Source organism: Dendrobium catenatum, unplaced genomic scaffold (assembly GCF_001605985.2).
Source record: "Dendrobium catenatum unplaced genomic scaffold, ASM160598v2 fragScaff_scaffold_716, whole genome shotgun sequence".
Lineage (NCBI taxonomy): Eukaryota > Viridiplantae > Streptophyta > Magnoliopsida > Asparagales > Orchidaceae > Dendrobium > Dendrobium catenatum.
This window is the reverse complement of record NW_021319178.1, coordinates 325,851-391,646: the sequence shown is the minus strand read 5'-3', so window position 1 is coordinate 391,646 and position 65,796 is coordinate 325,851. Positions and strand designations below refer to the sequence as shown.

At 33.9% G+C, this 65,796-nt stretch overlaps 1 protein-coding gene across 2 annotated transcripts; it reads left to right on the top strand.

The window, feature by feature from the left end:
• The first annotated feature begins 10,780 nt into the window (after positions 1–10,780).
• LOC110105869 (trihelix transcription factor GT-1) lies at positions 10,781–37,661 on the top strand. Of its 2 annotated transcripts, none has more exons than XM_028695992.1 (5): positions 10,781–11,488; positions 16,845–16,883; positions 17,472–17,603; positions 17,933–18,160; positions 36,805–37,661. In XM_028695992.1, exons 1-5 carry the CDS (start codon positions 10,942–10,944, stop codon positions 36,870–36,872), a joined length of 1,014 nt encoding a protein of 337 aa, XP_028551825.1. In that variant the 5' UTR covers positions 10,781–10,941; the 3' UTR covers positions 36,873–37,661. The 2 variants fall into 2 exon arrangements, with proteins under 2 accessions (XP_028551825.1, XP_020691197.1); XM_020835538.2 differs by having other exon boundaries at positions 10,783–11,488; positions 36,771–37,611.
• Positions 37,662–65,796: the final 28,135 nt, after the last annotated feature.

The window sequence follows — 65,796 nt, the reverse complement described above, 5'->3', positions numbered from 1 at the left end:
TCATGGCTCTTTCTGCTTTATTTTTCTGTCAGCCATGTACTGTATTTGTAGATGATTGTTTTGAGGAAAAGAAAGAAAAATATAGATGATTTGTTCCGCTGCATTTGATATTTTTAGTAGCTCTGGTCTGTTTTGTATAATATTTGGAAGATTCAGTTCAGTAAGCAAATTCCAAAGCCAGATCCTGGTTAGTTCGTTAAGCTGGTCGCGGCCCGGTGCGGGGCGGGATCCGTCTCGGGTCGGGTCGTGACATTCTCCGCCTAGTTGTGAGAGCCAAAGGAGAGACACTTAGTTAGTGCAATACTAGGAGGGTGCCTCAGAGGAGTGGACGTAGGTGAAGGTTTGACCGAACCACTATAAATCCGGTGTGATCTTTCTTTATTTTATTTCCGCATTTATTTTTCTGCACATTAATTTATTTTTGGTGATATTGGTTTGATTTTTGTTTTTGTTTTGCTTAAGAAAATTTTAAAATACCAATTCACCCCCTCCCCCCTCTTGGTTAGCCTTAGGCTAGTTCATAAGGGCTTAACATCCCTAATGAACTTTCATGGAAGAGGTTGGATCAAATCCCCCTGTGATCGATCTTCTAGTGAAGTGATTGAGACATAATAAATATTATGTATTTCTCGAATCAAGGATTTAAGATTTGATTGACATCCTCCTAGAATGTTTGACCTATCTAAGGTTGTATGTCAGAGCTCTGCTCAATGAAGTTAACCTATTTGGAAGAGGTCGGATCAAATCCTCCTATGATTGATCATCTAGTGATTGAGACACAATAAAGATTGCGTATTTATCAAATCATGGATTTAAGATTTGATTGACATCCTCCTAGGGTGTTTGACCTATTTGAGGTTATATGTCAGAGCCCTGCTCGATGATGTTAACCTATATGAAAGAGGTCGGATTAAATCCCCCTGGGATTGATCATCTAGTGATTGAGATACAATAAAGATTATGTATTTCTCAAATCATGGATAAAGAGATTATATTCATCAGTAGTTTTTATTGTCATTTTTTATCCTTTTTAAAGAACGAGACAATATTAGAACGGAGTGTATGGTGATCCAATGATCATTATAATATAGGATTTCTATGTATAGAAATTATTATTTTAGTTATGATGATTCACCCTCTACCTTATAAACTAACTCATTTTAAATCATATACTACCATATTTGGATAATAGTCCTTGAATTATGGTCTCTATTACTTATTATGAGTATTTTTTATGTATAAGATTTATTGGTCCTACCTCACTAGACAACTTTCCTTATCATTTCTCGTGAAATCTCTTATATGAGAACACCCTCATCTCCTTACCATTATCTACTAAAAAAATGTGTCTCCATTGGAAATCAATCACTCTTAACAACCTCTCGAGGCATGCTTATATTTTAATTTTCACTCCAAAAATCAAATCTTTCATCTTTGAGTCTTGAATTTTCACTTTAACTCCATTTTTTACTCTATAGGTGGGCCAGTTCTTTTTATATGTAGTAGTTAATTTTACTCCATCCAATCCTTCTACATGAGCCATTTTAATTCCTATAATTGTTTCTAGGTAAATTGATATCTCATTTATACACATTTAAGTGTACATTTTTTTTTTCTTTTAAGTACTCTTTTTACACTTTCTATAGCCTTTGATCAACAAAATTTTATTTACATATGACTTACAAGAATGTTATGATCAAATCTTCTACTAGTGTAAATATTACTTTATCTCTTATTACTTGACACATTTATGGGCACTAATTATTTAAATAAGTAGATTTAACACACTAAGATTCCATAAGGTTATTCATCTCCAATAGAATTCACTTTCATTGTACTATAGTTTAGGTTGCACCATTATTAGATAGTATGTAGGTTTTACAAACTTCTCCAATTATTAAGAAGAGTGTGAGAGAAATGTTAGGATTTTGAAATCCTAAATTAGGTGGGGTTATGACCATAAGTTTTAGCTATGTTTAATCGAATAACAAATTTTCAACTACATTAACTATTCAATATTTGATTTTAAGTTGTGATATTTCTAAACAAAGTAATAACTTCTAGATGCCTAAGGCATAAAAAAACTTATAGAGCTTTTAAGTATTAGTCGTCCATGAGTTTTTATATCATTATATGGGTTTGTATACTATACAACCTATTTTCATAGTAACAATGCAGGAGGAATAGGGTTGGTGGTTAGAAATAGTCAAGGCAACCTGATGATGGTGGTTAGATGGAGTATACATTGGGATAGTTTGGAGGTGGAATTTCTTGCATTAAAATACATTAGAAGAATTGTTGATAGATGGATGTTTGGTATGCAAGGGATCATGGTTGAGGGGGATAATGCAAGTGTTATTGTACATATGCAGAAATTGTGCAAAGAGGCTAGATGGAGAGATTAAGCTCATGAAAGTGACCAGTTCAATTGGATAAAACTGTTCAACTCGGTGGTGTTTGTGCATAAGCCGACGGAGAGTAATAAAGCAGCCCATTTTTGTGCTCAACAAGCTATTGAAAGGGGTTTTTGTGGAAATATGGGGATGATAATTCTTTGTATTTGCATTAAGAGTTTCTTAAAATTATTGAGGATGATTACTTGCTTATTGTTTCTCTTTTTTAGTGGCCATTTTTTGGCTTTTTGTTTTTGTTGATTGGGTTTGTGACCTTTGTTTTCTATTTGCAATAAAGAAATATGTTCAAGTATACTACGCAACCTTTTGTAATATGTTGACTTAAATAATCCTTATTTTAATGCAACTTGAATACTAAGCAAATGCATGAACACATCAAAGCATATTTTTTAGATGATCAAAATCATTATGTTGAATAGTGAAGCTCATAGCACTACAGGAAATCATTCATTATCGGTGGTTTGTTCTGACGGTTATCATAAGCTTTTCGGCGGTTTGGCAAAATTCCGGTGGCTTTTCGGCGGTTCAAAAACTGTCGATAAAAACCACGTAGGAAACCATTTATGGCGGTCTGTTTCCGGTGATTTTTTTCACCGACAATTTTCGGCGGTCCATATCGACAGTACTGTTCTGGCGATCATAATGTCGGTGACCGGCGGTTATTTATCGGCGGCTTACCAGCTGTTTAAAAGCCAATTTTGCCAGATTTTTTCGGAGGCCAAACTGCAAGATTATCATCGTTCTTACAACGGCGATCGTTGATAAACCGTTGGTAAATCATCGGCGATTTATTGTCAGTCAAAACTGAAGGAATTATCGGCGGTGCCACAACAAGATTGATGTGTGCAATAAAAAATCTAGCTCATAAAATAACTATTGCCAGAGAACCACCGGTAACCATCGACGAACTGCCGGTAATTATCGGCGGCTATAGTGAAATTCCAGCGGCTATGATTAACCGTCCGCTATGATCACCTTAACACCAGCGGTTTACGCCACGGTAATGCATTGGTAAGAAATAATACCGGCAGGATAACCGTCGGTTATTGGACCGCTGCTATTTTCGGCGGCGTTAAATTAAATAACCGCCAGTAAACACTGGCAGTCTACCTACTGGTTAAGCTACCGTTAATACCGGCGGTTACATAACCACCGGTCCAGACCGCCGGTAATTGATGAATTTCCTGTAGTGTAGGCCAACAAGATTGATGTGTGCAATAAAAAATCTAGCTCATAAAATAACTATTTGTAGCAAACAATGAAACATACATTTTACAAAGGAGTCAAAATAGAGAGCTGTGTAAAGATATTACAAATATATGTTAAGCATCAATGCAAACATTAAGCAATTTATTTTGATGATGGATTTATTTTTATTTATTTATTTTTAGATGAAAATACTTGAACAACTTTTTTTGGATATATGAAATGTTGATTTCAAATTTTGTGTAGTAAGTATGAAAGATGAATTTGAACAATCCAAGTAAAAGCTTCATGAAACTTTGAAAGCAATTAAAAAAAAGGTAATTTTAGATGATGGTTTTATAGATGAAGTGAAATATAAATTACAAAGTATATGAAATTTAAGTTGAAAATCTATAAAAATAAACTAAGAAAAATGTAATTTAATAAATATAATAAAATTATTCATAATAAAGATTTTAGAATATCTAAAAAAACCTTTAATTATGAAGCAAAAATCCATAAAATATCATTTGAAGCCAAAAGTATCTATTTATATCAGAATATTTAAAGGGTTTTAGAATGTAAGCATTGAAATTTGTTGTCCCAAGAAGTGTTGCTTGAAGATTGTTGGAATTAAATAAATTTAAAAAAAAAATCATGAAAAGAATTTATATCAAATTTATATTTGCCCATGATCAATACCAGAATCTTACTTATAACACTCAAAAGGATAACATAATAATTAAAGGTAGAGATAGAAAGAGAGAATTTTAGAAAGAGAAGTTCTTGGATTTCACTAGTTATTCAAAGTACATGGTTAAGTGTTCAAGACTTCATATCTCAAAATCTCTCCTAGATTGCAAGGTTAAAAACTTTGAGCTAGAGTTCTAGCCCTTTGAAAAAAGCAACAAAAAAAGCAACATAAAGTTAAGAACATACATCCAAATATGCGATGCATGTAACCAAATGTATAAAAATAGATGTAGATAATGAACATGTGGATTATTACTAGTTTAAGTCTCCAACTTGATGCATGCTTGAAGTAATTTAATGATAAGGAGGTGTTTTTAAGTTGATGGTTGAAATCATTAAATGGATGCGTATGGCATGAACAAGTAGCTTTTAAGCTTGGGTGTGCATTTCTTGCTAAGTATTGGATTGAATTGGCTTTGGTGAGTTCACTATCTGTTTGTCAAGTTCATTATGGTCTAGGAGTGTTCATTATCTTCATTCTTCTTATTCTATGCAATTACAATAATTTTAACCTTGCATGAATCAAACTTTTGACATATTTATATGTATATTTAGTTTTTTTATTTTCTTCTAACTTTAAAAAGCATCTTAACTAAGAAGAAACAACAACAAGTCATCATCCCACTAAGTGGGGTTGGCTACATGGGTCCTTTTTCTTCATTTTTTTTGTTGGTAGATATGTTTACACAACTATCAGTAGAAGATAGATTTTGCATATTAATACATATGCCTAGTAAGTTAGACCCTTATATTTAAATTTATAGTAGAATTATATTCCTCTTTTTGATGCTATCAAAAGGGGAGAAGAATTAAGTGTTGGTCATAAACCTACTGCAAGCATATATTTAGTGATAACAACTATATGCTTAAATGTTCTAATATGTATGTTAAGTATTTTAGGTGCGTTAATCTTATAAATGTGTAAGATGACTACTTGTTTGTGATTTACATTAACAACCCAAGTTCAATCAAAATTTGTGCATAAAAGAACCCAATATGGTTTATGATGGATAGCTTGGTGCTTTAGAAATAATAATTCAAGTTATATTTATTTAGGAGTGACTTAGAGGTCCATAAAAGCAACATAAATGTTTTATAAAATCAACATAAATGTTTTAGTCTTTTATTGTAAGATAATTTGAACTTATATTATCTACAATAACTTTATTTATTTATTTATTTATTTTTTTTTTTTGAATCTAAGCCATTTGACTTAATGAAGTTCATACTATAATTAGTTTGGGTTGTTCTCATCTTTATAGGAGAGTACGTAGGTTGCAAGAAACCTTTTTGATTTAAAGAAGTAGTGAGGTTTGCACATCAAACCTGAGATTAGTGAATTCTAACTTGAGACGTAGGCATGCTTGGTATTTGGGCAAAACCATGTAAAAATATATTACCTACTATTTTTTATACTTGCGACTATTTTTCTTTATTATTTACTTGTAAAATCATTAAATTGTGTGTTTGTATATCCTTTTACCAATTAACATCAAAATTATATTAATTATTTAATTTAATCAAAATTACTAAAAACCCCAATTTACCCCCTCATCTGATGCCATAGTCATCCAATAGAAAGGCACAAAAAACAAAAGCACAAAGAAAATGAGAGAGTTTTAGAGGCTCCAAGCTTCGATGTCCAAGACTCCATGTGTCAAAAATCTCTATTATACTCCCTACTTATAGTTTTCGGCAGTGTTTTTGGTGTTACAGAAAAATCTATATAAGGATAAGAAATAATATCGAAATACATGAAGCATATAATAAAAATTATAAAAGTACACGTGGATAATTAACACATGGATATTTACTAGTTGAAGTCACTAGCACGATAGTTTAATTCACTAATAGATAGAGTGCGATTATTCACTGTTGGGTCATTGACTAGCTAAGTATAGTATGAGGCAAGTAGCTTCTTAGATTCGGTGAGTTGGCCTGATTAAACTTTGGACAAAATACACTTTAACAAGTTAATTATGAGCCTGACAAGTTTATCTTGGTCCAGGCTAGTTCACTACCCTTATTCGTCTTATTCTGCCAAATTACCTTGAACAAGCCTGATGTTTTTTTTGCACTGAACTCTTGAGATTTTTTGATGTACAATTTGGATAAATGATGAATTTTTTTAATCCAATATAATTTATTTGGATAGATGAAGAATACTTAGAGTTATTGTTTGATTTCAAAAGTTTTTAGGACATATAGTGAATAACAATTAATTGGGGAGTTTTTGTTACGAGGAAAATGAAATGAATTTAAAAGAGAAAAATAATTGGATAATGAAGTGTAGTTCTAATTGGTTTTGTAGAAATGCATTTCGATTATATTTAAAATCTTTTTAATCTCCTATATATTTGTTGTGTTAAATACATTGAATGTTATTTTGACCCATTAGGTAACGTTTGATTTATTTTTGATCAATTTTATCTTTTTGTTTTGTTTTTTTTTTAGGAAAATATATTTATTTAATATATATTTTAACTATTTTGAATTTTTTTATAAATAAAGCTATTTGAAAAGGCAATTATAACCACCCGGTGTGGCCACAATTATTACAACCATCATTGCCGGAGATCACCCCTAGTAATCACTACTATTACTATCTTGACTACCACTATCAATCCCATCATATAAATAAACAAAAATATTATGAATTTAGAATACCAAATAAGTTTTATTTTATTTCTGAACATAAATAAAAATAGAAACTTTTTAAAAAATAAAAGTCAAACGGACCCTTCGAAAATCTTACTAGAAAATCTCTAGGTTCCCACACTTTTCTAAGAAATCCTGCCATTCTTTCAACATTAATGTGATCTTCATCAAAGACATCCAATTTCATGCTTTCATCATTTTCAAATGAAATATTGTTTGTAGAGTTCTTTGGTGGAATCACGCTATCAGCAATGCCTTTTCAAAATATGGTTCATGCACATCATTGAAAACAATCTGAATATTAGCCATTTTCTTCTCTATCTTTGAATATTTGATGTTGAGAGCTTTCATCATAGTTGCCTCTCCCACCTTTCACTCAATGAAATTTAATTCATTTGTCAGCATAACGAGTTTTAATCCTCCTAAATGATTATCATAGGGTTAAAAAAGATTACAATCTCTTTAGTTTATGTATGTATGTTGGATTAAGATTTTAGCTTAGTTTGGGATAGCTTTCTTATTGCTTCTCAAAGTAAATTTATAGTGCAAAAAAATTAATTTTTATACTAAAAAGCTGTTTTAAGAAGCGTTAAGAAAGCCGTCCCAAACGAAACCTTTATCTTGAAGTACGAAAATAAATTAAAATCAAATTATATACATACATACAAATTGATACTGGATTGAACAATTATATAACTGAATTTAACTTGGTTCACGATTGAATCAAATTACTTTGTGACATTTTTTTTTTTTGAGAAAACTCATAGAAGGATCTACGCATTCCAAAAAAGAAAATAGAAAGGTCCTTAGAAGATCAAAAGCTCATTAAAAATAGTATTGAAGAGAAACATATGAGCTAATGATCTAACTAAGTACATTCAAATATAGCAAACAACAACTAATAACAAAATAAAAACATCCACGAAAACCTCACAAAAACCTCACAAAAGCAAAACCACAAGGCCACAAGCCAGTCAGACTTAGATAATGGCAAGGATTACTAAAGCCATCTAAAAGGAAGGCGGGGACCATCCATAGGAAGGGAAAAATAGCAGCCCACACAGAAAAAGTCACCAGATGGACAAACATAGCCTCACAACCAAAACAAAGGCCACCAAGAAAGAACACACCACCAATGGTTATCGACAAGCCAATCCGATCAGATGGCAAGTAATCTGCCTCATCATTGCCTTGTTCATAAAACCTCCAGCACCACAATCCAATCCAACGAAAGCCAACCCAAACAATCATAAAGAAGAAAACCAAGCATAAAGAAACTGCAGCAATTACTTCTTCTACATTTGCTTCAAAAATTACAAAAGTTTTTATGAATTATGTCACTCACATTTAAACCATATAACTCATTAAAAATCATACAAAGCCTCCTCCAAACCGCCTCCAACAACCTCGCAAGTTGAGAAACCATATCCATCTAGCCAGTCTAAATGATCCACCCTATTATCAATCATATAAGAAGACAACTTTGTCTTCATATCATCTGAAGAAACAAGCTCAATAGAGACATCAGCAAATTGCATCTTCTCAATCGCCTCCAAGTTACAAGTCAAGCTCACCAAAGTAACACAATTTTCTTCACTTCCCACATGTTTATTAGAATCCATAACATCCATAGAACCAATACAAGCAATAGATTCCAGAGAATACAAAGTGCTACATCCATAGCCGCATAAAGGCACCTCCACCAGAGGGATAAACAATTAGCAATGTTAACTAAACAATTATTAGCTACCAAAACCCCCTTAGCTCCGTTAGAAGTAATCAAAGGCAGAAAATCCTCCATAGCAAGAACAAGCTCATGTATAGCATCAATAGGACCCTCAATCACCCCAATTGGAGCATAAATAAGATCATGCTCCCCATCATTATTTGAAGAAACAACAATGTCACCATTAACCATAAGGTTTGCGTCACCATTATCTTCAATAAGCCTCTTAGTAATAACAGGCGGAACATTTAAGGAAGAATGAGCATTAATATCCAAAGTATTAACCATCTCAACAACATTATCTCTTAGCTATAACATTAAGATTACCCGGATTGGCACCAGGGGCAGCAACATTACATGGGTTAAGGGAAGGAAGGGGTCGACAATAACCCTTGGCATGGCCAATACTCTTACAAGGCATATAAAAAGGGGGAAAAATAGATTGAATAAATAAAAGAATAGTATTTTAATTGTTATATAATATAAAACTATTTTATGTATTAAATATATTATTATACCCCACCGGGCTTAACTATGTTGGTGGATGAGCGTGTTTGGGAGCTCCCCTACCCATGTTTGATTCCTCTCTCAAGCGGTGCAACTTCTTAAGTAGGGAAAATAAGTGCGTGGTTTGGCACCTGTGGTGCTGGTTGGCTCTAGGCTCTCAGAGGGATTAGTTACTCCACAAAGTGCCTCTTCTATGGGGGTGACATCAGCTAAATATCACCGTTCCAAAAAAAAAAAAAAATTTCTTATGATGTTGACATGTTAGAATAAACATCCATAATACAAAGTGATAGAGTTCTTTTAAAAGAACCAAATGTTTTCTTAGTTCTCTCTCTATAATGTTTTAAACTCTTGTAAAAAAAAACTTTTTTTGGAAAAAAAAATCTGAAAAACTAAGCATACCCACACACTTATGTTGAGTGGCTAAAGCATTTAACCAATTAGGTAAACGACACATTTTTAAAAAGATGATAAATAATTATTAATTAAGTAATAAGAGCACAAATAAATTAAATTAAAAACGAGAAAAATTCAAAATGTAATTAAGTTTTCTTAGAAAACCTAAAATTAACTTACATTTTCTACAAAACGCAAAATCATTTTTAGTTTTCTGAAGAAAACCTAAAATGAAATAAGCCTATTAAAAAACCAAAAATAGAAAAAAGAAAAAAAGAAAATGTTTAAAATATTTGTGTTATTAAATATTTATGCTATATTATTTAAAGTAATTTTTATTTATTAAAATAAAATTTTATTTTCTTATTAATTCTTTATTGAAAGATATAATTTAAACTATATTTAATTTAAAAATAATGATTAAATTGAATCAAATTAATGTTTTTTTTATTGATCTTAAATTTAAATTTTCTTTTCAACTGATGTTTAATTTAATCAAATATAAACATCAATAGGAATAAGTATTTTAATTATTTTTTTTATTGTTGTTTAAATTTGATTGAATTAAATATCAATAAAAAATAAACAGTAAATTTAATTAAATTTAAATTTATTCATTATTTTAATGTTAAATATATTTTATTAAATAATTAATAAAAAATAAATGATTAATTTATATAATTATAGCATAAATATTTAAAATTAATTTTAATAACGTAATTGTTTAAAAAATGTTTTTTTTTTACATTTTTTATGTTTTGGGTTAATTTTTTAGGTTTATGTTATTTAAAATTTTCTTAAAAAAATCAAATTTATTTTAAATTTCTTAGGAAAATCTATTTTCATTTTATATTTTTTACTTCTTTTGAAATTTAATCTGAGTTAAGCTCTTATTTGTGAAACCTTTTAAGTAAAATAAGTTAAATTCTTAAATATCGAACTATCTTTGAAGTAATGACTATAATTTTAGTAACAACTTCATAATTAAACGTATTCATCCTTGAACAATTCTGAAATAAATGTTGTACTAAAAGAATTATATGATAAAATTAATTGTGAGACTTTAGGTTAGAATTGACATTATCTTGATAGTTAAAAATTTGGACTGCGAGATGTTTTAGGAGGATGGGAGAAATCTTCAGTTGCACTCCGCGCTTCACGAACACACCCGCAGACCCGCTTTCCAAATTTCCTCCTGGTACGCACGTACAAAGCCACTTCCCCAACATTTCCCACGCTAAAAAACCAAGAACAAATCAAAAGCATGGGTTTTGTTTCTCTTATGGGTTTTGCTTCTCTGAAATGTCTATACCCCTTACGCTAGAGCAGCTCCTCGCCGGCGGAGACTTTCCCTTCTCGCGGAGGAGAGAAGAAGATCAACTCGAAGAGTCGAGGAAGAGAATGGCCATGAGTGAGAGCAGCTGCGGCGACGATCAGGAAGTTAGAACCCATGGCCCTAACCCCAAGAAGCGTGCCGAGACCTGGGTCCAGGACGAAACCCTTTGCTTGATCGCCTTCCGCCGCGAGATGGATCGCCTCTTTAACACCTCCAAGTCCAACAAGCACTTATGGGAGCAGATCTCCGCGAAGATGAGGGAGAAAGGCTTCGAGCGATCCCCAACCATGTGTACTGATAAGTGGAGGAACCTGCTGAAGGAGTACAAGAAAGCGAAGCACCATTGTCGAGTGAGTGGAGGAACAGGAGGAGGTGTTGGTGGTGGGTTAGCGAAAACGGCATGTTATAAGGAGCTTGAGGAGTTGCTCAAGGAGCGGGGTCATAAGAATTTGGCATGCAAGGGTTGCGTTTCGTTAAAGAGGGTTGACTCCTTCATGCAGTTCGCGGAGAAAGGTATGCACCCTTGTCTGAAACTAATAAATTCTGGAGTTGGATGGTTTTCTTGCTGTTATTTTTTTATTTTGATTGCAGTTAGGACTCCGCAAGTACATTGTTTGTTCATTTTTGAGTAAAAGATGGCGCCGTATCTACCCTTGGTCTAGGGTTAGATGGCTGCATCATGTATCTGTTTTACAAGGGAGCACAAATTTTTTGTCAAGGGCTTTTTGATATTATGCTTAGCTGGGTGATTTCTATGGGATATTGATCAGTATGTGAATCTGTGATCTACTAGCCCCTCTGGCGGATCTATTTGAGTGGTGACTTTAAAGTTTAAAGAATGGTGGCAGTAGATGCACTACATGATGCTCATATGTGTTTTCATTTCTCAATGCCGGAAGCTGATTGAATTTGTAATATGTGTAAATCATCATCCTTTCCTTGATTTGCATATCCACATATAGCATACACTTTAAGGCGTAGAGTGTATGGCAAGGGGAGGAGAAATTATTCTGTGCGGAGTTTGGACGTAGCTCTACGTGAGGACTCCAATTAAATCTTGATACGTGGAGTGGACATGTAGATATTCAATTAGATTTCATTTTTTAGTCATGTCTTATCAGCCTGACTGACCCGACCCGACCCCCAGTTTTTTACTTTTTGGAAGAGAGGTTTAGGTTTGACGCTCCATTTTAAGAAAAAACCCGCGAAAGCTCCCAAATTCAAATATTTAGGACTTTTGATACCTGCTGAGAATGAAAAAACTACGAACATCCGTTGAAGATTGAGGAGAGCGTTAAATTATCGGCGAGATGGCATGCTCACAGGACATGAAGGCTGAATGGAAGTATGCATACGTTTAGGAATCGGAAGTTAATTTTGCTGGAGCTGTTGCAGGTTTCAACTTATCAGTAAATTTCTACTTCATCCTAAGTTATTAAAAAGGTTTTCCAAGTTTTATATTATTTTACATGGGTTGCTCTGTGCGTCCACAACAACAATAACAACAACATCAAACCTTTATCCCACTATGTGAGGTCGGCTACATGAATCCTTTTTCTCCATTGTGTGGATAGGATGTCCATTGTAAAATAAAGTCGCGTAGAAAAAGCACATCATTTCAGTGCTTTTCTTCTCATCTCTTTTTCTTTTTCTTTATTGTATATTTGGGGGCATGTTGTACAGAAGAGGCGGCTTGGTGTATATATATATATATATATATATATATATGTGGGGGGGGGGGTATGTATAGGGTGGTTTATATAGCATTGTGCATAGGAGGTTAGTGGGGAGCTTTCTATACAGATTGGGGGGTGGGAGGTCTTTATGTACAAATGGGAGGGCTGGAGGGGCAGTTATGGGGGCTTTCTGCATAGTTGGAGGGCTTTATGTACACATGTGGGTGCCGTGGAGGGCTTTCTGTACAAATGGGGGGAATTTATGGGTAGAATGTGGGCGGTCTTGTAGGGGAGAATGAGGGGTACATGTGAGAAATTCCTTTGGTGTTGGTGAGGGGATTTGGTGAGAGGATTGAGTGTGAGTTTGTATTTGGAGATTTTCAACGCCAATTTTGTCATCATTCATATTTCTGCTTTCTCCCGAGTTACAACCTGAAGGATATCAAAAATCTACACAGAAATTATACTAATGTTAGCAAATCTCAAATCTTTGGGGAATTAATTTAAATGACCTCGAGAAAAAATCTTCATACGTACCTATTTTTTTATTTAAGATAACAAATTGATGGGAGTAAAAATTTGGAAAGGGACCCAAATTTTTGCGAGCAAGCTCTAATACTAAATTGATGCAAGCTAAAATTTGGGAACGACCCCAAATTTTTGCGAGCAAGCTCTAATATCAAATTGATGCAAGCAAAAATTTGGGAAGGGCCCCAAATTTTTGCAAGCAAAAAGTCAAATTGATGCTAGCAAAAATTTGCGAAGGGCCCCAAATTTTTGCGAGCAAAATACAAAGATCTTCCTAAGATAAAGAAGATACACAAAATACCCAAAAAGAGACACTTTTTATAATATATAAAGGAGTCTTACAAACTTGGACACAAACACCTTACAAACTTGACATAACATTAAACACCTAAAATTGCATTCCATCCGTTGCTTTGAGAAGAAGGATATAGGTGGGGTGGTCTCTTGCGAATAGAAGAAATAGATTAGAAGCCGAGAAGAAATGGAGGAGAAGCTCGCAAGTTTTCCTAGATAAGTAGAGGAAGAAATAGCATAGATCACAAGATATCTACGAAACCCGTAGGCTTAGATCCAAAAATTATCACCATAAACTCTTATAAAACTGCCACAAACATCTCTATTTATAGGCACAAAAAGGGCAGCCAAACAGCCCAAATATCTCCCATTAAACCCATTAAATTCAAGTTAATAGAAGGCCAAAAGACAACAAATAGAAGGCCAAACAGCAGCAGGAAATCTGCACAGAAAACAGGGAAAAAATCCACGGAATTCCCCCCAAAAAGCCAGGGGAAATCAGCCAGCAAGGGACCCGAAAAGCCAGCACAAGAGACAAAGCAATAGGTCACGGGAAACCAGCCAGCAAGGGATCCGAAAAGCCAGCACAAGAGACAAAGAGGCAGGTCACGGGAAACCAGCCAGCAAGGGAAAACCGAGAAGGCAAAGGGAGGGGAAGAGGCACAAGTCCACTCCATAATAAACTCTTGAAATAATAACATACCTTTTTGAATTAATGAGCTAGGAAATGAATTTATTCCACTATTTATTGAGCTAAACAAGTAGAAAAGGCTCATTAATGAGCTGATTTTAGAAGCTCACCAAAATTTAAAACCAAACTTGTTTTGACCCCCCCTTGCCTACATCACAAATAAATTGTTAGCCTTCTCAAGAGAATAAAAAACTTCAGTATTGCCCCATCTAAGAAAATGTGGTATTAAATTAGGGTACTTACGGGCATTTAGTGAGAAGTGCTCTAGAATCATATCTGTATACGACCACATACAATAATATTAGCTAATGAATTATAAAATGAATTAATAATTAGAATTAGACTTAAATGATCTTAGCACTCACAAATAGGAGAGGTACAAAATCATTTATATAACTAAGTGGCTTCTTCATGGCAAACTTGGTGGCAATTTTATTATACTCATGGACCAAAAATTCCCTAATAATTCTGGCCTGATTAATAGATGAGAACTCATCTACATTACTTACTATAGACAAGAGCCTTCTTGGGGGTTTTTAGGTTATTGTTGGGAAAAAAATATATTAGAAACTACAAACATTATAAAAGACTTTAACATAGCTGCTGGATCAGTTGATTCGTTTATTTCCATCATTTCACTTTTAATATCAGTTGATAAGACTAATGTAAGTGGCTCGCTCTGCCATATGATCTCAACACTTTTGTTGGGCAAATCTGTGAGCAGAGCCACCTCATCAGATGTGAATTTCAATAAATGACCTTTGATAATGAAGCCTTGTTTAGAAATATCCTTTAATTTCAACAGCTCGTATATCAGAGGTATATTTTTCTGAAATCGTGAGAACTTCAGCAATTGATAGATGTTTAAATTCTTCATTGTGTCCTCAACATTTTTGTTAATTACTTCGACAAATGTGTCGCAAATAGTTCAAAAGGTTCAAGCATAACAATGAAATGTAATTGTACAACATAAGGACCCATCTAAAAAAATTAAAAAAAAAAATCAGTGTTTAAAAAGTAAAAGCAAAGTAATAGCAAAGCGCAGTAGAAAAAGCACAGTGAAAGTGCAACAAAACACAGTGAAAGCGCAGTAGCAAATGCGCATTGAAAGTGCCATTAAAAAATGTAATCATATATTTTAAAGGTATGCAACCTAGTTTTGAAAACTGAAGAAGTCGATATACGAGTTGAAATCATGAAGCAAAAGTACAGTGAAAGCACACTTAAAATGCAGTAAAAACGAGGCTAAAATGAACAAAAACAACTCACAAAATTTAAAACTATGCAACCTAGTTTTTAAAATTGAAGAACTCGGTATGGTATCGATTCCTGTGAACATGCAGCAAAAGCGCATCAGTAGAGTACCTGAATGAACTGCAGCTGATTCCTCTTGAGTCATTGCTGGCTGAGCTAGTGTGAGTCTCTGCATGCTGGAAAGTAATTTCTTTAGCAGCATTCATACTAACTCTAGTAAAATATTGCTTCAAATCATGTTTCCTCAGCAAAATTTGCCTACAAATTAGCTAGATAAATAAACTCTGCATTCTAAATATAAGATATAAGAAAGTTTCTGTAGCAAGCAACAAACCTCAATACCTTAAGTTGATTTACATAACACTACCAAGAAGCACTGGGCACTCAGTCTAGCTAGATTACTGATGCCATTAACAAGGCTCGCCCAAAGTAAAAAAAAAAAAAGGTTTATTTTAAACAAGAGAAAAGGGGCAATTTGGCACCTTACCCAATATAACCTTGATTACTTGGTACAAATCGAGGAACTGATGTGGAACACCATATTTGGACATTAATAAGGTCTGAAGGAGATGCTTGAATAGTAACCATTAATTGGCTGTTCAAATCTGATGAGCAGCTACACTCATTAGCTTTGATCCTTCAATGTTTGTGGCATGGATGCCATGGATGTACTTCGGCAAAGCATATAAATGTTAGGGGGCATTATTGTATCACGATGAATCAGTTAATATTCTTTAAGATGGAAAACTATGTGAAAAAGTTTAGAAGCATATTCATAGCTCATGAAGGGTATGAATATAAATAATGGTAAAGAACTTCAAAAATATGGGTGGCATTTTAGAATGTAAAGAGGGAAATGAAGTGAGTTGGTTGCATGATGCAGTGCAACGGATTGATGAGTTAGTGAAAGTACTTAATCTTATTCATTTCCAATTGCCGGTGTAGTTATGGGTTAAGTTAATCAACTGATTAATGTATTTTCAAGTACCAGAAAATCCTCATCCATGCTTGATGTGGTGGAGTTTTAGACCTAGAGGGAGAGTGTAAAATTCCTATTGGAGTTTATTCTATAGAATTTGAACATGATGTAGTTTTTGGCAGCTTAATTGTTGTTGCTATGCAACTTTTAAGCGTCAACCACAAAAAGAAATTGGTTGATTGTTTAATGCTGCTTAACTCTTGAGAAATGTATGGAATAAAGAAACTGGAAGTTTGAACATAGTCATGGGAGTTTGTTGCTTGAAACTTTTATCCATTCTTTTTCTCTACAGCATTTTTATTAATTAAAATATCCCTTCAGGAATGCCTATATTAGCGTCAATGATTTGTTCAGACTGGCATATATGTTTTTGCTGTTCTGTTTCAAACTTCATCTGTAGAACTTGTGAACTTTGTGTGTTATTAACAATTTTTTCTTGCTAATCAGGTCTTGAAGATGTCAATCTTCTGTTTGGACCCACAGAAGGTATTTTATAGTCCTTTCACAGTAAATCTTCCCTTTACCCTTTTTTTGGAGATGTTAGTTCTGGTAGCTAATTTAGATCCATATAAATTATGGTATTCCAAGATATATAAAAGTTATGCGACTTTTTGCAGGTAATACTAAATCATATTAATTATTTTATTAGTTTTTGCAATGGTATCACAATGATTTGTTTGCTTATTATTGCCACAATACTATCCACGTGACGCTGTCTATGTGTGGCTTGAAGAAATGTGATTTCTATTGAATCATAAACAATATGAGATTATGAGGTGTTAGCAACACGTAGACCTCATTTTTCTGACTTTGTTTTGTTCCAGTTGGAGCACCTTTGAGGAATCTAATTAATGTCTTATGTAATATTGAGTTCATTGGAATGCTTAATGATCTTCATCTGAAAATTTGTTGTCCTACTTATTATTACTGAGCTAAGCTCCATCTGAAAACTTTTATTGCCCTTCTTATTATTACTTATCTATCTCCATCTTAAAATTTGTATTGCTCTTTTAATATTTTGAACATGTTTTTCTGAGTTTCATTTTAGTTTGTTGACTTATATTCTTTAATCAGGTACTGGTAGGTCAGCACTCAATCAAGACAGACATTTGGATCATGAGAGAGATTCTCTTGCCATTACAGCAGCAGATGCAGTTACACCTAATGGTATTCCTCCTTGGAGTTGGAAAGATAACTCTGCAAATGGTAATGTAGTGATCTCTTCACATGCTTGAAATTTTTATTTTTCAGAAACTAGTGCTGCCAGTGTTTCTTTATGGCCTTTTCTGGCGATATGAAAATTTTACCAGTATTTAAACTTTGTGGGGATGCTTCAATGTGAAATGTTGTCATTTCCTGATTTCAGGAATTGTGCGTTAATTCTTTAACTTTCTTTGCTACAAGAATAGTATATTTTGCGTTTATATTCTTCTCCATCTTATTTTGTAGACAATATAGTAGTGTGCTACTGCACGGAAGCACTCCATACATCCTTTGGTTTGTTTGACTCGTGTATTGTTTATATGTTTATTCAGGTGAGGATAATCATTCATCCTATCTTGGAAGAGTTATTTTAGTTAAATTGGGGGAATACAGTAGAAAGATAGGCATTGATGGCACTAGTGAGTCAATAAAGGAGGCTATTAAGGCTGCTTTTGGATTGAGGACAAGGAGGGCGTTCTGGCTGGAAGATGAAGATGAGGTTGTACGTAGCCTTGACAGAGACATGCCCCTGGGTACCTATACCATTCATCTTGATGAAGGTTTGATTAAGATTCTTGTGAGCAAATAATTCTGCTATCCTTTCTGTTGGGATCTAGATTGTAGCTTTTCTTTTAGAGGCTCATCCGAGTGGCAGCTTAAGCTTGAAAGGCTTTTATTTATAGAAATCATAATAGAGTTTAAGTTTATGTAAACTTTATTTTGCTGCTATAGATTAAATTGGGCACTCCGTTCTCTTTACTGAAGGTGATGTTAAAGTGCATGAGTACATGTGGTTTCTCTTACATCAGCCTTCCTCTATTTATACCCTGCAACCCAGTCCCACTGATGATGGCCATCTAGCTACATTTTGATCTTTTAATTTCATAAGCATAATTGATTTGTTTATCATTTTCTTCACATCTCTTCATAATCTTATTCATGTTATTAGTGTTCCTTTGAGCCCTTCGGCTTCATGTTATTAGTGTTCCTTTGAGCCCTTTGGCCCTTAAAGTTCCACAAGGTTAGTATTTTTTTGTATGGAAGCCTAACAATATAAATAGCCACTGTCATTTAAAGCTCGGATTTGATGGATTATAGTTTTTTATTTTTTATTTTTTTATTTTTTTTTATGGCTTGTGAAATTTGGCCAGCCATGGGATATGTGATTCCTTCTTCATCTGATTGATTCAGAGAGCTGTTGTAGATAGCAGGTATTTTCCTTTTCTACCTCTCTTCACCATGATTTAACCCTTCTTGATAGCCCGTCTCCGTCACCCCTTGTGGGATTTTGATTATCCATACGTAATTGTAAATTTATAAAAATGCAGCACCCTTACATGTCTACCCAGACTTCTGATTTCATGCTTTGATATTTGCATTCACTAGTGATTTAATTCTCTATCATGAAAACACTGTTGAGTTAGGAACACTTGCATACGGAGCTGATTGACGTATTGCCAAACAATAGCACTATCGAGTCATGCAAGTTTGCATTTGAATTGCAATAGGCACATGGGTACTGTTTTCCTATCATTTGCTGCTTTATTTACAGTAATCAAAATAGGTGCTACCTGTAATAAATTTCAAATGAACAAACTTCACATTCTTGCAGATGAATATTCAACAAAAATCTAAACAAGCAACAGTCTGTCTTTATGATGACTTCAATTATAAACTGGCATTTTGACATGTAAATGTAGTTCTAGAAGTTTCCATATGCATAGAGTTTCCAAAAGAATGCATTGGCATAACTATTTTTATGCCTGCTTATAATTTTTCATTTCCATGTGGAAGCATTATAGTCATGCTAATTTATTTTTAACAAAAAGTAGTTGTATGATTGCTGCAGAAAAATATTGTTGATTTCTAGTTTTAGTTTCTAAGAGTCATTGATTATTATTTCTTGCACTTATTGTAGATTTCATAAACAGAGTGGATAATACCTCATGTACATATTCTTATTGTTAATAAAGTACTGTGGTTATTAAGTCTAACCCTTATGTATAATTTTGCATGATTTTATTGTACTCCTTGATACTTGAACTTGAGTTAAATGAATTGTGCTTTGATATTGCTTCATAGTTTATTACCATATCAGCATGGGCATGAAATTGTCATTAACATTGACTCACTGACAGTTATACACACAAAAGTATGCACATGTTCACATTCATATATATATATATATATAACGTACATACATGAACTTAACTATATAGGGACATACATGATGCAGAATAGATCAATGTCACAAGTTAAAACTATAATGTCGGGAGAGAAACTTGATCTTTGTACATTCTTCCATGAAAAGCTTGAGGTTTACTAATTTATATGTGATGGAAAACAAATTAAATTGCACTTAAATGTTAGGTCGAAACAATTTGACTAACTGTAATAAGTATTTCATAATATTGAGAACTAATAGAGAATTAGCATAAGTTATGTTTCATGAAGTTTGGCTTTTGGTACTACTATTTAGTGCTGTGCGGCATGAAATGAAATCATTGTTAGTCTCACTAACAAGGATAAACACGTTTATAAGTTACGTTGTATAAGGTTGGGTAGGAATGGAGGAGATGCACTTGTAATATAGAATCTCAATCACACGCTTCTTTCACAATTCAAAGTGTGATACAACATGTATTGAAAAGAGCAAGGCATTAAAAATAGCATTATTAACGAAGCCTGAGGATAAACAAAAAAAAAAAAAAAAAAACGAAGCCTGAGGGTATACAATTATTAAAAGATTCAGGCTAGGAATAAGCAAATCCAAGTTGTTGTTTTATTAAATCCATAGCACATTCACAACCAAAGATAAATAAAAGGAATGGAGATGTGATTATGGCGGTAGATGAAATCATAAATAAGATTAGAATTAGTGAGGTGAACGTCGTTCCATTGTCTCTTCTTCAAGCTTCTTACGAAATATGAACTGTTTTCAAATTTAAGATGAAAGAAAATTTCATTAAGCAAAAAGTAGTCCGTTGTCATGAGAGTGGGCCTGGAGTGATGATCAAGTTGCCTTTATTATGATATATAGGCCGCTTATTAGTCATAGAATCAATCTCCTTATAACTATGTACATGAACCCCTTCTTAAATTCCGCTTTGGTGGGAGCTTTAGGCATAAGTTATTCTCTTTTTAGTATTTCATTTACTAATTTAACCTCCTTTTATAATTTGACGGAAAGTGGAAAAAAGAGATGAATGGCTAAAGGCTTTAGGTTCTTATCATACATTCAAGGCATATTTATACACAGCGACTTAGATTATATTAGGAATCTATGTAATTTTAGGACTACTAATAAATTCAATAATTTTAAATTTAAAAGAGAATTCCATCAGTATTTTAAACTAAATCCGTGGTTTGTAGCTGTCCATCAACTTGCCAATCAATTTACTGCTGAATTCATGGGCGTCATTTTTCTTTCCTACAATTGATCATCCCGCCAACGAATATTTTCTTGCCTATTGAATTCATGGGAAAGTAAAAGCTCAAAAAAATTTTCAAAGTAAAATTCAAGATCTTAGGATTTTGATTGTGTATGAAGAAGCTAGTGTTATGCGGGGAAAATGGTAGCTGGTGATATTAAGAATGTTGCAAAGGATATGCTTGTAGTATCAATAAGAAAAAGTTCCTAATAGTAAAAATAGTTAGTTGTAAAATCAAGATATACAAGAAAAGATCAAAGATAAGAAGTTTTGTTATAAAAATTAGTTTAGAGGTAAAAGCTCAAAAAATTTGGAAAGGCATAAAGAGGCTTGTAAGGAGTTTTAAGAAAATAATATGTGATTAAAAAAATTTAGCTTTTAATGATTTATATAATAGATTAGATTTTAAGGAGGGTGAAAGATGTATATATAAGTTAGCCAAGTAAAAAGATACGAGAAGTAACGATTTAGTTCAAGTGATGTGTATGAAAGATATATGCTTTTATTAGAAGAGGATATTCAACAAAAGTTCGATAAGATTTTTAATGAAGATTGTGAGATTACAATTGAATTTTGTTCAATCATGTAGCAACTGAGGATCAACTGGGAGACATCTTCAACAAACCCTTAAGCTATGATACCTTTAGCACATTGAGGACTAGAATAGGTCTCATTGACATTCATGTTTGATTCAGGGCAATATAAAATTAATAACTTGAGATTTTATGTGTTTTACATGTTTATGTTTTTTTTTATGTTTGTTAAATATTCAGTGTTTTTTGCTTGTTAGTAGATATTCCCTGATCACCACACACCTCATATTAAAAAAAATGTTCACATTATATTGTATGAACAATATTCGTATTGTATGGTCTACACAACTCAGCGCCTCTAAGCTGTATGTGATTTCAATGGGTTTGATTTTACCAATTGTTGATGATCATAATGTACGATCCACCTATTTGTATTGTATGATCCAAGTTTTAGTAACAGTTGAATGAATTAAATCGCCTAATATGATAGTCAAAACATCTTCGTACTATACAAACACCTATTCGTACTGTACCATCCTTTTAGTCAAACATCGTACCGACGACTTCTCGGGAAGATCGTTCCTAACGAAGATTGTACAATACGATGCTGATTGTACTGTACGATTTGACCACTTTTTCGACAAATCTTCCAAACGAATTGAATTCTTTTGATCGTAATGTACAAACCTTAATTGTACTGTACGATCTGCTAAAAATCTATAGGGAGGGATTTCTAAAGTTTCATTCACTTTATTTCTCTATTCCTATTCTCAACTTGCTTCATACCTTCAATCCTCCTAATGGCCGGTGGAAAATGAGCTCGTCAATTGTTCCAAGGCAGTTCTCATCATCCTACTGACGACTGTTTCCAAACAATGGACAATGAAGCAGCCTATCATAAATTTATGGAAGCCCATATTACACAGTCCTGAATCCTTGACTAGTCAATCTGCTCTATAGGGTAATGGATCTTTGTGACACTTGCACTGTACATTTTCTTCTTACCTAGCCTTCCCTTTCAATTATGAACTTTTTTATGAATTTTTCGCTAGTCTACAAGTATCTGCAGGTTTTTCCTCCATGACTTTATATTTCTGCAGACGACTCATAGAAATTACTAAATAACCTTTAGCTGAATACCTCCACATATCCACTGAAGGGGTTCAACCCCATATTCTATCATCTAGGGGAGTATGACCGAACCATTGTCAATATATTTATTAGGAATCCTCTAAACCAACATCAGCCACTTGTCCAATCCCTAAATAAAAACGTTCGTATAATTCAATATGTTCTTTGAACTTCTATTCTTCCTGGAGCTGGAGATATGGTAAATATCACTCATCTCTTGTATGTAGTCACCTACTTCATCATGTCCGACACTGTTTTTGATAAACCCCAAATGATCATTTCTTATCTACACAACCTCACTTCTTTTCGCCCACGCTCAACTCGCCGTAATCACAATCCTGCATTAGGCCACATGATTGCATATCTTACACCAAAAATATCAGCTTATGTATCCCATACCAGCATGCAAATTTTCTATTTTCTACTCTGATGGCTCTTTCATGTCTTCTTTGGTCATCACCAAGGGGATTAGCCCGAAGAAGGGCTAGATTTTGATGAGAAAGGGGGGTTGGTCCGTCGCCAGCGTTAGCATCGATACCAGCACAAGCACTAGTACCAGCACCAGCACCAGAATACCAGTGTTATTCCTATGAGATGCTGATACAACACTTTGATTGATTAGAGGCTTGGTTGGATAGTCATATTCAGCATCAGTAGCATGAGATCGACGTGGCATGGTTTGGTAGCAATTTAACATGATTCACCACTATTTCCAACTACCACCACCTGATCAGGGTTCCTACTTCTAGGATTGTTTGTTTGTTTGGAGTTTTTTTTTTTAATATTTGTTTTATAGTTTTTGTTGTGTTTATTATTTTTGTCTTTCTCTCCTTTTTTGTGATGTCAAAAGAAATTGTTAGTTGTGTATTTTGTGTTTTTCTCTGTAATCCATTTTCTTATAAAAAAAATGCTTGCGTCTTCATCTAAAAAAATGATAAATGAAAAATACATAAATTTGTTTTTTTTACTTTCCCTTATTTTTCAAAAATATCTTATCTAGTGAGGGGGAGGTTAGGAGAAAATATAAGCTCTTGCAATTTCAATAAAAAATGTTTGCCATCATAAAAAATGAGATATTGTTGCAATCCAGGATCCTGAGCCTATGATTTTGATGATAATAAACATTATTGAATGAATTTTCATTTCTTCTACTATTATATATTGTGTATGTGTCTTTGTGTGGACTAAGATTTCAGGTATATCATATATCATGCAAGAAGATTTAGAGCTCAAATTTGAGTAAAATAGGATGACAAAGAGTCTGTAATCTTTATTTCTTTTATTTTTAAATTTCTTTAGTCGTAGTCCTATAAAAGGTTCATGCTATGTTGGCGATCTTGCACATATACAGGGGAGAGAAAATAATTTTTAAAATTTTGAACTAATTGTACTATATGATCAAATGCTTTTGAAATAACTTAAAATGACTAATTTTTTAATTAATTTTCTTTGAATGAATCATATCGTACGATCCAAATCGTGTTGTGCGATCTGTTCAAAGTAGAAAACCTAGCCGTCAATTAAAATTAAGTATTTTAAATATCGATCTTTGAACTGATTGTACCATCCGATCACATTCGTACAGTACGATATTTGAAAACTTGCTTAATTAAATCCTCATGATTATTCAATCAAATCAAGTGTTAATTAATATAGTCGATCGTACTTTACGATCTTTAGGTCGTACTTTACGAAGAATCTTGGACGAAACTTTGATTTTTGAACTAATCGTACTATACGATATAAATCATCCAAATGATAGGTAGAGATGATTTTTAATGGTCCCAGCAATCGTCCTTTAATATCACATAAAAGTTGAACTAATTGTATTATGTAACCTTCAGACCGTACTGTAAGATTAAGTATACAGATTTTGAACAATTCGTCCTAGGAAAGTTCCATCGTATTGCATGACAGATGATTTTTGAATTAATCGTATTGTACAACATCGATCGTACTATACAAGCAGTTACTGCTTAATTGAAAATTTTAGGATTTTTAGAGGCCTTGTTTAAAAACTTTTTTTCTTCGTCTCAATGTGAGATAATTTGGCTATTGAAGGTATTCTGGGAGAGAGCGAAAAGAGATCTTGGGGTGGAGAAGGAGAAGGTGAGGTTTGTGAGAGGGAGTAGTGTGGGGGTTTAACACAGTCGCTCCAATCGAGCTTGCACCTTAATTCCTCCATAGGGCTCTCTGGATCTGCTTGGGCTGCTCTAGGAAGAAAGGCTTCAAGATCAAAGTCCGAGGTTATATGCCTTTATCAGGAGGGTGAAAAATGATTGCAAGGTACTCTGCTTTCATTGTGAGGGTGAAAAAGCTTTCCGATTCACTGCCTTCACTTGGTGGATGAAAAGAGTTTCCAAGATTCTCTACCTCACCAGAATGGTGAAAAGGATTCCAGTTCTCGGTTGAACCATTTGCATAAATATTTCAATCACTGTTTTTAATTAATCATTCTTTCTCAACAATATGTTGCAATTATATATCCCTCTCTCCTTGTTTTACTTTTATATAATCTATAGTGAGAATTATATGTATAATCTACTTAACCAATTCTTTGTTAAAAAGCAATCTATCAAATGAGTAATTACTGATCATATTTACTTAGAGGAGTATGTCTTATTATTTTTACAATTCTATCTCTGCTTCATTTATGCTATTATGATTATCAACTTTTATTCGTTCTTTTTGCATGTTTTCATTTAAATTGTTGTGAAAAAGTGATGTTTATTTACTTTTTCACAAATTTGTTTGACAGTTTCCTTGACTCTACTTTCAAAGTTGGCCAACTTCAATTGCAGATATAATTTTGGTTTATTTTCATCGTTTTTGTTAGGTTTTACTCTTTATACGGCTTTTGATTCGTTCTTTCGTGCTTGGTTTGTCACCTTTGTTTGTATCAACATATTGAGCTAAGTTGTGACACCTCTCTTTTAAGTGATGCTCGAAAGAGTTTGCCTACATCTTTGTTTTCATCATTATCAACTTAAGTTGTAGTTCATCTATTACTTGTGATGTCCTAAGCAACTAATAGTTTTTTTTCTAAACATTGTTAAGCTTTTTAATGAAGATTGTCAGAATACGATTGAATTTAATAGCCTTAGCACTCTAAATGTAAATAAAGATTTTTCTTTTTATTGGCGTATTAGTAAAACTGATGTTAGAGAGAATTTAAAGAAAATGAAGTGTGGAAAAATTATTGAACCTGATGATATTCCAATAGACGTGTGAAAATGCTTTGGAGATGAAGGAATTTCATGGCTTACTAAACTTTTTAATATTATTTTGAAGACTAAAAAGATGCCAGGTGAGTGAAGAATGAGTGTGTTGATTCATATTTTTAAGAATAAATGTGATACACAATATTGTGCAAATTACAGAGGAAAAAAAGTGACATCTCTGTTTATTGAGCCAACGGTTTACTAACACTAATACAATAATGAAAAACACCGTGATAGTCAGAATTCTTACTTTTTTAGTGACTACTGAAATGAATATTTTTGAGACATTATTCATATTGCAGTATGGATTTATTATTAACACCATTACTGATTTATGGATATAAAATATATGATATATTCATTGAGCATGTGATATGTAGGATATATTGAGCATGTGATATGTATGATATATTGAGCATGTGATTAAGATATTAATTTAATATTGATATAAAATAATTGGATAGCATGTGTTTATTTTTATATCATTTTACTATATTGATTTTATTTCAATAGTCTTTATTGATGTTTTGATTCGATGCTTTATCTGATTTCTATACTAATTAGTCACTCGTACTGGTTTACCCTAGCTTCAATACTGTAGTGTTTTACTATTTATAGATTCTATTACTACTGCATGTTAATTTTACTCTTTGTGCATTGATTTAATAATCGTATGAATGCTACTACTATGATTTGATCCTCGACATGCATATTGCTCATTTATCGTGCTTTGAATTCAGTTGTAGGTTTTGGTGACCTGCTAGACTTTTTACCTCATTATATGTGGTTAAATGATTTCAGGTCAGGACAGACGATCATGAGTGTGAGGTTGGTCAGAATTTTTCAAGTTTTGTTTTTTTTTTAGTTATTCTTTTGTACTCAGAATAGAGCTATTGTGATATGATTGTGTAGATCTTGAGTAGTGTATATGATTTTTGAAAAATGAATACATATTCATATAATGATGTTTGATTGATAGTTAAAATAAATTAGATAGCTCTGGTTGTTATTTATTAAAAGATTAAAAAATAATTCTTCTAATTTAGATTCCAAAGCATCATAATTGGTATCAGAGCATATTTGTTGAAAGAATTGATTGTTAGTAGAGCTATATGTATTTATTGAGAGTTGGAAAAAATGGATAATTTAGGGTCCATTATCTTGCATACATAATTGATTACATGTGTGTATTATTCAGATCATGCTAAATCATATAGGTAAACAATCAAAATGGATATGTCATAGTCAACTATGCCTAATGAGCAACACAGTGCAGCTCTAATGCCATTTGATAGTGTGATGCAGTTGGCTACTGTGATAGCATAAGTAATGGGGGATGCGCAGAGTAAGCCAACAAGAAGCAAAGAAGAAGAGGGAGATAAGCATTTACAAACATTTCATAAGTTGAAGCCTCCATTGTTCAAAATAGCTGTAGTACCTTAGGTTACAGAAAATTGCTAATTGAGGATAAAAAAAATATTTGACAGCATGTAGTGTCCAGAGAGCTAGAAAGTACTATTAGCTGTGTTCCTTTTTGAGAGAGAGGTTCAAAGATGGTGGGTTGGGCAGCAAAGAAAGAAATTTCAAGGGAAAACAAATATTTTGATCACTTGGGATGAGTTCACTATAGTATTCAGAATGTGATTTGTACCTCCTTTAACTCGACGATAGATGTAGGAAGCTTTTATCAAGTTAGAGCTGGGCCTTAAGACAGTAATGCAATACGAGGCCGAGTTAACGGCCCGTGCTAGGTATGCTCCTTACCAATGTTTAAAATTGCATATTCGGGTATTGAGGCGTTTTTCATTCGTGAGGCGAGGCATAAACCTCAAGGCGTTTTGAGGCGTAAGCCTCAAAATCAAAAGATTGTGTAAACATAAAATGATAATTTTTTTATATACTAATGAGTGAATAATATAAAACATAAAAAAGCATAAGATATGAAGTGAAATCAAAATATCTCAATAATACGACAACATGAAATATAGTTCAACTCAAAATTCTATCTTTCCCAAATCCCAGTATTTTTTTCATTAACATATAATTCCAATTTCCAAAAATAAATAGCAATGACATATCATATAAGAACTCATAAGTCATCAGCACTGTAATCACTAAGGGGTTCTTCATTTGAATCATCATTATGGTGAACTGCTCTCTCCCCTTCCTCCTCTCTTATAGAGCCAATGTCGGACATTTACTTCAAGATTTATGTAAGTTTTAATTTATATAGTGTGAGGCGAGGCGGGCTTCAAGGCGGGCCTCAACCAAGTTGAGGCGCAAGCCTCATAAAAAAAAACTCGAGGCATAAGCATCGAGGCGTTTTTTATTGGAATTGCGTAAAGGAGGGCCTCAAGGCGAGCCTCATATAGTGCAATTTTAAATCATGCTCCTTGATCCCTAATGTTGCAATACGGGCTTCCGAGTTTATGATTTTGATGTTAACAAATAATATTGATTATTTTTTTATTTCTCATAATATTTATAGTACATGTTTGTTTGTGTGTTGACTAATATTTCAGGTACATCATACATCTTTATTTGAAGATTCAGGGCTTAAGATTGGGTATAATAGGTTATGTTAAGTGAGTCTATAATTTTCATTTATTTATTTTTAATTTCTTGATTCAAGTCCTATAATGATGTATGTTAGCTTGGTGACCGTACTGTACGATCTGGTGTTACATAAATTATTTAAAATATTCTATTTTCCTGAAAAAATATTTTATATTTATAACTAATCGTACAGTACGAACACCACATCGTACTGTATGATCTGTTATAATTAGAAAGCTCGCCGTTATTTAAATTAGGCAAAAATTTGAATTTGAAAAGTTATTCTAATCGTACTGTATGAAGCCGATCGTACTGTACAATGTTTAAAATATTGCCGAATTTAATCCTATGATTAGTCAGTCGAAACGGCTTAATTTTGATATTTTGATCGTATTGTACGAATTAGATCGTATTGTATTCTACGAACTAGATCGTATCGTATTGTACGATCAGCAGAGATGATTTTGGTTGTCCCATGTTTCATCCTGGACAAATTGCTTTTCGATTGAGCTGTTCGTATAATACTAATTGGATATCGTATAGTACGAACAGGCAAATTGAACTGCTCGTACAGTATTAATTGGTGATCGTACAATACTAATAAGTCAAATTTTGGACATCGTACTGGACAATCCTACGATCGTACAGTACGATCTTTGACGGCTGAATTGATTTTTTAGGGTTTTTTGAAGCCCTCTATTTAAGCTTTCTTATAAGACTTTGTAAGAGTCTTTGGCAGTCATTGAAGCTTCATTTTCCTGAAAAAAAATTTGAAGAGATAACTTGAAAAGGAGAGAGGAAATGGTGGAGTTTGAGAGAGGGAGAAGATCCTTGGAGGGGGTTTCAAGGGAGTGTGGAGGGTATTTCACATGGTTGCTCTAACAAGCTTGCACCTTAGTACCATCAGATTCAAGGTTTGTTTTGAGTGAAGTTTTGGGAAGAAGAAGATATTTTTGGTGTCAAAGGACCTGACTCCTCCGTCGCACCGGGGAAGGTGGAAGTGATTTTATAAGGACTTCTCCGCCTAGGATGTGGGGGCTAAAGGAGAGTCACAAGATTTGAAATTGCGGAATTGGGTATTGAAGCGTTATTTGTTCATGAGGCGAGGCGTAAGCCTCAAAATATAAAAATTGTGTTAAGTCAAAATACAAGTTAAATATGATTTTTTATATAATATTCAAATAATATGTTAAAGGATGACATATTAACTTATTATTGAATTATGAAGTAACAAATTTACATATTTATGAAACAAAAAAATATATAAGATGTAAAGTGTTAAGTGATAAATTATGTGAAATAGAATTAAAATTCAAATATTATAAGAACAAAACAACATAAAATATATGAATTGCATAAAAATATTATATAACATCAAGTTCAGCTCTAAATTTTTTCTTTCTCAGTTGCCTACTCATTTACGTTTAATTTCTAAAAATGAAATAATTGACAACAACTCAAGTCATCTATACTATCATTATTAAGGGGATTCTTATTTGAGTCATTGTCATAACAAATTGGTCTCTTCCCTGCCTCATCATGCAATGTCTAATATCTCTCAATCTATTTCTTCATTTATTTTAGTTATATTCTTCATATTTTTTAAATATTTGTCATCAACATAAAGATAATGCTTCAAAATTTAAAGAGGAGATGGTGGTGGCGTGCGGCTTTCTAGTTATCCTTTGCGGTGGCTACGACGATGGTGGCTATAGTGAAGGCGGTGGGCTGGAGGTCGAAGCAGTTTAGAGAAAATTGTTGCGGCTTGGGGATGCAAGAATGCATGATTTTTTTGGGGGCTTTTGTATAATATTTATTTAATTTAAATAAAAAAATACATAAATAGATTGAGGCATATGCCTTATGCCAGCGAGGCAAGGCACGCATCAAGGCGGGCCTCATCCAAAATGAGGCGTAAGCCTTATAAAAAATGCTGGAGGCTTAAGCCTTGAGGCATTTTTTATTGGAATTGCGCTGAGGCGGGTCTCAAGGCAAGCCTCATATTGCACAATGGAGAGTCACTAAAGATTTAATGCAATACTCAGATGGTGCCTCCGGGGAGTGGACGTAGTTCAAGGTTTGACTGAACCACTATAAATCTGGTGTGTTCTTTCATTTATTATTTTTACATTTTATTTTTGCATTTATTTTTAGTGTGATTAACTGCGTGGGTGAAATTGATAATCTATCTTTTTATTATGAATGTAATTCGCTTCCGCATCAAGTTATAAAAAGATTTTTCTTTTTGTTAAAGAAATTTTTAAATATTCAATTAACCCCCTTCTTGGCACATCTCGGATTTTCACCTATTACTGAGAAAAAGTGTTATAGGTTTCTACAAGGGTTGAACAGGGAGCTTAGACATCTGCTAGTATCTCTATGGATTCGGGAGTTTTATGAGTTGGTGGAGCGAGTCAGACTGATAAAGATTTATTTGGCAGCATTAATATTCATATATGAGGTGGGCTATAGATATGATGTCAACAGGAGCATAGATGAACTAAGCAGATAAAGAAATGGTGACAAGAAAAGAAGGTATAGTGATTAAAGGGGATATGCATCACTAGCATTTACTGGCAGCTATGGCGAGTCCATTCATTGTGGTCGACAACATGCATGTCAATGTTACTTGTTGACGAGGCGATGTTTTCGCTGTGGACAATAGGGACATAAAGTAGTAAACTATCCTTAGAGGGGATTTGGAGGAAGCACTAATTCTAGTGCAGGACAATCCAGACATGCTGTAGGATAAAGGATTGTTGGGTCAAGAGCATGTAGTAAAAGATTAATAAATAGGGTAGATGACAGAGATGTCAGTGTTAGTTAGAGGGAGACAATTGCACCACGACTGATTGATCCTACTTCAGTGATGCCACATGTGTACAACTTATAGTATCTAGAAGACAGAAAACAACTTGATAGCTCTACTAAGAAGAAATTTATTTGAATGATTGATGATATTGAATATCATGTATAATTGAATGATATGTAATATAATAAACTATATGATTTTAAGATTTTTGATGAGTTTTGATTTTGATTTGATTTGTTTTTAATCATAAGGATTTGATTTATATCAATTTTGTGCCTAAATTCTTAAGGGAAATGCTGGACGACATTTTTTAAGGTGAGTAGATTGTAATGGCCCATATTTTGACCCACACAAATAAAATATTTATGGAGTTATTATAAGTCAATTTTGAAAACCGTCTTTGTCATAAGATATGTATTAATTGCATTTTAATTACATGATTTTTTATAACTTTTGAGCACTAGTAAAAATCATTAAGAAATTGACACCTCTCAGTACAAGTGAGGATTTAGGGATTATTAGGTGTTTGTTTTACAAACCGATTTCATTAATATTTTTTAAATAAAAAATTTTTAAAGCCCAAAAAGATTTATATGATTTTTTTATAAAAATGAATATATTATATAATTATATCAATATTATATTATTATTTATTTATAAATATCTTAATTCTCTATTTTTATTTAAAGCCTCTTTTTCTTCTTAATTTCGCATAACAAAAACCTATATTAAAAATTTAGAGAAAATAAGAGGAGAGAAAATTAAAGCTTGGATTTTGAGGTTGCAGAGCAATTTTCATTCGTCTTGTTAGTTAAAAATTTGCTCGCCTCACTATAGGGTTTATTTCAAATATTTTGTGTTTTTATTTTTTTAATCAAATTTGTATTTCTGTTATCAAAAAATGATAATAATTTTATATTGATAAATTTTTTACCGTGTAACTTTTTATATGTTATAAAGATTGAGATTATTAGCTTTTTGAGTATTTATTTGATATTTTTTACTTTGTGATTTTGAAAATACAATAATTTTTGCATACTTAAAAATTTATTTTGACATCTAACAATAGTTACTTAGTTCAACTAAAGCTTCATAATATTATTTTATATAATTTTGATAATTTAGTTAAATTTTGAAAATGTGAATTTTTTGCTCAGTATAATATTTATAGTCTATCGTTAGGACATTTTGACACTTTTTAAATTAAGCTCAAATATGATTGATTTATTGCAATGCTTTTAAAATAAATGTGAATATGTGATTTAGTAATAGCTAGTCGCTATTACTGTTATAATACTATGAGAATAATGTCTTTAAAAGATAAGTAAAGACTGGTTAACCCGTTGTTTGGAGATTGGTTGACCTATAAAGGATGGTGGACCAACGGTCTTTTTTTTAAATAATATTGTTTGGTATTATCCTATACTAATTCATGTGATACACTGATTAAGAGTTATAAGGAGATGATTACTATAGCGACGAAGAAAGAATGACGATCATATTTACTGAGCCAACAGTTTATTGGCACTGATACAATAATGAAAAACACCGTGATAGCCAGAATTCTTACTTTTACTTAAATGAACGTTATTTAGACATTAATCATGTTATTGTATGGATTTATTATTAATACTATTATTAATTTATTAATATAAAAATCATGATATATTCATTAAGCATGTGATGTGAATGATATAGTGATTATGTTATTAAGATATAGATTTAATATTGATATAGAATAATTGGATAGTATGTGTATATTCTTATATTATTTCACTACATTTATTTGATTTCAACAGTCTTTACTGATATTTTGATTCGATGTTTTTTTGCGATTTCTATATAGATTGGTTACTCTTATGGTTTACTGCTTTCTTGGCTTTCATACCGTAGTGTTTTATTGCTTATAGATTCTACTACTGCATATAAATTTTATTATTTGTATTCTGATTCAATGACATGAATGCTACTGCTGTGATTTGATTCCTGACATATATTTTGCTCCTTTACCGTGCTTTGAATTTTATTATAGGTTTTGATGACCTGTTAGGTTTTTATCTCATTATTTGTGGTTAAATGATTTATGGTCAGGGCAGAGGACTAGGAGTATGAGGTTGGTCAGGATTTGTCTTGTTCCATTTATTTTTGTTTCAGTAATTCTTTTGTACTCATGATAGAATACTTGTGATATGATTGTATAAATCCTGAGTAGTTTATATGATTTTTAGAAAATGAATATAGATGTATATATTGATGTTGATCGATAGTTAAAAGAAATTAGGTAGCTCTGATTTTTATTTAGTAAAAGATTAAAAGAATAAATCTTCCAAATTAGATTCTTGGGCATTACAAGCCTTAAACCCACCCTTTTTTTTGTTGTAGTCATGGATGTTCTTACTAGACATTTGCAAGAGAATGTACCCCGGTGTATGCTTTTTGCTAATGATATTCTTCTTGTTGATTAGACTAGAGAGGGAGTTGAAGGTAAACTCGAATTATGGAGGTCAACCTTTGAGTCTAAAGGTTTTCATTTGAGTAGATCTAAAACAAAATTTATGGATTGTAATTTTAGTAGTGATAGATCTAGTGGGGGGTTTGTGACTTTGAGCGATCAAGTCATTAATAAACGTACTCGTTTTAGATATCTTGGGTGTGTTCTTTAGAGTGGTGGTGAAATATACGAAGATATTAGTAATATAATTCAAGTTGGATGGTTGAAGTGGAGGAATGCCTCAGGTTTGTTGTGTGATAGAAAAGTATCACTCAAACTTAAGGGAAAAGTTTCTAAGATAATGGTGAGACCTGCAATGATTTATGGCACATAATGTTGGCCATTAAAAGAAAAACATAATATTTAGTTAAGTGTTGTTGAGATGAGGATGCTCAGGTGGATGAGTGGATTTACTCTTAGAGACAGGATATGAAATGAGCATATATGTCAAAAGATTGGAGTAGCTCCAGTGACATATAAGTTAGAGAGAGTCGTCTTAGATGGTTTGGTCATGTATAATGGCGGCCTTCCGACGACCCTATTAGGAGATTAGTTTTATTAGATTTGGCCTATGTTAGACATTTGCAAGAGGATGTACCTTGGTGTATGCTTTTTGCTGATGATATTCTTCTTGTTGATAAGACTAGAGAGGGAGTTGAAGGTAAATTTGAATTATGGAGGTCAACCTTAGAGTCTAAAGGTTTTCGCTTGAGTAGATCTAAAACGGAATATGTGGAGTGTAATTTTAGTAGTAATAGACCTAGTGAGGGGATTGTGATTTTGGGCGATCAAGTCATTAATAAGAGTACACATTTTAGATATCTTGGATCTATTGTTCAGAGTGATGGTGAAATAGATGGGGATATTATCAGCAGAATTCAAGTTGGATGGTTGAAGTGGAGGAATGCATCAGGCTTGTTATGTGATAGAAATATACCTCTCAAATTTAAGGGAAAATTCTATAAGATGTTAGTGAGGCCTACAATGCTTTATGGTGCCGAATGTTGGCCATTAAAAGAGAAGCATAATACTAAGTTAATTGTGGCAGAGATGAGGATGCTCAGGTGGATGTGTGGCTTTACCCTTAGAGATAAGATACGAAATGAGCATATACATGAAAAGGTTGGAGTAGCTCCAGTAGAAGATAAGATTATAGAGAGTCTCCTTAGATGGCTTGGTCACATAAAACGGCAGCCTTCCGAGATGTATTTGATTTGACTTATGTTAAGAAAGGTAGGGGTAGACCTAAAAAGACTTGGTTAGAAAATATTAGGAATGATCTTTCTTTATTACATTTAAACGAGAATTTGACTTTTAATAGGACACAATGGAGAAAAAGGATTCATGTAGTTGACCCCACGTAGTTGGATAAAGACTTGATGTTGTTGTTGTTGGCCTATGTTAAGAAATATAGAGGGAGACCTAACCTTTCTATATTAAATTTAAATGAAAATTTGACTCTTAATAGAACACAATAGAGAAAAAAGATTCATGTAGTGGACCCCACGTAGTGGGATAAAGGCCTGATGTTGTTATTGTATTTCCAATCAACCATCAATTGTTTTTGAACTTCTTAGCAAGTTACTTCGTTGGAATGCCCTAATAATATTAACAAATGTTAAGGAGACGTGTCACACCAAAACATCCAAATTCTATTTTAATTTTCAAAAAGCAATGAGAAGTTTTAAATTGAGGCCTTATTGATGTTGGATGTAGTTGCATTCATAGTTACTTTTTTGTTTGTCTACTAATGTTTTTGTAGTAGACTTCTTGCCAGACTAATCTGTGTTACTCAACCAATAACTTGGTCCTGGCAAAGGTTTTGAACCATTTCATTGATTTTAGCAAATTTGGCACAATCTTATTTTCCTTTCAAGGAATATTTGAGCCCTATAAAATATTATGACCCAACCCTAGAAGTTGTCCACTCTTGGGTATACCTACAAGATTACTAAGTTATCTATGCTTGTTCATGGCTCTAAGAAGGGGCTGGCCAGTTTGACTTGACCCATCTTCCATATCGCCAAAGATATGTAGATAGAATTCGAAGAGCTTGGTTAATTGAATGTATTGAAAGTGTATCGCATTCAAAAAGCAGGGTTTATATTTTTTTTAGAGAATTTGAAGAATTGGGAATCATCTTTACTTGGTGAATTCCAAATACAGGATCTCGACCTCATTCATCCCCGCACGCAATTATAACTTGCTACCCCAGCTGTACCCGCAAATGAAACAGCCTTGAAAACCACAGCTGTTCTTGCACGCAACGCCCTTTCCTCTATCAGAGTTGATCCCCACATGACGCAAGCTTGTGACCCGCAACATCCCCATAGGCATCCCTACCTGTGACCTTGCCATCCTCACACTTGATGACAGTTGTGACTTCGTTGTCCCTATCATCCAGCACTAGCCTAATTCCTAGTGGTCTTATCCTCGCATGTTGCACACATGATATCAACTTCGCCATCCCCGATCTTGTTATCCCCTGATGTCACCATTCACACTAGACACCAGCCTTGAGCCCGTAAACCATTGTTGTCCCCATTGTTCACATCTTATCTTGGCCACCATCTCTGGCTTAGAGTATACATTTTAGTTTTAGCTAATCAAGTACAAAAAAAAGATCTCCTGTATTTAGTTTACAACCAAACAATTTCGAAAACATTGATTTTACCTTGAACTGCATGTACAAATCATTTAAATTCTATATACTTTCTATCAAACAACTTCTAAAAAGATTACTAAAAGATTTCCACAATCATTCTTGGTGTGCTAAATTTTCTTTCTTAATAATGACTTAATTTCTACTGGGGAGTCATCTCGGTGCGTTTGAATCTATTTAAGGGAACAAAAGAAGTTGATGTTAGAACAGAGAAAAATTGTTAGCATCAACTATTGAAAGGCAACATATAGTCAGTTATGCATGTAAAATGTACTCTTATTGCATCATCCATAGATTTTCCTGGAACTTTTTCTGACTGCTGTCATTGTTTAGGAGTGACTGTCAAATTCTGTGTGTATGATGACAGCAATCGGTTATCAGTCCGTACAGAAGAAAAGACACTCTACACGCAAGAAGATTTCAATGAATTTCTAACCCGGCGCTGCTGGACTAGCCTTAGAGAGATCAACTCGTTGAGAACTGCAGATACGTTGGATGATCTTCAACCTGGAGCTGTATATCAAGGGCTGCCTGTTACAAGAGCAATCTGACTGGGGACGGCATCATCAGCCTGATCTTTGACTAATAAAAAACCAAAAAAGAATTGGTTATGCTCCTGATAATTTTGTCGCAATGTTCAGGTTGTTTGAGAGCTGAAATGATCTTATTTCCAGCAAGCAGCAGTGCTTCTGGAATCCGCAATGTTCGAAATACAGTCAAGCTTCATATCATCCTGTTAAGTCAATGTGTATGCTCCCAGTTGGCCCTACAGGAGAAGTATAAGTTTATTTAAAACAGTGTAAATAAATTTTCTGGATGATATTTTTGACTGTATATGTTCTACCCCACTACTGCTTTGTGGGTTGTGATATAGAAGCAATCAAGGTAAATCTTTCAACTATTTTTCAAGATTAAGCTACGAAGAAATCGGTGCAACTGCATTGTAGATTAATATTATGACTATTCTGCAAGTCCATTGTGTTTGCTGGCAAGGTTTGAATTCGGCAGTTGTATCTGGATGGTGAATGTACAGAAGCTGGGCTTTATTTAATAGCTTCTCGAGTCTGCAATATCAATGTATTATTTATGGCCATCCATGTCTGTGCTTAGGCAATACTGTTTGATTTACTTGATATGCAAACTGACTGATTCGCTGGGTCATTTATGGTATTTACTTCAACTGGTTGACCATTGCTTCAGGAATAAATTTCCTTCTTATTTACTCATGGCTTGACTTACTACCTTGGATGAAGCTGTTTCCTTGGCAAGTTCCTTCATTTTCTGGAGAATTTCAGTTTTACCTCCGTTTTGATAATTAAGAGTTTTTTCAAATTATTATATATAGAAAGAGGGATGTTTTTTCTACTTATTCGAAAAGAAAAGAATTATCATTCTACTTTTAATGTTAATTCAATTCTCTCTCTTATTTTGGATGAAGCACCCAACTTTTTCTGGCCATAATAGATGCTATGCTTGCATCCCCCTTAAGCTAATTAGTTATGCACATCTTGTATGATTCTCATTTATGATGTGAAAGTACTTATTTGACAAACCTTTTAAATTAAAATGAAAACTCTGATCTGCTATTTTGTTTACGTAGCTAATACGACAAGTTTTATCTTGGAAATCCTGCCGAGGAAGATAGTCCATACGGAAAAAATATTCTTTGATTGCACCTGTTACTGCTTGTCATCACAGCTTGTTTGTTATGCTTTATATATTTTCTCTATGCCTCTCTGCCCAGCAAAGCAGATCATTACAGAAAGTCTTCGAATGCTCCTATAGCTACTAATTAGATAATCCTTACATGTTTGTTCTATTGCCATGAGATCAAACATGCCAAAGCTGATGGTCGCCTCCCCCATATTATTTATTACAATGGTTCTAACTGTACACATCAAAGATGAAAATGGTCGTCTGGATGTAACTCACCGTGTTAATTGGGGAATTTTCAAACTATGGCTACTAGTTTCTATCCCTTTTGAAATGCTTGTTTAGTCTAGATGACCAGAAACACAATATTTATGTAATCTGCAGTGCAGTTGCACCGAGTTTTAGTTTATAATTTCTTCGCAGTTTGATCACTCGAAAAGATCTAGTAATTTTGTACTGTTGGCTTAGTGGCTAGAGGTCAAAGGGTTTATCTAAATTTAAACGGATAAAGTTTTGATTATAAAATAATTTAAGAATAACTCATCCAGTCAAATTGTTTATGACACAACTGATGCATTAATCTGAATTAAGAATTCACAGTGACATCTCAAATAATGCACATTCCATCCTCTATCGCTCAGCCTATTTATGAAGCTAGTGAGAAACAATTCTGTCTATCCTGTGTGTCAGCATTAAACAAATAGAGTCACCATTACCTCATTAGACACAAACCATTGTATGTATCTTATGTGCTGGCATCAAACAAATAGAGTCACCATCACCTCATTAGACAAAAAGTTCACATATTTATTGTGAAAGAACAATTCTCAGCAACTTATCTCAAGCATTACACATTCCATCCTCCATCCCCATCCTATTCATGAAGCTAGTAAGAAACCATTGTATCTACCTTGTGTGTCGGCATTAAACAAATAGAGTCATAATTACCTCATTAGACAAACCATTGTCTATGTTGTGTGTTAGCATTAAACAAATAGTCACAGAAATTGCTTTCTAGTTGTTGGATCCAAATTTAGTTGTGGATGATAGTTGAATTTACTAACAAGCTAACTCTTAGAGAGAGAGAGAGAGAGAGAAATTGCTCACTAGTTTGTTAGATCCATTTTTTTTTATGGGTGATGCCTGACTTTATTAGCAAGCAAGCTCTTAGAATATGAAATTTATGTAAGAGAGAGAATAGTTCACTTGCTTAAATATCTATAGCACTAGTGCTAATAGGTATTGAAGTTGTGAAAGAAATTTGAAGTGATCCTTTTCACCATTTATTCATAGGAATATGAGAGAAAGAGAAAGAAAGAATGGCTATATTTATAAATGAATAAAAAATATATAAACTCAAATGCTCTATAGAATGTCTTAGACATGTGTCACACTTTGGCTGTTTGTGGGGGAGGTTGCCTTGAACTTGACTTGTTTGCCTTTAGGTTAGCTTAGTATTGTTGAGTGTGTATAGGTGAGTAGTTGCAAGTGAGTATGCTGACAAGTCTTAGATAGAGAAAGTCGAGGCCATTTGGTTCCCTGTAGTTATTAGTGGCTCGTGCTAGAGCTTTGTCACCTTGAAAAGAGACGTGAGTGAACTTGGGTTGTGGGTTGGATAAGTTGCATAACGGGTTAACTATGATAAGGTGATTAAAGGGTCTCTTAATTAAGTTCCTTCCCTATAGTTGAAGTGGCGAGTGAGATCAATGACCTCACTCCCCCTTGTACCATGGTGGATGGCGAGCAACATCGACATTGAGTTCCCTCTGGGGACGATTAGCAAGCTAGATGACCTACGAGGATTTTTGACTGTCTATATGGGAGGTGACTCCCTACTAAGTTCTTTACATAGTTGGATTTCATAATATTTAATCGAGCTCTTATATGGGTTCACAAGGGGCAAGCTCATCTTCCATGACTCACCCACTACTTGCTAAGTACTTATGAAGATATATGCGAGTATACATTTAGTTGTTTGATTCACTTGACCCTTTAGAGGATGAGTGATGAAAAGAAAAAGTAAATTACTAATGAGCATTAAAAAGACTACCTAATTATCATTGGAGAATTAATATAGAGTTACTTACCTATTTTATAATAATCTTTGTAGCTGTGTTGATTCTTGCATAATGCCTATGATGTGATGCCACCCATAGTCAACTTCTATAAGTAGTTCCATGTTGAAATTCTTGACTCCTTTAAGTAATTGAAGAGAACCATATAGATATGTGAGTGCTATGAAATGGAACGTACTGAATTAACCTTATCCAATATCAAACAGATAAAGAAGGTGGCCTTTCACCTTGGAATAAATGACAAGGCAAAAATGAGGGCGAGCAAATCCTCTTTGAGGACAAAGGCCAAAGGATGTGTCAAAAACATGTAATGGTCTATTGAACCTATTATCTCTCCCCTTACGAAGAGAGTGAAAATTTGAGCATTTGTGTCGAATTTAACTACAACTTTGTTATCTAAGAAACCTGGGGATGCGGTAAGGCCTTTGATTATGGACCTATCCTATGACTCTGAGGACCTATCATTGAATTTGAGGATGATTTGGAGAGCTCCCTTGATGCTCCCAGTTAAGGCTACACACACTAAAGATGTGGGGTTCTATTGAGGTCATGGCAGCCTTCCTTAGAGCTAAGCAGGCCCCTTTAACAAGTGAAGGTAAGAGGCAAAAACTATCTTAGATATTTGAAGTGAGTTTTATCATGTGAACATGGGTCTTTTGAGAATGAGCATGTGATTTGAATCTCCTCAAGCTAGATAATGGAGCATCTACCAAGTGAGTTTGAGGCCCTAGATTTGACATAGTGGGTGCCTAGGCTATATATATATATATACAAAGATGACCATATTGGATGATAGGCTTCTTAAGGTTCCTCCAAGTTTGTTTGATAAAGACTTTTTTTTTTGTTGATTCCTCATTTTGATCATAGGGGTGCTTCATTCATGCAAAGCTTAAGATGTAAAGCACTCAATAGCAGTGGATCATACTATAGTGGTCAAGTATATTGAAGAGTCAATTGTTCAGAAAAGGGGGCACCCACCGAGGAGTAGAAGGATCCCAACCCTCAGGGAAAGGTGGTGCTTTTTTTTTCAGGGAAAGGTGGTGCTTGGGAAGCCTCTATACTCATTATCTATGGGCCCTTCTGGCAATGACATCCCTTCTCACGATAACATCCCTTCTAAGGGGCCAATTAACTTGGAAATGTGAGCAATGGCGAGATGGCATTCTTAAAAAAATGATAAACCTATTGTGGATAATGGGTGAGGTAAACAATGCCTTGAGAGGTGTTGCTCTTGTGATGAGTTCCCATTCAAGAAGAACCTCATGGCTCTGAAGGTTGAGGTGGTGTAGACTCATAACCTTATGAAGGGGAGTTTGTTTATAGAGGGAGGATGGATCTTCCTAGTGGTTTTAGAGAGTTTTCTGTCATTTGAGATAGCGAGGGACCTAGTATGTAGGATTTCTTCTGATGGAAAGTAGTCTCACATCTCTTTTCGTTTCATTGTAATGTTTTTTATGTGTGTTGAGTATGATGTTATATCAATAAAATTTTTGTATTCAGGTGAATGCTTTGCTTTAATTATATTTTTTCTCTTTTTAATGCAAGTACTTTATTTATGACATTTCAAAGAGTATAATGTTTAATATATTTTGATGAGTACCTTATTTTATAACATCATAGCTAGTTCTCTAATTATGACAATGAGTCAATGGGTGTATTCTAAATAGAAAGCAAAACACTTAAAAGAAATTTTAATAACTTTAATTTTTCACTTCTCTATGGCGAGTTAATTACTATTATGGCGACGAGTTCATTACTTATTCATGGAATGGCAACTTCAGGCTATTTATTAGCTTCATTATGAATGGTACTCCCGAAGATGTGTATTGTGAGCAACCCATATGTATGTGCTAGGTCAATATTGATGACTACTTGTCAGAGCGAATGAGTAGGGAGCCACCAAAATCACAGGTAATAATGAAATGGGTATGGATGAGATCTACACATTTAATACAAATTTAATTTATGCTTTAATATTTTTGCATCTCTTATTCTCTATTAATCCCCCAGTTGGGATTACATGGGTTCAAGTTCTATATTAAATTCCCTTTGATATCCCTTATCTCTACCGCAATCACTCATAAATTACCAAGGTAGTTCTTCATAAATACATTGTTGCCTTTATAGCCATCAAGTGCTTGTATACATTCATGGTGCTTGTTAATTTCTCTAATCACATCTTGCTTGCATACTATTTCATCATAATTGAGGGAGTTAGATTATAGTGCTACTTTCCTTTGTATGAAGTCATCATTTCCTTTATTGGGAATCACATTATGAAAGACTTTTTAATCTTTGTGGGGCACCTAGGCACGTCAACGATAAAGGACTTGCATCATGGATCTCATCACAATGAGAGAAGTTGGCTTATATGGCTTGGTTGGTTGATGTGCAAGCTCAATAGTCCAATATTGGTAATGTGTAACTATAATTCATGGTGTGAGTTAAGTGTAGTTTCCTTCACTTGAGAACATTATCTGATAATTGAGAGCTATTTTTTGTTATCATTTAGGGATGATTAGATGTCTTATTTTACTCATTATTCTTTTTTTTTTCTTCCTCTCTCTTCTCTTTCTTCATTTTTTTTTATTGTGGCATAAAATGCTAGCATGTTAAGCTTATTATGTTATTTGAACATAACTCACCAAAGTGACTTGATATGGGATAAGGAGGAGACTGCTTGAGTAATACTTTCCCTTTCTTGGTGCTTTGGCTCTCCTATAGGTCTTTTTGCTTAGGGGGATATGCTCTCTTATAGTGAATAGTATGAGTCATTCTTTTACTTGAGCATAGATAAGAGCACAGGAGATTCTCATCTCAATTAGTAATCCATTATTATTATAGGGATGAGTAGCTTGGGCTAGCGAGCCTCATTCCAATTAGTATACACTTGCTAAGGACTATGAGTGAACTAAATTATAGTTTGACAAATGGGAGCATACTCCTCAAACTTTATAGCATAACTTTCTAATACAAGTCCCTTGAGTGTTCTGGTAGGGCGAGTACACTTGATTTGCGGGATCAATATTTAGTTTTAGGGGTAATGTGTGTTCCCTAAGCATTATTCATTTTGAGAGGCAAGTTCCCCAAGCTCAAATTAATTAGTCATGGATTCATTGTTATGAACTCCCCTATATTAGAACTACCACATTCAAAAACTATAAAAGACATGGAATGAACAAAAATTCTATTTTATGGGGAGATTTTATATGCATTGGAACAAGAAGAGGAGAGATTCTCTCTTGTATAAAAAATTCCAAGTCATCATCACTCCATGTTCTTGGAACATCCTTTTTTTAGTGTGTTTGTACTTGGTATTCTCTAAGGACAACTTACTTTCTAATGATGTATGTGACAGTTCGTTAGGGATGTTAAGCCCTATAGAACTGACCTAAGGCTAAATAAAGAGAGTGGTGAATTGGTAAAGAAGAAACCTTAAGCAAAGTACAAACCAAAATCACCACATATAAAACAAATACATAAATTAATTGCGAAAGCAAATAATAAGAAAGAACACACCGGATTTATAGTGGTTCGGTCAAACCTTGACCTACATCCACTCCTTGGAGGCACCCTCCAAGTATTGCACTAAAATAAGTCTCTTATTTAGCCCCCACAGCTAGGCGGAGAAGCCCTTACAAAATCACTTCCACCTTCCCCGGTGCGACGGAGTCGCCGGGTCCTTTGACACCAAAGAGATCTTCTTCTTTGGTTAACTTCCCTCGAGACAAGCCTTGAATCCGACGGTATTAAGATGCAAGCCTGCCGGAGCAATCGTGTGGAATCCCCCTCCACACTCCCTTGAGCCCCCCCTCACAAGATATTCTCCCTCTCAGACTTCACCCGTTCCTAACTCCCTTTCAAGCTTTCTCTTCAAGTTTCCCCCACAAGAACGAAGCTACAATGGCTGCCAAAGACACTTACGAAGTGTCATGTCATAGCTTAAATAAAATATCTCAAAATGAACTCATTAATGCAAGATGCCAACATTATCGTCCAAGACGATACTAATATCGTCATGTACTATCAGAGAAATTTAAGCCCAATCAGCCGGGAAGATTTGAGATGATCAGAAGAAGTTTGTTCATATCGTCCAGGATGATAATATATCGTCCTGGACGATCAGAACAAATTGTGGAATATCGTCCTGAACATCTCCCTAAAAAATAGCTATGCGGTGTCCAATCGTCCAGCACATTGGCCAGGACAATTTGGCGATCGGCCAGGTCGATTTGATCGTGAAATCAAGTCATAATTATTTTCCTTAAATTCCAAAGAAATTTTGAAAAAATTGACCTGGATCGTCTCGGACGATATTTTATAGTCCTGGACGATCCACCTAGACGATGTCCAAAAATAGGTTATTTCTAATTAAATATGGCGGCAGATTCTTTCTGAATTGAGCCTATCGTCCTGGCTGATACAAAATCGTCTAGGACGATGTGTTTTGCATAATGACGGCTGCTTTAATGAGGATACCCTAATTAAGGTTTCTGCTTTTGGACAGATCATCCCGGACGATGTTACCAAAAATAAAAATCTTTAGGGAGCAACAGAAAATCTTCTAAGTTACAAAATATTAGGATCCACACCAAATACAATAGACTCAAGAAAGAAAAAGTGTACAAACTGACTCAGACCTAGTCTACCCAATCTTGAGCTGGTTCTAAATTACAGTCTAATCGTGTCGACCTGAAATGTTAGTAAATAAGGCTATCATAGAGAAATAAGAGTGTTTGCTATCATCAAAATCATAAATCATGAAAACAGATCTGCAACAATCTCCCCCTTTTTGATGATGGCAAACAATTCAATTTGAATTTGCAAAAAGGAACATTTTCTCCTAATCCCCCCCTCACTAGAATAACACTTTAAAAAATAGGGGAGATAAAAAAATATTTTTGTTGTTTTAAAATTTTTGAAAAGAAAAAAAGATACAAATTCAACAGTACGTTCTCCCCCTTTGACATTATCAAAAAGAGAGGAGGCATAAACAAAAAAACAAAACGAAAAAAAAAGACCAAAACGTTCCGTTTATCTAGTGAAAAAATAAATATTCTTAAAATGAGAAAGTTACCTCTTGGTTTTAATCAAAAACTTAGTAGAATTGGATTGACAACGCATAGCCAGAAAAGATTAGAAATTCAGAATTTGATAATCCAAACTCAAGTTCTTTAAAAAGGCTCAAAAACTTTTTAATTCAATATCTAAATCATAAGACAAATTAGAGAAAGAAACAGAAATTTTTCAAAACTCCTTTCATAAAATTATATCTTATAGAAGATTAATGCTGAATTGTTTGAATCATGAATCAAGATTTTCAAAACTCAAGTATCGAAATTATCAAGGGTTTCTTAAGCTTTAAGAAGTACAGAATGGTAAGCTTAAATTTTGTGGACTCATTTATGTCTCTCTGTCAATTTGAAATGACGCTCTTTGCTCATCTTTTGATTTTTGATACACTTTGTGTATATTTTTAAATTTGGTGTCATTGAAAATCTGTATTTTGGCATCATTGGGCCAATTTTTTTTTAAATGCTACCTTTCTAAAAATCTTAAAAACAAAAAGTAAAACCCATCCTATTGATAAAGCGAATTCTTGATTAAAAAAATAATAAGTTAGATTCAACAACTTGCAAAAGATTCCATATGCAATAAATAAAATGAGGGAGATAGAAAATTTTAGTTTTAAAAAACTAATTTAAAGATGAAAAAGATTTTAAATCAAAAGTATAATAACCTCTTTTAGAAAATAGAGATTGAGAGTCAAAAACATGAGTTTCCTTCCTTTGACTGTTTTAGAAAAGTCAAACCACAACTTACCAAAGATTTCAAGAAAAAAATAGGAAGTAGATTTTTCATTTTTAGAAAAGTAAAATGTGTTATGTTGATAAAAAAAAACTTTCGCGAAATGAAAATATCAAAGAATAATAAAACAAAAACACAAAATAAAAATGAAAAACATAAAAACAAAACACAACACAAAAAACACGAAAGGCTTTTTAACCATTATCTCTCTCCTGGTCCGATGCTTCAGAAACCAGATCTGCCCTTGAGATTTTTGCCTTTCATTATTTCCCCAAGTTTAAATTTTGCTTCGCCTTTGCCTTTCTTTTGTAGGAAGAATTCTTAAATTAGGGCACTCATTTTTCATATGTCCAGGTTTCCTACATCGAAAGCAAATAACGTCAGAGGAAATATTACATCCTTACCATTTTTTATCTTTTTTCCAATTTTGCTTATGCTTTGGTGAGCTTTGTGATTTGCTTGACAAGTAATTGCATTCGTCACCAACTAAGCTATCTCTTTTTGTATCTTCAATTTTTAGAATAATCGTTTCACCTACATCCAAAAGTCTTTGACCCAAACCTTGCTCGTAGGAAATGAGTGAGCCAATCAAATCATCAATAGAATAATCATTCAAATCTTTTGATTCACAAATAGCAACTACTTTGACATTAAACTTATCCAGTAGACAACGAAAAATTTTATTAATTTTTTTAAAATTTGAAAATTCTTTTCCTAAAGCATGTAATGAGTTTACAATTTGAATGAATCTGGTATACATGTCTAAGATCGTTTCATAAGGTTTCATGAAAAATAATTTAAAATCATGCATTAACAAATTCAACTTTGATTGCTTGATTTCATCGTGCGTTCGTATATGGTATGTAGTTTATCCCAAACTTCCTTACCAGTAGTGCAAGTGGATATTAACATGAAATGTTCAGAATTTAAAGCACAGAAAAAACAATTTAAAAATTTTGTATTCAGTTGAGCATTCAGTTGTTCTTCCTTATTCCATTGATTAAAAGGAATATCAATTTTAACTCAATTAACAATACGTGACGGTGATGAATAATCAGTTAAAATCATATGCCACATGCAAAAATCAATCGATTGCAAGAAAATAGTCATGCGAGTTTTCCAAAAAACAAATGACATATTTTCAAATAAAGGAGGTCTGGTGATTGAATAACCTTCCGCAACAATACGATTAGCCATGGATCAAAAAATTTAAAAGCTTTTAAAAACTTATTTTATGAATCCTGCTATGATACCAATTGATAGTTCGTTAGGGATGTTAAGCCTTATAGAACTGGCCCAAGGCTAAATAAAGAGAGTGGTGAATTGGTAAAGAAGAAACTTTAAGCAAAGTACAAACCAAAATCACCACAAATAAAATAAATGCGGAAGCAAATAATAAGAAAGAACACATCGGATTTATAGTGGTTCGGTCAAACCTTGACCTACGTCCACTCCTTGGAGGCACCCTCCAAGTATTGCACTAAAATAAGTGTCTCTCCTTTATCCCCCACAGCTAGGCGGAGAAGCCCTTATAAAATCACTTTCACCTTCCCCGGTGTGGCGGAGTCGCCAGATCCTTTGACACCAAAGAGATTTTCTTCTTTGGTGAACTTCCCTCGAGACAAGCCTTGAATCCAACGATATTAAGATGCAAGACTGCCAGAGAAACCGTGTGGAATCCCCCTCCACACTCCCTTGAGTCCCCCCTCACATGATCTTCTCCCTCTCTCAGACTTCACCTGTTCCTCACTCCCTTTCAAGCTTTCTCTTCAAGTTTCCCCCACAAGAACGAAGCTACAATGGCTGCCAAAGACACTTACAAAGTGTCATGTCATAGTTTAAATAGAAGATCTCAAAATGAGCTCATTAATGCAAGATGCCAACATTATCGTCCTATACGATCAGTGAAATTTAAGCCCAATCAGCCGGGACGATTTGAGACGATCAGAAGAAGTTTGTTCATATCGTCCAGGATGATCAGAACAAATCGTGGAATATCATCCTGAACATCTCCCTAAAAAATAGCTATCCGGTGTCCAATCGTCCAGCACATCGGCCAGGCTGATTTGATCGTGAAATCAAGTCATAATTGCTTTCCTTAAATTCCAGAGAAATTTTGGAGAAATTGACCTGGATCGTCCTGGACGATATTTTATAGTCCTGGATGATCCACTTGGACGATATCCAAAATAGGTTATTTCTAATTAGATCTGGCGGCAGATTCTTTTTTAATTGAGCCTATCGTCATGGCCGATACAAAATCATCCAGGACGATGTGTTTTGCATAATGACGGCTTCTTTAATGAGGATGCCCTAATTAGGGTTTCTACTTTTGGACAGATCGTCCCGGACGATGTTACCAAAAATAGAAATCTTTAGGGAGCAACAGAAAATATTCTAAGTTACAAAACATCAGGAGCCACACCAAATACAATAGACTCAAGAAAGAAAAAGTGTACAAACTGACTCCGACCTAGTCTACCCAATCTTGAGCTGGTTCCAAATTGTAGTCTGATCGTGTGGACCTGAAATGTTAGTAAATAAGCCCGTCGTAGAGAAATAAGAGTGTTTGCTATCATCAAAATCATAAACCATGAAAACAGATCCGCAACAGTATAAGCCTTCCCACATCGATCCTAGTTTATCATGGATAGATTGATAAGTAGCAGTATCCATCCTTTTGAGAATTAGTTTACTTTTGTGGAATTCCTTTTCATTGATATGCTAGTTGTAGTACTAGCCATTTCTTCTATTTAGTTCTCCATGTTAGAGGGTGACTTATGCTTTAAGCTTTTCTAAGAGGTCGGCATCCATCTCTAAGCCTTCATGGTTCTTCACTTCCCACTTACTAAACACCTTGTTCATAGTTAGCAGTGAAAACCACTAGCTAGTCATGAAATTCAAGCTCCATTTGGAGTAGTGTTTAGGTTCCATGGGAGAGTAAGAATGATGTTTATTTATTTGCTAAGGAGGTGGATATTCTTAATGACTATATGATATAGGGATATTGTTGCGGATCTATGGCTTATGATTTTGATGATAGCAAACATTCTTTTTTCTCTACAACTGCCTTATCTACTGACATTTCAGGTTCACACAATCATACTGCAATTTGGAACCAGCTCAAGATTAGATAGACTAGGTCTGAGTTAGTTTGTACCCTTTTTCCTTTCTTGTGTCTATTGTATTTGGTGTGGCTCATGATGCTTTGTAACTTGAGAAGATTTTTGATTGTTCTCTAGAGTTTACTATTTTTGGTAACATCATCCGGGACGATTTTATATCGTCCTGAACGATCAGTTCAAAAGCAGAAACCATAATTAGGGCATCCTCATTAAAGCAGCCATCATTATGCAAAACATATCGTCATGGATGATTTTGTATCGGCCAGCATAATAGGCTCAAAACAGAAAGAATCTACCACCAGATTTATTTAGAAATAACATATTTTTGCACATCGTCCAGGTGGATCGTCCAGGACTATAAAATATCATCCAGGACGATCCAGGTTAATTTTTCCAAAATTTTTCTGGAATTTAAGGAAAGCAATTATGACTTGATTTCATGGTCAAATCAGCCTGGACGATCACCAGATCGTCTTGGACGATATGCTGGACGATTGAACATCGGACAGCTCTTTTTCAGGGAGATATCGAGGACGATATTCCACAATTTTTTACTAATCATCCAGGACGATAAATTATTGTCCTGGACGATATGAATAAATTTCTTATGATCGTTTCAAATCGTCCTAGCTGATTGGGCTTAAATTGTACTGATCGTACAGGACAATTTACCTATCGTCCTGGACGATATACCTATCGTCCTGGACGATAATGTCGGCAACTTGCATTAATGAGCTCATTTTGAGATTTTCTATTTAAGCTTTTTCAAGGCACTTGTTAAGTGTCTTTGGCAGCCGTTATAGCTTCGTTCTTTTGGGGGAAACTTGAAGAGAAAGCTTGAAAGGGAGTGAGGAAAGGGTGGAGTTTGAGGAAGGGAGAAGATCCTATGAGGGGGGACTCAAGGGAGTGTTGAGGGGGTTCCACATGGTTGCTCCAACAAGCTCGCACCTGAATACCGTCGGATTCAAGGCTTGTCTCGAGGGAAGTTCACCAAAGAAGAAGATCTCTTTGATGTCAAAGGACCCGGTCACTCCGCTGCACCAGGGAAGGTGGAAGTGATTTTGTAAGGGCTTCTTCGTCTAGCTGTGGGGGCTAAAAGAGAGACTTTTGTAGTGCAATACTTGGAGGGTGCCTCCAAGGAGTGGACGTATGTTAAGGTTTGACCGGACCACTATAAATTTGGTGTCTTCTTTCCTTTATTACTTCCGTATTTAATTTTCGTATTTGGTTTTCTTTGTGGTGATATTGATTTTCATTTATGTTTTGATTGAAAGATATTTTTTACCAATTCACATCTCTCTCTTAATTAGCTTTGGGCCAGTTCATAGGGCATAACATCCCTAACAAACTTTCAAGTTATATCAGAGCACTTTCTAGTGTCATCTGAGCACTTTCAAGTGGTATCAGAGCCGTTTTAAAAAAAAATTAAGTTTTTTAAAGCTTTTGAATTTCGATCCATGGCTAATTTTTCAAATCATAATATTGCGGAAGGTTATTCAATCACCAGACCACCTTTGTTTGAAAATATTACTTTTTATTTTTGGAAAACTCGCATGTCCACATTTTTACAATCGATTGATTTTCGTATGTGGCATATGATTTTAACTGGATATTCATCACCGTCACATATTATTAATGGAGTTAAAACTGATATTACTTTTAATCAATGGAATAGGGAAGAACAAGTAAATGCTCAATTGAATGCAAAATCTTTAAATTGTTTTTCTGTGCTTTAAATTCTGAAGATTTTATGTTAGTATCCACGTGCACTACTGGTAAGGAAGTTTGGGATAAACTACACACCATATACGAATGCACTAGTGAAATCAAGCAATCCAAATTGAATATGTTAATGCATGATTTTGAACTGTTTTTCATGAAACCTTTTGAAATGATCTTAGACATGTATACCAGGTTCATTCAAATTGTAACATCATTGCATGCCTTAGGAAAAGAATTTTCAAATTTTGAAAAGATTAACAAAGTTTTTAGCTGTTTACTTGAAAAATTTGATGACAAAGTTGTTGCTATTTGTGAATCAAAAGATTTAAATGATTATTCTATTGATAATTTGATTGGCTTACTCATTGCCTATGAGTAAAGTTTGGGTCAAAGACTTTTGGATGCAGGTGAAACGATTGTTCTAAAAGCTGAAGATACAGAAATGGATAGCTTAGTTGGTGATGAATGCAATGACTTGTCAAGCAAATTACAAAGCTCACCAAAGCATAAGCAAAAGTGGAAAAAAGGTAAAAATGGTAAGGATGTTCATATTCCTTCTGACATTATTTGCTTTCGATGTAAGAAGCCTGGACATATGAAAAATCAGTGCCCTAATTTAAAAATTCTTCCTACGAAAGAAAAGGGCAAGGCGAAGCAAAATTTAAACTGGGGAAATAATTAAAGGCAAAAAATCTCATGGGCAGATCTGGTTTCTGAAGCATCGAACCAGGAGAGAGATAATTGTTAAAAACCTTTCGTGTTTTTGTGTTGTGTTTTTGTTTTTATATTTTTCATTTTTATTTTGTATTTTTGTTTTATTTATTCTTTGAAATTTTCATTTTCGTGAAAATTTTTTCTCTGATCAACACACTCATTCACTTTTTTAAAAATGAAAAATCTACTTCGTGTTTTTTCTTGAAATCTTTGATAAGTTGTGATTGACTTCTCTAAAAACAGTTAAAGGAAGGAAATTTATGTTTTTAACACTCAATCTTTATTTCCTAAAATAGGTTATTCTACTTTTGATTTAAAATCTTTTTCATATTTTAAATTAGTCTTTGAAACTAAAAATTTTTATCTCTAAACATTTTATTTATCGCATAGAGATCTTTTGCAAGTTGTTGAATCTAACTCATAATTTTCTTAATCAAAAATTCATTTTATCAATAAGATGGGTTTACTTTTTTAAAAAAAAAAATCAGAAAGGTAGCATATTAAAAAAAAAAGCCAATGACGCCAAATTAAAAAAAAAAGTAGCCAATGACACCAAATCAAAAGATGCGCAATAACGCCAAATTGAAAGATACACAAAGTGTATCAAAAGAAAAAGATGCGCAAAGTGTGCCATAAACTTGACAAGATGCATAAAATGATCCCATAAAGAGTATGCTTACTTTTTCTATTTTATTCAAAGCTTAAGAAAACCCTTGATATTTTCGATACTTGATTTTTAAATCTTGATTCCTGATTCAACAATTCGTGCATTGATTTTCTATTAGATATATTTTATGGAAGGAATTTTTGAAAAATGATTGTTTCTTTCTAATTTATTTCATGATTTAGATATTGAATCAAAAAGTTTTTGAGCCTTTTAAAAAGAACTTGAGTTTTGGATTATCAAATTCTGAATTTCTAACCTTTTCTGGGCTATGTGTTGTCAATCCAATTCTACTTAGTTTTTGATTAAAATCAAGAGGTAACTTTCTCATTTTAAAAATATTTTTTTACTAGATCAGGGAACATTTTTTGTCTTTTGTTTGTTTTGTTTTTTGTTTGTGCCTCCTCTCTTTTTGATAATGCCAAAGGGGGAGAACGTACTATTGAATTTGTATCCTTTTTTTTCTTTTCAAAAAAATTAAAACAACAAAATTATTTTTATCTCCCCTATTTTTTAAAGTGTTATTCTAGTGAGGGGGGGATTAGGATAAAATATTCCTTTTTGCAAATTCAAATTGAAATATTTGCCATCATCAAAAAGGGGGAGATTGTTGCGGATCTATGGCTTATGATTTTGATGATATCAATCATTCTTTTTTCTCTACAACTGCCTTATCTACTAACATTTCAGGTTCACACGATCGGACTGCAATTTGGAACCAGCTCAAGATTGGATAGACTAGGTTTGAGTCAGTTTGTACCCTTTTTCCTTTCTTGGGTCTATTATATTTGGTGTGGCTCCTGATGCTTTGTAACTTGAAAGATTTCTGACTGTTCCCTAGAGTTTACTATTTTTGGTAACATCGTCCGAGACGATTTTATATCGTCCTGGACGATCAGTTCAAAAGCAGAAACCCTAATTAGTGCATCCTCATTAAAATAGCCGCCATTATGCAAAACACATCGTCTTAGACGATTTTGTATCGGACAGGATGATAGGCTCAAAACAGAAAGAATCTGCCGCCAGATTTATTTAGAAATAACATATTTTTGGACATCGTCCAGATGGATCATCCAGGACTATAAAATATCGTCCAAGACGATCCAGGTCAATTTTTCTAAAATTTCTCTGGAATTTAAGGAAAGTAATTATGACTTGATTTCACGATCAAATCGGCCTGGACGATCGCCAGATCGTCCTGGATGATATGCTGGATGATTGGACATCGGACAGCTCTTTTTCGAGATGCCGAGGACGATATTTCATAATTTGTACTAATCATCCAGGATGATATATTATTGTCCTGGATGATATGAATAAATTTCTTATGATAGTCTCAAATCGTCCCGACTGATTGGGCTTAAATTGTACTGATCGTACAGGACGATATATCTATCGTCCTGGACGATAATGTCGGCAACTTGCATTAATGAGCTCATTTTGAGATCTTCTATTTAAGCTTTGTCAAGGCACTTGTTAAGTGTCTTTGGCAGCCATTGTAGCTTCGTTCTTTTGGGGAAAACTTGAAGAGAAAGCTTGAAAGGGAATGAGGAAAGGGTGGAGTTTGAGAGAGGGAGAAGATCCTGTGAGGGGGGACTCAAGGGAGTGTGGAGGGGGTTCCACACGGTTCCTCCGACAAGCTCGCACCTGAATACCGTCGGATTCAAGGCTTGTCTCTAGGGAAGTTCACCAAAGAAGAAGATCTCTTTGGTGTCAAAGGACCCGGCAACTCCGCCGCACCGGGGAAGGTGGAAGTGATTTTGTAAGGGCTTCTCCGCCTAGTTGTGGGGGCTAAAGGAGATACACTTTTGTAGTGCAATACTTGGAGGGTGCCTCCAAGGAGTGGACGAAGGTTAAGGTTTGACCGAACCACTATAAATCTGGTGTGTTCTTTCCTTTATTACTTCCGCATTTAATTTCCACATTTGGTTTTCTTTGTGGTGATATTGGTTTTCATTTATGTTTTGATTGAAAGATATTTTTTACCAATTCACCTCTCTCTCTTAATTAGCTTTGGGCCAATTTATAGGGTCTAACATCCCTAACAAACTTTCAAGTGGTATCAGAGCACTTTCTAGTGTCATCTGAGCACTTTCAGATATCTCCTTCCACCTTATTCTTAAGAAGGTTTATGATTTGATTATTTACTACTTTGACTTTCCCATTAGTCTATGAATGATGAATTGAGAAAAATTTGAGGTGAATGTCATAAGATTGACAAACATCTCTGAGGCTCTTATCAATGTATTGAGGCCCATTATCAAAGATGATTTTGATAGGTAAAGTATGGATAAAAATTATAGTAATTCATAGAAAGTTCCTAATAATGATAGAGGTTCATTTGGTGAGTATTTTGGCTTTTATCAACTTAGTGAAATGGTCGATTATAATTAGTATGAACATCCTTTACCTAGTAGAAGGTGGGAATGACCTTGGGAGATCCATTCCCTAAAGGAAGAATGGTCATAAGTTGTCCATAACTTGGAGCTTTTGAGTGGCTATATCTATATAAGAAAAATTTTCTAGCACTAGGGGCACCTACTTAGGAATATTTCTCAACATACTTCCTTAGGATCTACTAGAAGTATCCCTACCTCAAAATTCTATTTGCAAGTACCTTTCCTTCTTACTGACTACCACACACACCCAAATGTACTTCCTTGAGCACAATCTCCTTTTCATCCTCCTTAATGCATCTTAGATTGAGAGAGGTAGGTCACTAATATCCTAAAAAACTCACCTATAATTACATGATGCCTAGTTATCTTCAATTTAAATCATTCATGGTCATTAACCTTGATGATTATTGCTCATGTATTCAAATACTCTAGGATATGGTCTATATAACTCTTTGGACGACTACCTTCCAATTGCATATCCTATTCTTTTTCAATTGTTGGCCTCATTATCTTCATACTTGGTCGCCTTTATGGGTTTTCCTGCTTTGAGAGGAGGCCATCAAGCTAATTCTAATCCTTAGATATTTGAATTACTTTGAAGTATGTCACCTTATTGATATTTGCTTTTATATTGAAGAGGTATTTCAATAGCATTTCATCCCACGTTGTACTTAATATTTGTTGACCTCATTTTCTTCAAGGGTTAAATCCTTCTTCCTCTCACCCCTCCTTAGCACATAGGTCTTCTAAGCCTAGACTAGACCCAACACCTAAGGACTAGGAGGCAACCTAATGACCTAGCTGGAAATTACACCTAGGCCATAGGAGGTCACTTAAAGACCTTAATAGGTCCCATCCCATACTCCCTTTGTTGAATTTTTTTTTTTTTTTTTTTTTGGTGGATAAGGATGGGTCATATTTTGTGTCACCTATGAACTGAGAGCCTGTGGGGAAAAGGTAATGAAGTCTGAGTATGAAGAAAAATAGAGAAGATGAGCCAGAGAGAGGGAGTATAGATCTAGAAAAAGCCTTTAGTATTCAAGCCAGAGTTATAAGAATAATGAAAGCTGGAGCTCTGCACTATAGAGCTTAAGCTAAGAAAGGAAAAAAATTATACAATATCTTTCTTCTTTTGTGGCTTTCTACCATGGATTTTGATTGTGTATTCTTTTATGTTTCAGCCCTGATGTCTTCCTCTCCTTTTTCTTCTTTTTTCTACCCCCCCCTCCCTTTATAGGGCTTAAAAAGAGACTAAGGGCATGTTCTTGGTATGGTGGTTATCTCATCAGTCTTCATTGTAGCTCAACCATCAGTGTCGAGTGGAATGGCGATTGTGAAGGGTGTGTTGAGTGAGCTTATGAATTTTGTTGATATCAACTATAAACTTGTTTAGAATTTCCCAGTTGAGATGATAAGGGGTGAGTATATATCGTTTGAGTGTAGATGGGAGAGCATGTTGACATGGAGTGGAAAGTTGATGTAGGGTCACCCCATCGAGGTTAGGAGTGAGTAGTATTTTGTTGTGGCCTTCGGATCGACCTAGTTATGAGAGATGTCTATAAAGGCATTGCATGTTGTTAATTATTTGATATATCTTATGTGGGAGGCTTAACTCTGGACAAGATGAATAAAGATCTACCTAACTAAGAGATAAACTTTTGAGGTCACCCACATTGGGAGGGACTACTACCTAGAAGATGTGATCGGTGTTGGTCCGTTGTACTCTAGTGTTAAGATCTTTCCCATCTCCTGAGTGATTCCCTCCAATGAACTATTTCGAGTGAGGAGTGGATCCTCCTTTTGCTCAACCTGAACTCCCATGAAAAATACTTGCAAATGAGTTCCTACACAGGCAGTCATGAGTGTTTATTTAGTTATTTGATTTATGAGACCATGTGAACATCGAATGTCTTAGAGATTAGATAAATGAAATACCAGAAAAGAGAGCATGAGTAAATGCAAATTTACTATCTTGAATATTTAATATATTTCAAGGTTCATATTCCCTCAAGGATTGAATGGCATGCCATCTTGTTTCTCTATAAATACTAGCTTCATCTAAGATAGATGTTTTTGATTTTTTATGGATGATTTACAAATAATTATTTTAAGAGAATATGTCAATTGAAATATTTCAAATTGCTTTGAAGTGTTCAACCCACACATCCTAAAGCTTTTAAATTTTATGCATGTGCATCCTCCCTTAGGAATCAATCATATGCATAAAGGCTTTAAGTTTAAGTTAAATATTTATTAATGAATTTATCTTTTAATCTCAATAAAAGTGATATATTTAATTAGATTAGATCAAACTTAATTAATTATTTTATTCAATTTTATTTAGATAATTTAATTTCATTTAATTTTCTCTGATTTTATTCATTTTTATTTAATTTTTTTTAAAATTTAAGATTTTAAGGAAATTGTTAAATACCTTCCTTATAGAAGGAATTTATAATGAGTTTTCAATTAATCAATCAATCTCGAATCATCTAGTCATTAATACCAATGATTAAGGAAGATCAATAGATCAATCACTAAAAATTGAAGTTAATAGAGTTAATTTTATATTATTTTTTTGAATTAATTGTTATTTAAAGGTTCATTTTAAATTCAACTTATTTTATTATAGTTAGATATAAAGTTTATTTTTCCTTGTTTATATGATTGATTTAGAGTCTATTGCAATTTATTTTGTATTGTTACCATTTTTATTTTATTATATATTTTAGAAAAATCGACCTTAAAATCAAGGATGATTTTAGGGTTTTGCATTTTAAGTAATCAAATAAATTCAAACTAATGTCAAATTAAATCATATGATTCATAATGTCACTAAGTGTACTAGGTTTAAGTTTCATCAATATTAGATATGAGATGAATTTTATCAAATTTTTTGAGTTGACTAGATATAACCCTATGTTGATTTACCTAGGTGTCTCTAGTGTTCCATTAGGTTTGCAATCAAGTGTGTCTAACCCTTGCATAAGTGTAAACATCACACACAAAGTTTAAGAAATATTTCTTAATGGATTAGTTGTAATAAATGTTTAATTATTTAGGTCAAATACTGACCTATATACTAATAAGTCTAATTAAACTTAATGGGTTATTCAATCGAGTCTAAGAAAATTATGATATTTGTACAACATCTCATAGTACTTCCTTGTCAAAATTGAGCCTTAATTGATCAGTATTTTTAAGTTTACTTTGATAAAATAAATACAAAGATATAATTGAAATTACTTTTAAAATACTCATCAAATCAACTTGAATTTAATTTTATTTAACAAAGCTCCTCATATTGATTTCATAGTACCCCTAAATGCATGAATTAGCTCAATGGTTTATTTATTGTGGTTTTTGGAAGTTATAACATTAAAAGTCTTCTTTAATATTAATTTAAGTCAAACAAAGGTGGTGGCACTGACGTGGCATGCCCTTTGCTTGTGGCAAAAGGACATTAGCGGCAGACAGCCACTTAACCATGTTGGCACACATAATAATTGTCTTATCTCATCCTAGATTGGTCAAATGGATCTGATCTAGCCATTCAAACCCACCGTCCCATAGGGATTAAAAGGGGGTTGAACATATGTTTCAATATGATGCAATCTAATCCATAAAAATTAAATAAAAAAGATGGATGGACAAAATTTCATACTTTTTACAAAACTCTTGAAACCCTAACATTTTCATTTGATTCAAACTTGTACGTCCGAATAGGTTGTTAGACCTACTACAATTGTCCAAGGCTAACTAAGAGGAGGGGAGAATTGATAATTTAAAAATCTCTTGGTAAATTATAAAAAAATGTTTCAATATTTTAAGCCCAATGAAATGTAATATCAAAAAATCTGCTCCAGGATCATCCAGGACGATCTGGATCGTCCTGGGACGATCAGTTGTAATTTTGCTCCAGATTTTGCCCAGTTTTGCTCCAGGTGGTTTTTTCACAAATTTAAAAGTGTAGAAAAATAAAAATACAATAAAAATAAAAATAGAAGAACTCAGAAATTTATAGTGGTTTGGTCAAACTAGACCTACATCCACTCTCTGAAGACTCTCTCTTCAGGTTTTGCACTATACCAAAGTGACTCTCCTTTTGCTCCCACAGTAAGGTGTAGAAGCACTTAAAATTAACCTCTCTTCCATCAATTCCCGATGCAGTGGAGTACCATCATCTTTTCACACCTTCCTGGTGTCAGCAGAGAATCGTCATCCTTTAACACTCTATTGGTGTCGGCATTATATTGTTATCCTTTCACACCCTTCTAGTGTCAGAAACCTGTGGATCTATGAAAAGGTACCGCTCAGTGGGGGATAGATTGTAGAGGGTATACGACTGCACCAACCCAAGGGATAAAAATGATCGCAGGCCTCTACGCTCTTCTTAAGTAAGCCAATGGAGGAGTAGATTAGATCGTACATATGACTAAACCATTGAGGATAGTGGCTCTCGCCAACCAACCCAGAGGGTAATAATACACACTACCTGATCATAATAATGGGTTTACCCCACCCAAAACATCAGCTCAAGTGAGGTTTATTTGATAGTGGAGTTCCGTTTCCCGTGGACGTAAGCCCCCATAATTAATTACATCTCAGGCCTGGGGCCTGAGAATACCAACATCCAGTGGGACTAAGGCATTGATAAGAAAGTTGAAAAAAGGGAAGCAATGCACTCAAAGCATGTAGAGAGAAAGGATAGAAGTGGCATCATCCGTATGATGCGGATAGGTAGGATTTATAGTCCCTGAAGAAAAGGAGACTTACCCATTGATGAGGCGTACTACAAGACACCAAATGTAGCAGCCTTGAACCTTAGATATAAGTTGGGTTTAGTGTTCTACACCCAACACTAACACTCGTATCCTAACTAATGCATCTGGGCTTATATATTGACTAAAAAGGAAAGCCAACTAACTACCTAAACACATAAATTCCAAGCCATCCAGTCTTTGTGAAAAATGGGTAGGTAGATCAATTTTTGTAAGTAAGGCCAATATCTAGAGAGTTCCTAATTGGCATTGGCTTTATGTAGGGTGAATGCTCCAAGAGCTAATAAAATTAAAATTTTGATTAAATTAGCTTCTAATGTAATGCATGTTAGTTTAAAAGATTCAAATCAGGTATGCATAAAAGGCTTATAAAAAATAATTTTTATAAAAGACTAGTCTTCTTCAGGTTCGGCACTTCATCTTCGTAGGTCAGATTATTCAGACTCTACTCGTAGGAAATGAAGTGTTTTATAGGAGAGAGAAAATGCATTTAATATGCATGCAACTCCGGATGGTTCCGGCTATTCCCAAGGTTATTAGATTTCTATATTATTTAATCCTTAAATTTTTAAATTTTAGTTATGTGTAAAAAAAGGTTTTAGTTCTTAAAGAGCCTAGCAAAAAATCAGGCCAAGCACATGCAAGAAAGAAACCTAAAAAAATCAGCAATTTCTACTACGCACACAAAATAAACAATTCAATATAAATCCACAAAATCATAAAAAAGTCTAATGTCCATGAAAAGTGTCGTATAAGTACAACCAGAATATAGAAAAGTAAAGGTGGTCAGGCCCCACCAACAACCACCTGGATTCTAATACTACTAAATTATGCAAGTATTAAATGCAAGGCATTTCATCTTTAAATCTTCATCTTCAAGTGGATTGTCTTCCTTTGGATCGTTCTCTTTTGGATTATCTTCATTAAAATGGCACCTAAATGAGAAAGAAACTCCCCAAGAGAGGGCCTTTCTTTCTCCCTTTGAGTACCTAATATTTGAAATTCCATGTCTTTGAAGACTTTCACAACTCGATATGAATTATAAATCACATTACATTATAATAAAATTTAGACTTAAATTAGACATGCAGGGTTATCGTAATAAAATCCCAAGCAATTTTATATAGCAATTCAAGCAGTTAATATTTGTGCAGAAAAGAAAACACACTTGATCATGCTCTTTTAATTTTTAAAGGGGGCTAAGCAATCTTTGGAGCATCTATAAAAAATAGTATTAGTTTTAAAGCTTTATGATTATTACTCCCCTTTATTTTAGTGTTGCATAAGCATGGCCACCTGCATAAGATTAGATTAATAGCAAAAGCGCCACTATCCCATGGCTAATCTATCATAGAAATCACATTATAAGCAAAATAAATAAAACCACAGTAATGAGATAAGCAATAATCACAACAAATCAGAATAATCAAATCAATTAGCACTCGTGCCACACATAATCGCATCACATTACATAAAAAGAAAAAGTAAACACAGGCCCTAATCCTAGAGATAGAAGTGTTGCCCTAGTAAATCTATGTGTGTAGTAGGCTTTTGTTGCTTTGGATAGTTCTTATGTCAGGTAATTAGTCCAAGTTGCCTTAGGTTCAGATTTGTTGAAGGTCTAAATAGGAAATTTTAATTAAAGTTTAAATATTAATGGATTATGATGCATCTTAGTTAATTAAATTTTTTAATCCATTTTAATACTTAGGATAGTGATCTTTATAGTTTAAATTACATTAGTTGATTTTAGATGGTCTCAGGTCCTCCTATACATTAGGTTAAGGGGGTCCAAAAGGTCACTATTGGAAATATGCTAGGTTTAGGGGTTCTAGCATTTTAGTTAAATATTAGGCCTTAAGGGGAGTAGTTATGCTTTTAATTTGCTAGATTTGGAGTTTTCTAGGCTAAGTTATGAATTTTAAAAGTTTTTGGGCAATTAAGAAATTATTAAAATTGCTTAATAACCCCCAAAAGTCACGAATGACCTAAGAAGATGTTTCCAAATGTCTGTAGAAAATTTAGAATTTTTAATAATTTTAAATTATTTAATTAAGGCAAAAAGGTAATTTTTAGTTAAAGTTAAATTAAGGTTCAGATTGAAGTCCAATTAATGGGCCCTAATTATCTAAGATTAAGGACTAAATTCTAAAGAGTTTGAGGTATTTCGGGTAATTTTTTGAGTTAAAATAGATTTATTACAATTTTTTGAAGTTATTGGGGCCTAATTAACTGGCAAATTAGGGTTTATTAATTAAGGGGTTTAAAGGATCCTACAAATTCCTAGAAAATTTTGAGAGGTTTACGATGTCACTAAGTTTAGGTTTTTAAAGTTTCAAGTTAATCACGGATCTACCCTAGATCCTAAAATATGGGTCCTTAATTATTATCCTAAGGGTGTCGCTACATTAAGTAGGTTTAAAATCAAAGTCAAGACTAACCCTTTGGATAACATGCAAGGGAAATGTAGCAAAGACACAACACACCAATCCTAAGGTTTAGGAGGGCCTAAGCTAAGTGCTCATGCGTCCTACGTATATAAAAGATAAAAAAAGAAGACTAAGCACACTTAATTATATGATTAGTGAATGATTAGGGCTCAATCATCCACTAATCCACCTTCCCATGAATGATATTCATAAGTAAAATTAATATTTAAAATTTCATGACTGGAATCCCCCAAAATTAGGAATTTAGTCGTATAGATAATTTTTAAATAATTTAAAATACTTATAAATATAGAAATTTTGGAAAATAATATAATTCAATTGATAATAGCACCTAACTATAAAGGAGATACACTAGTCACCAAAGTGAATACTCAAAATAATTTCAAAATAATTTTTGATTTCATCATATTTAATGTATTAAATATTTAAATAATAGTTAAGTAACTAAGAAATTCAATAATAAACAAATAATTACAGAAAAAATAAGTTTTGGCATCTTAAAATAGCTTTGAATGAAAGTACACATTTTTTGAAGAATTTGTGGTATTGCACGCAAAAATTCAATTTAAAATGAAATAGTTATAAGTTTTTGAAATTTAAAGTATTTTAAAAATAATTCAAAATAACTAGTATTCAAAGATAATTATTAAATTAGGTTAAAATAAATATTAAAGTTTCTAAAGTTTAAAAAATTTTAAATAAATAATTTTCATATTTTAGAAAATAATTAAAGCTTAAATTAAGTCATCATTAATTAGTAATTTAAATAATTAATTAAGGAAAATTATTCAAAAAAGTAAAGAAATAATTCTATTAAACCTAAGTTAAAAAATAAATAATTATGAAAAATTTTCCTCTGATTTTAAAATAATAAACATAATTTTTTTTGTAGATTGGAAAAGTATAATTCAATATATATATATAATTTTTAATTTAAACTATTTTTAAATTGAAGAGGATGAAATATAATCGATTCAACATATTATTCGTGTTTTTTGTTAGTATTTGATTTATTAAAGAAAACTATAATTAAAATAATTTAAAATAGGTTAAAAAATATTAAAGTCTAATCCGGCAGCAGCGCGAGGTGGCGCCTTCTCATTAGCGTGCTCAGAATTATGCGGTGGTGGCAATCATTGGCAATGATTATGCCACCACGTAATCATTTCCCTATAATTAAGGCTGTGGCGGGCCCCACGCGCCTTTTACTTAAGTGACTCAGCAACATGCAGGAGCCGCTCGATCTTCCACCGTCTGAAATGAACGGCCACAATTTAGCCAGATTGAGATCTCCACGATATCTCACCCCGTAAGAATACAAATGACTATGGGACCACGCTTCTGGGCCATTGATCACGAGATCAACAGCCCATAAGACGTTCCGAGCATGCATACAATAGAAGGTGTCCCAGATCAGTTTTTTGAGCTCGCTCTTCAAAAATACCCAACCATTTGATTTGAAATTTTAAACTTTTAATCCATATATGAAGAGCATTAGTAGGGAGTTAATTTTGCATTCCGAAATACACTATACGTAAAGCTAAATTGACCTAAGTGTTCTAGTCTCAGGTTTGGGTTTATCCTTAATCCAACGAACTTGTAGACTATCAACGAATATTATTGTAGAAGGATAAGCTCCCAATGTCTAGATCGATCGTAAAACACTTTGGAAGGCCTTTGAGCTCAGTTCGCTGGAGATCTTACCGCCTACAAGGTCTTAATGGTGGGTTCGACTTGGGGAAGGTCGAGGGAAGTTGGAAGAGCTCTCACATGAAGAATATCGGGCTAAGAGTCTCTAAGAGGGAGTAATTACAAGAGAGCTCTAAAAGAAACCCTAATGAGTGTATTTATAGGCCAAGGCTAAGGATGAACAGTCTAGATCTATTCTAAGATCAATTAGGAGGGAATTAGGCTTGACTAGCACAGGATTTGGCTCTAGAGAAAATTTGGAAAGGTTTAATTGCATTAATGGGCTTTAAATTGACTTAAAGAGATCAATTTGACCAAATTAAAGCTTGGGTTGACCAAGTCAATGGTTGACCTAATCAACCTAGTTAATTAGATCCAAGGAGGTGGAGATTTGAGTCCGTGGTAGCCTTGAATTGATTTGAAATTGAATTAGGCTCATAAAGGTTAAATGGGTCAACGTGGGTTAACCTGGTCAAACAGGTTGACCCAAGGCATGGGTCTGGGCTCAGCAGACTTGGTTGACCCACTAAGTCCAAAGGAAGGTGAGAATTGGGCTAAGGGAGTTTAAATTTGATTTAAAATTAAAATGGAGAGTGTATGGGTCAATCTGGGTCAACCCAGGTTGGCCTGGTCAACTAGGTTGACCTAGGGCTTAGGTCTAGGTTCAGCAAATTTGGTTTTACCTAGTGAACACAAGGGAGGTGGTCCTGGGGCCTAGCTTTCTCAATTTCACCAGGTCAAACCCTTTGACCCAAAGGTTGGGTAAAAAGGAGATCAACAATATGCATACGACATGTCATTTATAACCATGATCAAGTGGCTCATGAGAGTTTTTGATGAGTGTGTTAATCTACCAAAGAGACATTAAACTCAATGGGATGTGATCCCCCTACAGTGAACGCTAGCCAACATGTAGACCAATGCATCAATCTCCTTATGAGATCAATTTGCAAGAAATATTGGTCCACTACAAAGGATACGTATAGTGCCTACAAGCAATGATAAAAGACTGCTCATACAACCACCTGCTTGTATGTTAAAGTAGAAATGCTCCCAAGCAATGAAAATGATAGGGACACTTGTGAATGACACATCACCTCTACAATCAACCACCATTCAATAGTTGGCGAATATGCTAGTCTATTACAAGTAAAGGATGATGATACACAGCAAATACAAATACCCGTGGGTTATTGTAGGAAGATATGTAATACATTCAAGTCCTTTACGAATATAGATGTGAGCACCATATACCACCTGTGGGTAGATGCAGAAAAACTTCAGGAAATGCAGTATCATGTAACTAATTTCAATCCGTGAATGAATACATATACCTGCCTACAGGAAACAATATTAGATGTACTGCAAGGACAAAAGACCGTAAAAAAATACATAAGGAATATAGTAAAAGCAAACACGCCTACGGGCCCTTATAAGAGGCTCGTCGTACAGGCTAGTAATCATCCATGAGTAAAATGCCAAAGGACTATAATGAGTGCAAGTTCCTATGGGTTATTGTAGGAAACTTGTTGTATGTAAAATGCATTATCTATAAGAAGACACGAAAATCACAGTGAATGCAAATATCAACAAATAAAAGTAGGAGATTCGTTAGTGCACTATAATTCACCTGCATAAAGCAACAAGTAGTTCACGATAGTCTACATGTACGAAACAGATAAAAGATTATAGTACAATGCCACGTCGTTGGATTTGTAACATCCATGCATGCGGAAAGAAGGCATTTACAAGTATTCTAAGAATGCCCTCCACACATGTAACATAATATGTATGCACATAGGTACACAAAATGGGCAAGTGCAATCACAAAACCTGTATGGGCCCAAGCGAGTGTTTTAGGAACGCATATGACATCTGGGATGTTACGTGGATCAATAAATTTAAACCTGATCCTCCTAAACATGTAAATAGGAGTCGACAAGGTTCAAAAAAATAATTATAAAATGCCCTCAAACACCCACATGGGCCCCAACGAGCGTGTTGTAGGAACACACGTGACGTATAGGAATGCTATACGAGTCAATAAATTTGAACCCGATCCTCCTAAGCATGTAAATAAGAGTCGATAAGGTTTAATAAATAATTATAAAATACCCCCAAACACCTATATGAGCCCTAGTGAGTGTATTATAGGAACACATAGGACGTCTAGGGATGTCGGGTCAATAAATTTAAACCCGCTCCTCCTAAGCAGGTAAATAGTAGTCAACAATATTTAATAAATAATTATAAAATACTCCCAAACACTTGCGTGGGCC

Bases quoted from the DNA above. Each gene is read 5' to 3' on its own strand.
- LOC110105869 (XM_020835538.2), top strand. From the start codon at position 10,942: ATGTCTATACCCCTTACGCTAGAGCAGCTCCTCGCCGGCGGAGACTTT. The intron at 11,489-16,844 runs GTATGCACCCTT...CTTGCTAATCAG, and splicing joins CATGCAGTTCGCGGAGAAAG to GTCTTGAAGATGTCAATCTT. The intron at 16,884-17,471 runs GTATTTTATAGT...TTCTTTAATCAG, and splicing joins TCTGTTTGGACCCACAGAAG to GTACTGGTAGGTCAGCACTC.